Below are 62,170 nucleotides of genomic sequence, written 5' to 3' on the forward strand. Positions count from 1 at the left end.
CTCTGTATTTTGGGCATGTTCCTAACCAGTCCTTCTCAAGCAGTATATTTTAATGACATTGTCTGACACCTATCCTGCAGTAGTGGTTTCAGGAATTGCAAATAATAAGAAAACTAACCATGTCACTTCCTGTCTTGTATGTTTTTGTAATTGAATCTGTCTCATAACTAGTAAAAAGCTCCTCACAGGAATCTTCCCCGGTTACAGCATGAACCCTCAAGCTTTGCTTGTATGGAAGTGTCAGCCCATATATTTAGAAGGTCCAAGACCTCGCTGTCCCTCCATTGACTTGCTCCATCGTTGCTATCCTCCATTTTTGCAAGGCTACCGCCACGCAGAATTGTGACGTGTGTTGCTACAAAGTGATGTGAAAGTATCAAATGGGCATCAAATCTGCCTTGGCTGTTCACATTGAGGTCACAGTGAAAAAAATCAGATCCGTATCTCATTCAGGACCACATATGGAAGTGGTTTGGGCCAGATTTGAGTGTTCACACTGCCTCTAAAAAATCTGACCTGGTCACTTGACCCCCAAAAAAACAGATTTGGGCCACTTTTACCTGCAGTGTGAACACAGCCTTTGAGTTGAGAAAGTGGTCCTGCCTGCAAATTCAAGGTGGTGAGTCTCAGGTCTATCATCAAATCAGATGAAGGTGGATCGACTTGATCACTTTGGATCACAAAAGCATTCACTGAGCATTTGACTGAGGGGAAAACATTCCAAGGAGCTTAAACAAATGTAGGACGACAAGATAATAATGAAGCTTCTCACCCTGAGCATGCTGACACAAGAAGATGGTCTATCATTGAGGTTTTAAAAACTGTAGGAAGAGATTTGGAAGAAGCAAAGTATTCAAGTGCTTCCTTTCACTGTTGTTTTTTTCTCCTCAAGTTGGATTTATTGAAAATATCATATATATGTAGAACTCGTCCACCTTTACCTCTTTAACCAACAGAAGGATAGAAGACTTTCAAATACAGAGTTGACAGCAGACACTGTTTTAAATTTGTTCGTTTATTTGGAACCCTTCTCCAAATCACGTCTTTATTTTTCCATTTCACAAAATATTTACAAAAAAAGATACTTTATGCTGTTTTTTTTTTCTATTTCAGCTGACTGTTGTAACAGCTCCTTTTAAGGATGATGACAATTGCTTACATCTTGCAGTCCAGTCTGGTCTTTTAGAAAAAGTTCATGAAAAAAATTCCTACCACCCACTTTATTTTTCTTTACACTCATTTTAAACTGCATACATTTCCCCCCCCCATTGTTCTTCTTCTTTTGAGTGCTTTTAAAGTCTTCCTTGCATGCTTTTAGCTGCAAACAGGAAGCCAAGAGCTTGTGTGCTTATTGAGAGGAAGTGACATCTTTGCCCTGCAGGAAGTACAATTACAGCATCGTCAGATCCTCCAGGTGCTTGATTGGTTTGGTCTGTCCAGACTTGTCTTTTTTTTCCTCTTGAATCAAAGAGTCTCTTCAGACACAAGCATGAAACCTACAGATGTACCAGATATCACAAAGTCATTGTAGGTAATAAATGGAAACAGTCTTTGTCAGAAGAAGAGCTTCTGTGTCCTGTGGAAAGCCTGGGAGCAGGAAAAAGAGAGCGTTAGGAATAAGAACGATATTCCCAAAACTGTAGGCTCCAGTGTCCCTCTGCGGGTCTGTAGTCCAGGCGTAACAAGGCGTCCACAAGTGCATTGTGGGTGTTCCATGGAAGAGCGTTTTGTGTTCAAGCCGTTCGATCAATCCCTGAACTCAGCAAAGAAAGGAAGAGTTGCCACGATGGTAAAAAAAAATCAAAGAGACATGACGGGGCCGTGGTCCCTTTATTAAAGGATCTATCAAACAACGTGAGCTGGGCAGAGCAAAATATGATGCTAATAACATAAGGCAACTGACCTCAGAAAGACTGGAAGGGTGATTATATCAGACGGAGCGCTAAACTGGAAAGGTCAAAACTACATGGTGTTATCTCTTTTCCCTTTAGCGTCAGTGAAGAGGAGAGGAGAAAGATCCTCTGAAGTTCATTTTTCCATCCATCCGCCTCCTGCTCCATAAATAATAATAAGATGCGAGACGTCTCCTCTCAGGCCTTGTGTTTGTTGTTGTTGTTGTGTGTGTGGAAAATGCTGAGCTAAGTCGTGCCAGAGTGAAGCGGATGGCTGTTAACGTATAATACACTACATGAGACTCTGACTGAAAACACAGAAAATAAGAAAAAGCAAACACACGAAGAGATCAACCCTGCCCCCGAATGTGTGTACATGTTCTAGATCTGTGTGTGGGTATAACTTCTACTATTCCACTGTGTATAGAGTATAACTGCGTTGTGTTTTAATCCAGTTAATACGTCGGTAAAGGTGTGCTATTTTGGTGACTGCCTCTATATTTCCAAATATGTGTGTGTGTGTGTGTGTTTGTGTGTCTATGTGTGTGTGCGTGTCTACTCTGTTAACTGGTGACATAGTGCTTTGTAGACGGCTGCCCATACAGCCCGTAAAAATCTGCATGTCTGTGTGTCTGCGAGGCGTCTATCCAGTCCCTCACTGCCAGGCCCTGCATAGATGGACCTCCAGAGGCCAGACCAGGAGGAGGGGGGTAGTCCTGGGCACTGACCCAGGGGAAGGAGCCCGAGCGCGGGTACGGAGGGTGGCTACGGTGGCCCGACACCGAGGGCACTCCGGAGCAGTAGCAGTTATCCATCGTGCACACCAGGATCTTCCGGCCGCCGTATTGAGGCAGCACGGCCTGCTGGGCGGAGTGCGAGGAGCTGCTGCCGCCAGGAGGAAAGTGCGAGGAGCCGAACACGGAGCCCGAGTGGTGGTTGGTCAGAGAGCCGCTTCCGCTTCCTGTCCCGCTGCTCTCGCTGATGTGAGGCGGGCCGCAAGGACCGAGAGGCTGCTGATTGGTGGACTGGCCTTCCCCAGAACCGGAGCCAGAGCCCAGGTAGGGCTGCTTGGCAAGAGATGAGGAAGAAGACGAGGAAGAGGAGGAGGAGTCCTTGAAACCTTGAGCGGCGTTTTTTCCGACGTTCCCGTTGCCTTCTGGGAAGGCGGTGGAATGTTTCCGTTTCTCTGATCCGGAGCCAGAGCTCTGGCCGCTGGGATACGCAGGAACAGACTGAAGAAAGGTCGAGGGAGGGGTGAGGGGGGCTGAGAGAGAAGAGGAAAGATATGAGAGAAGATAAGTGACAATCAAGATAAAATCCCTCATAGAAGTAAAAAGCTTGATGAGCGTGTTTGAGGTCCTACCTTCCAGGGTTCTTTTCAAGCTCTTCTCTCTTTTTGAGATTTCAGAGAGGAACAGTTTAGAGTTTAGATTCCCCACTTTATAAGGAGGGAGACTGCTGCCCACACATGCCTGAGACCTGCAACAAGCGCCAAGAGACATGCAAAATTCAAGATAAGACGTCAGTTTGGGAGCATAACCAGCATATAACAGACCCAAATGTTCATTTTTTTAGATCCACGGCTGACGTGTGCTCACTCACCTGTCTGTGAGGATTTTAACCGGCTTGGTGTTTTTCATGAAGCTCAGCTCCTCGGCCTTGTTGAAAGCTGTGTGGATGGAGCTCAGCAGCTTCTGGGCCTCGTGGCGCTGCTCGCCTAGAACCAAAACCTGGGCGGCGTTCTCCTGGCAGAAGCGAGCCTGAGCGCGGTCCAGAGCCTCCAGCGTCCGACCGAGATCCTCCTCCAGGAGCTGGTGCATCCTCTGGTACTGCAGACGCACCTCCTCTTTCAGCTCACACACTCTGTCCTGTTGGGGGGAACAAACGAGGACACACAAACATTAATCCACCATGAATGTACTGCATAAAATTGCTTGAAGTAGACGTGTAAAGCGTGTACACCCACGCAGCAGGGTCTTTAAACATACCTCTACCACACACTTGTCAGAGTCAAGTTTGCAAAGCTGCTCCTCAATCTCCTGCACTCGTTCCTCCACGCGCTCCTGTTGTCTTAAAAGGTTTTGCTGTGAAAAGAGAGAAGAAACCAAAAAAAAAGAAGAAGCTTTAGCATGAGGAAGTCGAGGCCTTAGCTAGCCACTGGCATCCCCTTCCCCGTGCCTGAGATATTAGAATCCAGGAGCTGGCTAATTTAGTCTCCATCCAACACTCAGTCCCTGCGGGGGAGGAAGGGAGGGTGTGCTGTCATAGCAACCAACAGCTATTTTGTGTTTGCATTAGTGAGAGAGAGAGCTAATGTTGGGGGAGCTGGGGGCAGTGAGCAGAGATAAATAAACGGGCATACAGAGGCTGAAAAAGCTCCACGCTGTGCTAACTGTGTAGAAGATGCACATGTATTCACAGACAGGAGGACGCCCTGTGAGCAGTGTGGTGGAAACAATCACACTTGTTTCTACGCTGATGACTGCGTGTGGATGGAGGCAGACGCCTGACTGAGACGCCATGCACTTCAGCCTTGGGTCAGAATTAGTAAAAAACCTATGGCTCTTTTATGAGATGGTGCTTTATGTCGCTGTGTCTACTGAAGTATGGATCTGAGAATACAAAGGTCATGGACAAAGAAATGCCAGTTCCCTTTGTGTTTCATATTCAATGGGAGATATGAAGAATCCTCAGACAACATGTAATGAATGTAGAGCATGTAGTGGTGACAATATGATGTGGTAAAGTCTGTAGTTAAAGCTAGGGTTGGTAGCCACGGAAAACTAGCATGATTTTGAATGTAGCATTTCCTCAGGACTCCATCTAACCCCTCCACTCGTAGCTCCTCCAAAACGACGCCCCCACGACCATATGATGGTGTCTGATTCAAACCGGTCCTCAGCACATCGTTTGTGTTTCTCACTACGTCAACTCATGTCTCACTCAGCGGTAAGAAAACACCAAAACATTATCATAGTGAAAGTTAAAAACACGAACAAACATGAAATGTACGCGCAGGAGGCGGGCAGAACGGCAGGACGGGATTTGATTGGTTTCATATTTTGGCTCCTAATGGCAGGGATTGGTTGGTGTTTTCCCAGGTTTACTCCAGCTGTAGATAGCGGCTTTTTTCACTCTTTTTTAACAACACATTATGTATCGATTGATCGTTTTAACCAGTATAACAAAAAGTGTATCTAAATCTGACTACCAACCCCAGCTTTAAAGGCGCTATAATCTAATGAAAATGTAGACTCAGAAGCTTTCTGGTGCTCGCTTATACTCAAAGTTTAATTGTGCACTTACTGAAGACAGGCTGTCGCCTTTTACTGGCTCCATTATCTGTAAATACTAGGTTTCATATATGAGGTGTTCTAGTTTAAACTACATCATTACATGTACGTTTTCTTTTTACTTCTTATGAATCACTGTCTATGAACTGCTCTTCCATTTACACATATGAACGTATTTGTATGTATGAGAAGGCAACTTCAGCCACCGCAAGACATAAAGCCAATGTGGAAGTGCTAAAAGGTAGACTCTGGAAGTACCAGAAACCACATACACACCCATTCAAAAAGCCGATCTTTATCTAGCCTAGCTCATTTCTCTATCGGCACACACTGCAGGGGGATGATTATTTTTCAGAATTCATCAGTTAGAAAATATTAAGATTAAGAGTTTTGCTTAATTAGAGAAACAGCTGACTTGACTGACAGGCGGGAACACTGTAGCTGTTAGCTAGGAGGCTCAAAGCCCGCCTCTTTACCTCACACTAGCTTGACAGCAGTTTCGTTGCGTTCAGCATTTCCAATATGGCACCCGCCGACGATAGGCTTCAAAACATTTACTATACAGTCCATGGCATATGCACATGTATATAGGGTATATATCTGAGTGTATGTATTTGACTGTTTGACTGCATTTGTATCTCACTCAGAGATCAGCACGTGCACCATGACGCAACCGCTTGCTATACTATCTACGGATGCAGTATGTAGTATGCAGTACGTCCTGCATACTGTGTTTGAAGGTAGTCTGTAGGTCATTTCAATGTGATGTGCTGCCCAACACCAGTTCCATAGAGACAAATCCAATCTTCTAAAAAACATGGGGCAACATAAAGAATCAGCTCAGATGTAAGGATGTAAGAGCACGTCCACGGTGCATGATGTTCATGATGTGAGGCTTGATAAGATAATGAAGATACATGATAGAATGTTTTTAAAAAAGAGGCGGTTATCTGGAAACCATAAAACATCCAGCTGGGTCTAAAACTCCTCTCCGCATGTAAATGTAAGTCCCTGCAGAGTGAGGCAGCCCCTTCATCTATACGCTCCACAATAAAAGAACACGCCATTTTGGAAAATGACGACCACACAAGTAACAGACTCAATGTAGGAACGTGGAAATGAAGGTGTGTTTCACGCTCTGTAAGAGGGGCGGAGACAAAGAGAAACTCCGGATACATTGAAGAAAACATGCTCCAGACCAGGTGAGGTTCCCAGACTCAGTTGCCATAGTAATTGACTAAGAGCTTAAGATATCTCTCTTCCCTGAAAACGTTCAGGTTACCCCTCTTTCTCAGGTTTGAGTTACCTTCCTCTGTGAAACGCCAAACCCAGAATTGTCCTTGCTTCGGGTTATGAAACTCAGGATTGCAGTAAACCTGCCCTCTGCTTTTTTACTTGTTTTTACCTTCATGTCAGAATAACTTAAATAACCTTGATGCTTTGTTTGGTTTTTAAATGCTGCATTAATTGACTTGATATCATTGTAAACGTGGGTTGCCCCTCAATGATCTCTCAAGTATAAATAAAGGTTGAATGGACTTCTGAGACGGGCCTCTGGGGTCCTCTATTGTTCACTGCTGCCTCCACAGGAAGCCCAAATGTTAGCCATCGCTCCCAAAGGCCACGTCATAGTCAGACGCTAGCTGATGGATTCCAAGATTGAAAACAGGATTCACTTGAGTTGAGTGCTCACAACTGGACTACAGATATGAATTAGCATTATAGCTAGCTAGCTCAGCAGTTGCAATGTGCATTGTCCTTGTCAAATGGTGATAAACTAAACATGTTATTGCACCATGACTTAAATTGCAAATTTGATTGCCTTAGCACATGCTACTACTGCTACTACTACTACAAGTAAAATTGGACTACAGATATGAATTAGCATTATAGCTAGCAAGCTCAGCAGTTGCAATGTGCATTGTCCTTGGCAAATGGTGATAAACTAAACATGTTATTGCACCATGACTTATATTGCAAATTTGATTGTCTTAGCACAAGCTATTACTACTACTACTACTACTACTACTACTACTACTACTAATAATACTACTACTACTAATACTACTACTAATAGTATTACTACTACTACTGCTACTACAAGTAAAATTGGACAACAGATATGAATTAGCATTATAGCTAGCTAGCTCAGCAGTTGCAATGTGCATTGTCCTTGGCAAATGGTGATAAACTAAACATGTTATTGCACCATGACCTAATTTGCAAATTTGATTGTCTTAGCACATGCTACTACTGCTACTACTACTACAAGTAAAATTGGACTACAGATATGAATTAGCTCTTTAGCTAGCTCAGCAGTTGCCCTGTGCATTGTCCTTGTCAAATAAAGTTATAAACTAAACATGTTATTGCACCATAGCCAATATTGCAAATTGTATTGTAATAGCACATGCTACTACTACTACTACTGCTACTACTACAAGTAAAACTGGACTACAGATATGAATTAGCTTTTTAGCTAGCTCAACAATTGTGTTGCGCATGGTCATTGTCAAATAAAGTGATAAACCAAACATTTTATTGCACCATGACTTAATTTACAAATGAGATTGTTATAGCACATGCTACTGCTACTACTACTACTACTACTACTACCAGTAAAAATGGACTATAGATGTGAATTAGCATTATAGCTAACTAGCTCAGCAGTTGCAATGTGCATTGTCCTTGTCAAATAATGTGATAAACTAAAAATGTTATGGCATCATGACTTATATTGAAAAATAGCACATACTTCTGGTATACTACTACTGCTAATACTAATAGTAATTAAGGAAAGATGTTGTTCATGGAAGAGAGCTGCAATCTACACGTCCGAAGTCTTCCTGTCTTGCTGCAGCTTTCCCTTTTTTCTTTTCTTTTTTCTTTCTATCATATATACAGGAAGTCACTACAGACATGACCTGAGATAAATCATTGTTGATTTATTGCATGTCTTAACTGATTGGGGTTGTAGTTTGGGACATTGTTCCTCACACTATTCAATTCAAAACCTACATTTTTACGGTAGAATTGTTAATCAAGGAAGCGGAAACTGTTTTGCTGTTAAATCTGAAAACCTTTTGACAATTTGGCTCATTATGGTTGTTTACAGTACAAATGTAGTTTTATTTGGTGTTTTTTTTATTTAAAATTGACTTATATTATATGCAAAGGGCTCCTAGTACCACATATCTCTGTTCCATAAGGTTTTTATTGAATGAAAACAGCTTGTAGTTGTGGCTTTCTGTTTTTGAGTTAGAGCTCTTTGTTTGGACTGAGTTGAGAAATGCTCTTTCCAGGGAGGGCTCTCTGTAAATGACATTCTCTAATTCTACCGGGGTCTACCATGAATCAATAATCTGTTGTTTACCACAGGCTGCGTATCTGTTCACATGCAACCATCCTCCTCATCATCATCATGGTATCCAGTCCATCCGCTAAACAACAGCTGATTTTATCATTAGTGATCAGCTGCTGGAGAGCTTGATAGGAATGAAAACCTGCATACTCTAGGGTCTCAGTGGCACATGGAACCGCTGCCCTAGATATCTTTCACAAACCCACATAAGCGCACACCACACACACACACAGTTGGCATAGTTAGATCCAGGACTGTGACCTGGTTGTGCTGATTGATTGAGTTAGGCTCCGAGCAGCAGCCAGGGGAAAAACAGGGTTGAAGGAGCCACGGCGTCCCAGAGGGGGGGAGGCAGCTCAATGTATGGGATACCTTTGGGGGAGGAATAGAGAGAGAGAGAGAGAGAGAGAGGAGGGGGGAATAAAAAGGGGAGGGTGCTCTTTAGCTGTCATCTCACCACAGTGTCTTCTCCATCAGAGCCACCAGAGCAGGAGACCGGGGCCAGAGGGAAGGTCTGTCCTCGCCTGGAGAGGCAGCTGGATTGTGAGAGGGGGTGAGGTGAATTTTGGGGGGGGGGGCGGGGCTAACAGCCGGGATGAGGAGGGGAGTGGGGCTGCTTTGTGAAGTGTGTGTGCAAAGGGGGGGTCCACTTTGCATTCCTTGATAGCATTTCACATGGAGAACGTCCTAATAAGCAAATCAGAGGAAACGTCTAAGAAATATTTATAGGTCGTTTTTTTTTTTGGCTGAGATCTGCCTCACGGTTTGGTTTCTTTAATTTGATTGAATCTTTATGCTTATTCCAGGAATTCATCCAAGGCTACACACATTTAACATATCCTTTCTACCCTTTTGAATGCAGTACAAATAACCTGTGCATTTCTAATGTATATAATCACCATTTTGCCCTGTTTTGGCAAAATAAGGAATGACATGCAGAAGATAGTTATCATCTGAAGGGATCTAGAAATCCTCAACACAAAAACTGGTCCATTTAGACTTAAAGCTGAAAATATCTTGTGATAATAAATAATAATAAAAATAACCATACAACAATACACACACTTTTGATTGCTAGCTTTTAGTCATTTTAATCAAATGGTGCTATTTGTACTTTTCTTTTCTTCTCTTTTTTGTTTGTTTGTGTTTTGGTTTCTCCTCTACCTTCTTATTTTGATTTTATTTTACTCTATTTTATCTTTGTTTAGTCTTGATCTCTTTAGGGAGCCTTTTTAACGTCTGGCATGGGACTACGGATGTAAACTAGCCTTTTGGCTAATTCTGACATATTTACAGAAGTGTTAATTAATATGCATGGTCCTTTTAAATAATAAATAAATCAATCAATTGCATTTGGTGAAAAAAATGAAATGAAATGTTAAAAAATTGTCATCATCAATGCCGATGATGAGCTAACTCCAGGCTAACAAATTGTTGGATTTTTTTGCCTCATCAAATTAAAAATTCTGTTAAAAAACCTGCCAATCTATTTAATCCAACAGTCTCATTGTACAGATTATCATTTGTTCATACTGTGTCCATCATTACTTAATCTTTAAGATAGATATGTCTTAGATTATTCATTGTTTTTCCACTAACATACACCAAAAACATTCCTTGTATTTGAAAAACTACTTTGCGATAAACCTAAATCAAATTTTCTTTGTCCCGAGATGGTAGACAAAGACAATATCATCCACATTCTTGCGCAGGACTTTTTTGCCCAATCAAGGAAATCGAAATCATTAAATGTTAATAAGAATATTTGTTCGCGGCAGCTCTTTGCTGGCTTAAGACTACGACATTCCTTCCTCTATCACTCCATTTTGCTTTTAATGCTAATATTTAGGAACAGTCGGAAAATGTGGGGCGTAAGTCGGCCTTGTGGTTAAGGGTGCACCCCATGTACAGAAGTTCTAGTTCTCACTGAAGCGGTCGCTGGTTTTGACTGTGCTGCATACCATCCCCCGCTCTCTTCTACCCACAGTCCTCTCCTCTCTTCAGCCGCCCTATCTACTAACAGGGCAAATGCCAGAAGCTATAACCAAATTGGCTAATGTTAAAGTGTAAACCATAGACTATATAAACACTGAACGTAGTATCCGTGACGTCACTCATCTGTTTCTGAAGCCAATCGTCGGCGGGAGCCATATTGGATATGCTGAACTCAATGAAACTGCTGTCAAGCTAGTGTGAGGTAAAGAGGCGGGCTATCAGCCTCCTCGCTAACAGCTACAGTGTTCCCATCTGTCAATCAAGTCAGCTGTTGCTCTAATTAGGCAAAACTTGTAATCTTAACATCTTCAAAATTGCCACGTTCTGAAAAATTTAGCTATCCAGACTGCACTCGTCTTTTGTACCAGGCTGTAAACATGTTTATTTCTGCTGTAAACATCGGCTTTTTTGAATTTGTATGTATGTGGTTTCAGGTACTTCCGGAGCTAGCTTCAAGCGGACTCTTGCGAAACTGCATTTTTTAACACTTCCACATTGGCTTCAATTCTCACGGCTGGAGGTCGCGCTTGGTGTAAACGCACAACACATTTAATGTTGCAAGACGTTCATGGTTTGGCCATCACTGATGTACCAGCACATCTCAGAAAATAAGAATATCGTGTAGGAGTTTAATTATTTCTATTTCCTTGATTGGTCAAAAAAGTCCAAGGCAAAAAATGCCATCTCGGGACAAAGAAAATCAGATTTTCAATATTTTAAATGGGTTATTTAAGACAATAACATTTTTGATCATTTTGGCCTTCAAAAATAAAAAACATCTAAGAATATAACAATATTTCATTTCAAGTTACTCTACATTTGAGAGGTTGTTTTAAAAACTGAACTTTTCATTATGTTCATATTTTTTTGAGATGTACTAGTATTTGTGAAATTATTAATGATGGTAAACACATTTTTTTTTGCATGTCTGTGTTTTTTTTTGTAACGTTAATCTAATATTAGCTCACTATAGCTCTTCTTGCCATTTCACAGTCTGGCCACTAGAATTTATTCCCCACCGATGTTAAATCCCACCACATGTAAAACAGTTATTTTGTGTCTCCATTTAAACGATCCTTTAAATTGAATTATTCCTCTTGTTTCTGCTAAAAGAGGAATAATTCAGGGCTGCATATATTTGGGTCGTATTCAGGACGGATGGCTCTTCTTATCACCCAGCCTGATTCACTAAAATTACTTAATGCTTAAGACTTTAGTGATACAGCTTTTAAATGAAGACCGGGTCCCACCCAACCGTCGTTCCTGTGCCCCAGGCAACCGATTAACTATACATAAAGCTGAGTCATAGCTTTACCAACAGGAAATACACCCCAGCATGACACGGTGACACCTGAACAGGGTGTTTGGTGATCTGCATGAGTCAGTTAGTGGTGGGGCCTCCAGTGTTCTCCCTCTGACTAAACTGCCCTGTCATGGACCCCCTTTATATAAAAAAAACCAATACGACCTCTGCTTCAATGGACAACAGCAAGCACCAAACCCCCAGGAAGAGAAGAGGTTAATAAAAAACCTCAAGTAGGCCGCAGAATCAAGTGACAAATCACTTTAATCCCCCTTCCCCTTGTCCCCACTCCCGCCCCCTCTCACAACTGGCGATCCCTGAGCTAGGATGCACCTGTGCTGGGGAGATAAGGCCCTCAGAGGGCCCCCTCATTGTTCCACCCTTGACTGCATTGTTTGTCATTCCAACAGATGAGAATGGAGGCTGGAGTAGATCACAACTGAAAAATGCACAAGACCCTCACACAGGAGCAAAAACACAATCCAAATGTAGTGCTTCTGGTAAAAGGGGAGTTCTGTTTTTGATAGAATGGAGTCAATTGTTTACGAGATAAATGACTGAGAGTAGACCACAACAGCTCTGTACCCAAACTCTTTACTAATGTTCTTTATCAAGCTGGTAAAAAAACATGACATTAAGCCCTTTTATGTGAGGATGCTGGCTTGATAAGGTGGATGAAGATGACCTCACTGTGATGCACACACAATGGCATGTTTAGGATCCTCATGAGGCCTTTGCAGATTCATATTAGGCACTTGGATCAACCCTAGTAGCATCAATAAATGGGATTACTCCCTGGTCCTTTCTACCTTTACGAATTGTTTGAGTTCTACTTTCAAGATGTTTGACATCAACTTCCACAGTTGGTGTGTAACAGAGTGAAACTTCAGTCAAAGTGACAGAAAGAAGAAGTGAATAAACAAGCATGTTTGTTGTTAAGTGCATGTGTAAGATATGAAAGCCTCCTTACTCTGATGTCGTTGCGTCTCAGCTCCACATCGGTGACGGCGTGGCCATGGCTGGGGTGGCAGCGGGCGAAGCAGCAGTACTGACACACGGCCGTTTGCTCGGCCTCACAGTGGTACAGCCTGTACTCGTCATGCTGCAGGCAGGTCCAGGCCTTCACGGCCTCAGCCTCCACCAACAGGTGCCCGAGGGCCGAGCACGGCTGCTGCAGGTGTGTCTGGACATGGGACTGGCAGCATGGGGCGTTGCAGCGTAGGCAGACTTTCACAGCGGGGAGTGGCGGGCCTCGGCGGCACAAGATACACTGCAGAGCGGGCGTGTTGGCCTTCTCCACGCTCAGAGCGTTGTACTTCTCCACTATGTTGGACAGTTTGTGGTTCTTCTCCAGGCTGGGCTTCTGTGTGTAAGCATGATTGCACTCAGGGCAGCGGGCCAGCGAGGAGTCTTTGGCCCAGGCCTCGCTGATGCAGCTCCGGCAGAAGTTGTGCTTGCAGGGCAGCTGGATGGGATCTGAGAACACGTGCAGGCAGATGGGGCAGATGAGCTCCTCCTCAAAACAGTTCCTCCATGTCTCAGCCATGTCAGAGGCCATGATGGTGTGGGCAGGCATACACTGACTGCTTTCCACTTCTACCACACCTCCAGGCCTCTCTCTGTCCAAACAGGAAACTCGACACTCAGAAACGTCTCAAAAAAAAAAAAAAAGGAGATAAAAACAGACCTGAAGCAGTCCTGTCAGATCAGTCGGTGTGTTTGAACCCTTGTGACCACATTAGACGAGTCTCCCTGACACACGATGAGTATTGCTTATTGCTGCAGTATGAAGGCAAATTCCAGATATTTGACCAGTGAAGGCTCCAGGCAAGGATGACAACACCTTAATGATTTCAACACACACAGCAGGGGCTGACGTTTTACAGATTACAGTAAATGGTGCTCTCCTTTCAGCTAAATCACACTCACACACTCACACACATGCACAGAGGACCTGCCTTTACGGCTTCTGTGTGTTTATAGGCCTACAGGAAGCTAAAACCCTGCCTGCTTACAGGTAAACCGTGAAATGCAAAACAACAAGGCACAGAGAAATCTATAAAATGACATATAAGATCATGGGAGTGGATGAATCTCTGTATTGCACATGAAAAAGACACTTGATCCTTTTCCTGCTGCCTGTTCAAGGCCCTTACCTTGAGAGCTCCCTACGTCGGATTATGATTCAGACCAGCAAACGAAGCATGAAAACCACGAGAAAGGGACTGCTCCAGTCCAGTCCACACCCTGATTACTAATCATACAGAGAGCTGGTTTTTAAAAACCTGAATCTGTTTTTGTCAGGGGACCTCAAGGACGCTTGATTCCCTTCAATGATCACAACGCAGCGCAATGCTTTTGTCCCTTGAATCATAAATAAGTATCCACCTGCAATTTCAATTATACATACAACCAGGGATGTGTTGGCTGTATTAAGAGAAATGCTGTTTCACAGGTCAGATGATCACCACACACACCTCCAGGTTTGCAATCTGGAAAAAAAGGGACATTTGTGTTTGGATGAATTACGCCTGCTATGTGGCACAGCTCACATATCTGTACACAAGGCCTCGGCTTTTCTAGCAGTTTACTGTCGACAACAAAGGCCTTATAATCTCATTAAACTGAAAATCATACCCGGGCCATCACTTCCAGTCTGTTTACTGCATAGTTAATCGTTTTAATAGTCGAGTCCAGCTCCTGCGCACAAAACAAAGGCTTTTAGGATCCGCAGGAATGTTGGCTGCTGTTGCAGAAGCCTTTTTTACTCCCCCCCTCCGACACATCTATCAAATACCCCCTGATTTAAAGATGATTATTATCTTTATTCAAGCTCCAGCCTCTTTTTTAACACAGAGCTGTCCACCTTATTCGCATATCGTCGCCTCAACCTTTAGCCAACAACATATTTTTCCGCTTCCTTATCTGGAATAAATCGTGTAAATTACCTCAGACGTCACCTCACCATTTTCTACCACAGCTCAGGTACAAACAAACACTCAGCCTGGCATTACTTCCTGACGGGCCTGGTGGTCTCAAATACAGTCATTATTTCAATATTCACACACAGGACGAAGGAGAAACACACAAATATCCCCCTTTAATGATCTTAAAGGGGACGTCGCTTTCTGTCCTTGTTAGGGGTAGCTGTCATCAGCCATCTTGCAAATCCTCATTTAAAAAAAAAAGGGGGACAGAAAAAGGAGATATCCGAGGTGGAGAGGAAGGAAAAACGGTTTATCGGTACCTATCTACGTTAAAGTCCCGTTTCCACCGACGAGTACCGTGGCTTTTCGTCGTTATTGTAGGTCCAAAGAGGATCCGTCTAAGACCTGGTTCTTTTATGGGTTCTTTTCTCGGTCGGTATGTCCGGTAAGAGTCGCCTTCGTGGTTCATAAAAATCCAGCACGGTTGTGAATAATAATTGGCCTTTTCTCCCCCCCTCCTCTCTTCCTTTTCTTTCTCTGTCTCTATCGGTCAGGCTTTAGAGAGAGGAGGAATGCAGGCGAGCTGGACTAGTTCTGAAAACCAGCGTCAAGAGGAAACCAGTAAAACCTGCTACTTCCGGGTACGCTTTTCAGAATAAAATACTGCTTACGTCATCCTCTGCATTTTTTTTGGTCATTTTTTTTTTTTTTGGAACTTTTTATTTATATATATTTTTCAGTCGACACCATAAACTGTATAAAGTATGGACGTGGTATCCGTGACGTCACCCATCTGTTTCTGAACCAAGCGGCAACCTCCGGTCTAAAAATATGAGTCCAATGCGGAAGTGTTAAAAGCATAGACTGTAAATAAAAATGGACAGCGTTGCTCCGCCTCTTCCCATTGTACTGTTCTGAAGCCAAAAAATCCCCCTTCTGGGCGCCACCATTGTGCAGCCAGAGCCTGTGAAGCCGCTGTAATAAGCTCCGCCCTACAGCGTAACGTCACAAGACGCTGTGTGTCTTTTGAAGTTTCACTTCACTGCGGCTGTGAATCAAAGGAAACCCGGAAGTAAAACCCCGTTTTTTAAACTCTAATAACTAACGAAAAAGAAACTTTTCAGGAAAAAGAGGCCTTGGACACAAAACAGTCAAATACTAACTACATATCACCACAGCATACGGATATGAGAAACATTCGTATGACGTGTATTTATTTTTTAAAGGATGACTGCTCCCCCATTCAAATTAATGGGGGAGACGGATTTTTTGACCTATACTGCAGCCAGCCACCAGGGGGCAGTCACACTGCTGAAAGCCTCACCACTAGCTGCCGGAACCTCTCCCTTGGTTAAAAGCATAGACTGTAGAAAATATGGACGTAGTATCCGTGACGTCACCCATCTGTTCCTGAGAGCTGTTTTGAAACAAATCGACGGCAGCAGCCATATTGGTAATGCGGAACTCAACTAGGCAGAGTGTGACGTAGTGTGAGCCTCTTAGTCAATGGCTGTGTGTTCCCGACCGGGAGTCACGTCAGTCATGTCCTTATTTGAGCAAAACTGGTAATCTTAATATCTTCTGAACTGTCACGTTAGAAAAAATTCACCCCCCGTACAGTGTGTGCCGATAGAGATTTTAGCTACGTAGGGCCAAGCCGTTTTTTGAACCAGGCTGTAAACATGTTTATTAATGCTGCAAAGATCGTCTTTTCCCCATTAATTTCTATGTGGTTTCCGATGTTTCTGCAGCCAGCCTCAAGCGGATATTCGATGTATTGCAGTTTATAGCACTTCCGCATTGGCTTCATCGTTTGAGACCAGAGGTTGCCGCTTGGTTAAAAGCTGCAGTTCATCGAGGATCTGCTTGAGGCTGGCTCCAGAAGTACCGGAAGTCGCATACACATGAATTGGAAAAAGACGATCTTTGCAGCAGAAATAAACATGTTTACAGCCTGGTACACAAGATGAGTGTAGTCTAAATAGCTAATTTCTCAATGTGCTCTCATTGTGAGGGGGGTGAATTTTTTTTCTAATGCTGCAATTTTAAAGATATTGAGATTACAAGTCTTCAAATGAGAGGCACAGCTGACTGCAGGAACACTGCAGCTGTTGGCTAGGAGGCTCAAAGCCCGCCTCTTTACGTCACTCTGGCTCGACAGCAGCAATATGGCTGCCACTGACGATTGGCCTCAAAACAGCGTTCAGAAACAGATGGGGGACGTCACGGATACTACGTCCATATTTTATACAGTCTATGTTCTGAACGCTGTTTTGAAGCCAATCGGCAGCAGCAGCCATATTGCTTCTGTCGAGCCAGTGTGACGTAAAGAGGCGGGCTTTGAGCCTCCTAGCCAACAGCTGCAGTGTTCCTGCAGTCAGCTGTGCCTCTCATGGGAAGAATAGTAATCTCAATATCTTCGAAATTGCTGCGTTAGAAAAAAATTCACCCCCCTCACAGTGAGAGGACATCAAGAAATGAGCTATTCAGACTACACTCATCTTTTGAACCAGGCTGTAAACATGTTTATTAATGCTGCAAAGATCGTCTTTTTTGAATTGGTGTGTATGTGGCTTCCGGTGGTTTTGCAGCCAGCCTCAAGCAGATTCTCAATGTATTGCAGTTTATAACACTTCCGCATGGGCTTCATCGTTTGAGACCAGAGGTTGCCGCTTGGATAAAACCAATGACTGTATGATAAATGGAGGTAGTATCTGTTACGCCACCCATTTGTTTCTGAAATGCTGTTTTGAAGCCAATCATTGGCGGGTGCCATATTGGAAAAGCTGAACCTAACCTAACTCTAGTTGAGCTAGTGTGAGGTAAAGAGGCGGGCTTTGGGCCTCCTAGCCAACAGCTACAGTGTACTCGCCTGTCAGTCAAGTCAGCTGTGCCTCTCATAATGGAAAACTATTAATCTGAAAAATTCACCTCCTCTTGTTTCTTGTACCAGGCTGTAAACATGTTTATTTCTGCTGCTAAGATCTTCTTTCTTGAATTGGTGTGTATTTGGTTTCTGCTACCAGCCTTAAGCGGATGCTCATTTATCTGAACTACATGGGCTTCATATTTACATATATTAAAAGTGTGTGACAGATACTGAGCTATATCAGACTGCTGCATTTGAGCCAAAAAAGCAAACAAATAGTATTTATTGCAGAGTCATTACATTCAAAGTTGAAACATAAGTCAATGTAGGAGCTTTTTTAAATTAGGATTTTGTTTTAAAAGAAAATAAATCATAGTTGTCATTGTGGGTTTGAAACAATGACAGTAACAATAGCAGGGAGTCGCATTAAAACAAAAAACCAAGACTGCATGAGAAGCAAAATGTGGTGCTTTTATTTTGAAGCTTAATTCCCGAGCTTCCGGTATGATTCAGCCTGTATCTTGCTGACCTGATGCAGTTTCTCGGCAACATCAGCCTCCCTCCCCTCTTCCCTCCCTCCTTCCGGATCAATGCTACGGCCGTCACGTGACCTGTCACACAACTGATGTGTGTCACGTTTTAACCGGGAGGAGCTGGGGGACGAACCAGGGGAGGAAGGGCAGGAAATCATATTTAAAGAGCTTACTGCATTTGTTAATGGCCTGGACACGCATGATGGTTCTCTAGAGCAGTGCAGCGTGCGTGTGTGTGTGCATGTGCCTTTGAGTGTGTGTGTGTGTGTGTGTGTGTGTGTGTGTGTGTGTGTGTGTGTGTGTGTGTGTGTGTGTGCGTGCGTGCGTGCGTGCGTGCGTGTGTGTATTCATGGTAGTGTTGCAGGAAAATATGACTGAAACGTTACTGTAATATTCCCTCAGAGACTAAAGCTGCAGTGCATGAGGCTGAGGCCAGGGTCTGTGTTGGTTGTATTGTAATTTGGTTGTATCTCATATAATCTCATATAAAACTGACAACAAAAGGTAGGACATTACATTATGGCAGTGGGGGAGGAAGTATTCAAATGCTTCATTCTGGGAAAAGTAGCAATAGCACATTTTGAAACTCCTTTACAGTGAAATTCAAAAATTAAAATTCTTTATTTAAGTAGTGAAATAATAATAATAATAATAATAATAATAATAATAATAATAATAATAATGATAAAAATAATAATAATAATAATAATAATCTTTATTTACTTTTCAAAACAGGGTTATAAAGTGCTTTACAAATAAGAAAGAAACTAAAAGACAATAAAAGAGAAATGTGAGGAAGACAGTGGAAAAGAATATAAATAATAAATTGATAACTTGTAGGGATATGGTATGATATGTTTCTCTCATTAGACGAGTTATGTCCACTTTTTTGCTGTAAATAATTAATAAATTTTTTGTCTGAATATGTTTTGTCTGTTTTTTGTTGTTTGTTTGTTGTTTGTTTGTTTGTTCTACTCTGTCTTTTGTTTTGTTTTATTCATGTATTTATTTTTATTTTTTATTCTTTTTTGTATCTTATTCTATTGTCATTACTTGTGTGTCTTTATTTGAATGTTTGTAAAAACAAATACATTTCAAATCATAAAAAAAAAAATGACGTGCCGGGAGGTGACAGCCAAAATAAATGAAAGAAAAGAAGATATAAAAGGTTCAGATAAAACAATGTTGGAAGACTAAAAACAACAGTATATAAAAGATAAAAACAAGTAAATTAAAAGTAAAATTTAATTAAAAGATCAGAAAAATAAAATATACAAGAATAAAAAAGAATAAAAACCTGCCAGTGATACTGCCTGAAAAATAATAAAAACATCTGGATTAAAACACGCTCTGGTGACATCTCCTGTAAAATCACATCGATAAATATTTAGTTTTCAAAAGAGGATAAAGAAAACACAAACTGATTTTACGTATTTGCTGATTAAACTATGAAAATAGGGATGTACTGTGAGCAAATAAGCCTCGGGCTATCAGATACAGGCCTCATTTTTGAGAGAATGAGGAAACCGTCACAATTACCAAGTGCCCAACGTGACATGTCCCAATGCTTGGTTTGTCCAGTGATCAATTCAACCCCCAGAATGAAGAAGTCAATATTAGATTAATTAAACATCAACTCTCCATGTTGCAAGAAAGAAAGTGACTTAAAACGAGTATCAGAACTTTCTCCATCAATGTAATATTCGTTGATTTACTGGCTGCATTGATTCAATTTTTCAGTAATCAGTGCCCCAATTTGTCATGTAGTGTTCAGTCCTTCATTTGAAGCAATGCACAATTCTATCATCTTTATTTCCCAATCAGTTGATTACCTAATAAGTATTTTTTTTTAACAGGTATAGCAAGCCCCTACATAAGCAGGTTTATAAAAGTAAACTGCCAGAGTTTCTGATACCGACCGCTTTGATGGAGCTACAACTTATAGTAACTGTTGATTTGAAACATACTTCTTCAAACGTATAAATCGCGTCATATGGAAATAAACAGGAACTGGGGCGCTGTTTGAATCCAGCCTCGACCACTTACTGCATGTCCTCACCCCCTCTCTGCTCCCCACATGTCCTGTCTCTGTTCAGCTGTCCTGTCCACTGAAGGCAAAAAATATAACTTGAAAAAGAAATGACGTGTAAACAAACAAACAAACAAACAAACTAACAAACACGAACTAAACACTGCTGTCTTATATCTCAGAAGGGGTATGTTTAGATTTATCTATCTATTTAAAGGGACAGTGCATATTAATGAACATTTCAGCGCCGCATCAATGTAACTGTGCAAAAAAAAAAACCAACTAAAGAGTGAGAAAAACATAATTAAAACCAAAAGACTGATAAATGCAGTTCAAAACAAACTTAATTCATAATGAAGTCAAAAATGTTCACATGAATATATTTCATCTTTATAACATCACTTTTCTACACATTACTGGGAAATGCTTTACATTTCATAATTAAAATAACCCCACATAATCAGAACACCAGCAAGGTTCAGTTTGGATAGCATTTATTGCGCATCACAAATATATGTGATGTGGAGAAATGTAATGGGCATATGATAAGAAAGATGCATTGAATTTACTCAATGCCAGCAGTTATTCTGTCTTTTTTTCACACTGAAAGGAAGCCCCGCGTGAGCAGGGCATCAAAAAATTGAGATATACTCTTGTTGTTCCTCTCCACGGAAATCTTTAGTAAAAGGCGAAAGATTTATACGATCTGAAGAGAAACAAGAGTGACTGCCGCTTTAACGTTCACAGACCGACCCTATCAACCCAGATATGACTTTAAGTCACGGTCCACTTTGAGTGTACGTACAGACACATCTAAACCACAACAAACACAAATAAGAAACACAACAACACACTGCAGTCTTTTATCTCGTAGAGCAAACACATTTAATCAGTAATATATGATCATTCATGTTAGCGCGCTAAGCATGATGGGACATTTGGACTTCCGGGTAATCTGGAATAGAATGCTGAAGACTCCGTTCCACTTTGTAATGTTCTAAAAGCGTTACTTTGAATCCAAGTGTATTCAGAAGTGACACGAGTGCGGCCAAGTGGATCATTCTTACTCTGTGATTGTGTACAGATCTTTTAAACAACGTTTCATTACGTCCGAAAAAACACACCCCCTTTGTTTCAAACACATCACACACACACACACACACACACACACACACACACACACACACACACACACACACACACACACACACACACACACACACACACACACACACACACACACACCTCGGATATGCTTGGAAAAAACAGAAGACATTAAAACATTAATTAACTCTTTGTTTTTTTTTAGAGTTTACAGACAGTTTTTTATTTTGATGTGATAATATAATATCTACTCACCCGTTACTATATGATGAGGAATATTAGTACGCAGATGCTGAAAAATAAGAATATACAAAACCTGAAAATTAAGATAAGATAAGAAAATATAATAATTTAAATAACCCCCCTTGGGAAATTCGGTTTTTGCAGCAACACCGACATAGTAGCAAGAGTACTACAAAAATAATAATGCACAAATAGAGAAAAAAATAAAGTAAAAAAGACAATAAATAATTGAAATAAAAATAGATATGTAGAATAGAATTAAAATAAGAAAAAAAAAGTATATTTACACTGTGTGATTGTGATGTGATTATGACACAAGGCAACAGGATCACTCCAGGGTGATATACGGTGGCCCTGAAGGACAAAACAAATGTACAAAAGATGAAACACTTTTACAAAGTTGGAAACAAATTCACATTTTGGGAAAATGTTTTACATTTTATAAAACAAAATTAAATCAGCAAAACACTTTTAACTGAGGCCGAAACAAATTTACATTTAAGGAAACAAATTTACAAAAGATTTAACACTTTAACAAAGTTAGAGACAATTTTACAAACGACGGAAAACTTTTATCATTTCTGAAACAAATTAACATTTCATTTTTAACGGAAAGGAAATGTACCAAATACCGGAAGTGATCTGGAAGTGATGGAGTGAGGACTCATTTAGTTTGTTTTGATGGAGAGAAACCAAACTGAGATGGACATGGTTTACTTATTAGGACATCCACGGGTCTCAGAGAGAGGTGTCAGACCTCAGATGAAAAAGCATCATGTCTCTGGAAAAGCTCTGTCATATCTCTGCAAAACCTTCACCATGTGTCAGAATTCAGATGAAACGGCCTCAGACCACATTGCCTCAGGCTAAAAGGGGTCAGACTTAAAGAATCTGAATCAGAAAGAACTTTAATCACAATGTATCTCAAGAATACAAAGAATTTGACTCCGGTATTTTTGCATACTCCCTGTACAAACATAAATAGACAGACACTAAAAATCAAGTACTAATAAAAAATATATAATATATATATAGAAGTACAAAAGGCACGAGTGCAATAAAAAAAACAATAGACAAACATGATAATGTGCAATAGTGCAAGGATGAAGGTGGCTCTGTCCATGAGGTATCTGGTTTATGACACAGTGTTAAGTGTTCATCAGTGACAGCCTGGGGGAAGAAACTGTTCCTGTGTCTGGATGTTTTTGCCTACAGAGCTCTGTAACCCCGACCGGAGGGGAGGAGTTTGAAAATGGAGTGTCCACGGTGTGAGGGGTCTGCAGAGATGTTACTGGCCCGCTTCCTGGTCCTGGACCTGGATGGAGGTCAGGCTGACTCCAATAATCTTCTCTGCAGACCTGACTGTGCGCTGCAGTCTGTGCCTGTCACGTTTGGAGGCAGAGGGAAACCAAACAGTGATGGCGAGAGACAGGACAGACTGGATGACGGAGGTGTAAAAGATGATGAGCAGTTCTCGGGGCAGGTTGAACTTCATGAGCGTTCTGAGGAAGTACAGCCTCTGCTGTGCCTTCTTCCTGTGGAGCTTTGTAAAAGTGTTTCAGAAAGGCGCCTAGTGCTTTCAGCACACAAGGCCTCAAAATCACTAGCTCGACTCTTCTCTTCTGTTGCCCCTAAATGGTGGAATGAATTGGCCAACTCCATTCGATCTGCAGAGTCCCTCTCTACTTTCAAAACACAGCTAAAGACCCAGCTCTTTAGGAAGCACTATGCACTTAGCTAGACTGTTCTCCACTGTTGTTCCCAGTGGCAGATCGTGTCTTCCAGCTACAGTTGACTCGCACTTTCCTGCTCTACTCTGGGAATCTGTGTTCAGCTCTTGAGTGACCCAGCACTTGGTACTTTGGTCATTATTGTGGGGATGTTAATTGTGGATGACGGTAATGGAAGGTCTTAAATGGTTTGGTTGCTTCATTGCAGATGTTCCTTATTTTGAAAAATAAAAATAAAATAAAAATAAATCCTTATTTACTTTTGTACATTGCCTTTATACTGCTTGGCAGTACCTGCACCCAAATGGACTTGAAGCACTTTGTTACTCTTACTTATCTTTTTTCCTTTTGTCTAGGTCTTTGCTTGTGTTCTTGTTCTCATATGTACGTCGCTTTGCATTAAAGCGTCTGCTAAATGACAATATAAACATGGGGAAATGTTGCTATTGTTTTCGGTGTGCACAATTTAAAAACATCACCCCATACAATGTTACAATGTTACAATGTCATTTAGCAGACGCTTTTATCCAAAGCGATGTACATACGAGAACAAGAACACAAGCAAAGATCTAGACAAGAGGAAACAAGATCAAAAGGAGTAACAAAGTGCTTCAAGTCCATTTGGGAGCAGGTACTGCCAAGCAGTGTAAAGGCAATGCACAAAAATAAGGATACATTTTTTTTTTTTCAAAACAAGGAACATCTACAATGAAGCAACCAAACAATTTAAGACCTTCCATTATCATCATCAACAATTAACATCACCACAATAATGACCAAAGTACCAAGTGCTGGGTCACTCAAGAGCTGAACACAGATTCCCAGAGTAGAGAAGGACAGTGCGAGTCAATTGTAGCTGGAAGACATGATCTGCCACTGGGGACAACAGTGGAGAACAGTCTAGCTAAGTGCATAGTGCTTCCTAAAGAGCTGGGTCTTTAGCTGTGTTTTGAAAGTAGAGAGGGACTCTGTAGATCGAATGGAGTTGGCCAATTCATTCAACCATTTAGGGGCAACGGAAGAGAAGAGTCGAGCTAGTGATTTTGATTATAAGACCTGATGTGTGCGAAGCACTAGGCGCTTTTCAGAGGCTGAACGTAGCGGGGGAATAGAAACACATGGTACACAGTACACCTACCATAAGTATTTCACGATGTGTAAATTGTTTTATTTTCCACAGTGTTAGGAAGCCCCGCGTGAGCAGGGCATCAAAAAATTGAGATATACTCTTGTTGTTCCTCTCCACGGAAATCTTTAGTAAAAGGCGAAAGATTTATACGATCTGAAGAGAAACAAGAGTGACTGTCGCTTTAACGTTCACAGACCGACCCTATCAACGGAGATATGACTTTAAGTCACGGTCCACTTTGAGTGTACGTACAGACACATTTAAACCACAACAAACACAAATAACAAACACAACAAAACTCCGCAGTCTTTTATCTCGTAAAGCAAACACATTTAATCAGCAATATATGATCATTCATGTTAGCGCGCTAAGCATGATGGGACATTTGGACTTCCGGGTAATCTGGAATCAAAATAAACACATATACACACACACACGGATCGAATGTCTTATGTTTCAAATCGGAAATTAACAAAGATACTTACTGTTTGATCTCGACATTGAAATAAAGCTCAAATAAAGATCATAAAGAGAAGTTCTGCTGGTTTCTAACTTTGCACTATCAAGCAGAGGTACTGTTTCAAATCGATTGACTCCGTCCTCTCGCCGTAGATGACGCATGCAGTAAGCACTGAACGCGATTTTCCATTTATCCACCGGATTCACCCTCTGCACTTTATATTTTCACTATATGAAAATAGTGATATTGATAGTCAGCGAGCTAGCTAACAGTGAACAGTAAGTTAAGCTAACTTAGCTGCTGCATATTTTTGTCACCAGGAGCTGGAGTGGGCTGAAACATTCACATGGAAGTTCTGACAGTTTTTGTCAGCTATGTTTTCTATATTGTTAGTTTTTTTCCCATGTTAAATGTTTAGTTTCTGTCACCCTTTTGTGCACTATTATCCTGAGAGTTGAAGCAGGGTGTTAAATTTAAATGGAGGTGCTGTCTGTGTGTTTGCTGAGAGAGGTGCAGAAAGAAAGAGAATTCCAATGTTACAGCGCCACAAATTCCAACCAGATCTCAACTCAATGTGGAAACCCACCAAGTAAATGAAAAAGGGGTTCTTTGTTTAACAATGTAGAATTAACAGATCAAATTATTAAAGTTTTATTAAAGTAGAAACAATATTATCAAAGTTTTCAAGATAAGTGTTGTGGTGGATAAAGTTCAGCACCAGACTTTTGTTTTTTCTTCATTTTAATCTTCTTGAATTTGGTTTTCTTCTCCATTTATCCTCAATCTGTCCATTGCTAAAGCTCACTGACCAGTGTTTTTATTTATTCCCGTGTTTCAAGACAAGCTCTCTGGTATATCCGTATGAAGTAAACAGGAAAAAGCTTGTTATAGCACTGATAGTACAGCAGAGGGTGTTATTTGCTCAAAAACTGTAAAGGACATGTCTAAAAACTGGAACAAATAAATCTAAATGACAGAGGGTGGATCCCAAAGCTCTTAAGTTTCACCCTCGAATCCACCACTTGCGTCTTAGTCCCTCCCTCCAGAGATGCATGGAGAGATGGAAGGAAATAAAGAGGAGAGAGGAAACGAGAAGATCTGTTTTTAAGAGACATGAGATGTCCTTTCCTTGCGCCACATGAAGCAACATCGGTTCACGATGACGGCCCTTTTTCACATTTTTACTGAAAAATGCATGCAGTGGGCAATTTTTTTTTACATTAATTCACTGGAGGGGCATCAAAAGGGCACATTTGGTGTATTCAATCTAACGAAGAGGAACCCAGAGGGTACTTTTTAACAATTTATCAACTATATGGGCATCCAGAGGGCACTTTGTGTTTTCCACTGTAAGGGCTTCTACATGAACAACCTTAATGGGGTTTCCACTGATAGGGCAACAGAGAAGGCAATTTGTAACGTTTTATCCAATACATAGGAATATAAGAGGGCATTTCGGACATGAGGGCACTGGATGGGGGGTGTCATTGACCCCCCTGAGTTCACCACGAGATCCACCCAATGTTGCTGGTTTTCCTCGCGTTCTATGGTGTCTTTTTTGTTGTATCGTATTGTCTTTTACTTTTTTCCCCTTCTGGTCTGGTGGTGTAGTGCAATTACTTTTAGTTTTTCTCAATACGTCACTGGCCTGATTTGTATAATCTCCAAAGGACTTCAGGCCTCGGTGGTACTGCAGAGAACAACATGCCACAGGAACTATTTAGTTAAGTTTAGTTCCTTTAAGAGTAATTCCTGGAACTAAAATTTCCTGGTACTTATGGTGGGAAAGCACCTTTGATGCTTAGCCTGCCTCAACTCCTGTTGTTACAGATGGTTGTCCAAAAGTTAGGTGGAGTCAGCAATTTCAAAATGGCGAGGGTAATTGATAGGCTCCAAAACAAATGGGTAAAGTCCCAAAGACTATGCCTATGTATCATACAGTCTATGATAAGAACACAACTATTACATCTGTTGTTGTTTGTCATCATGTATGGGGTCTCATGTCTTCAAAAGCGTTTAAGATTTAAAAATATTTTCAGTGTGCTAGGCAAAATCTTACTGATATAATGCAGTCTACTAAAATATTTTTCTATAAATGCTACCTTTTCAAAAGATAAATCCAGTATTTGTCTTACAGAGGTGGAAATAAAACCTACAAAAGGCACATGATATCAGTATTTTCCTTTAAATGATCAACCTTGATAATATGTTTACCACTCCCCATCATAGGAATCCGGCATAAACCAGTTCAAGCCACTAATAATTATAAATAACCAAAACACACAATGTGATCACGACAGTAACACCTCATGCCAAATTAGATTTTCCACCATCGCAGCATAATGCAAATGACCCATTTGTAGATGTTTTCTTTCAAAGTATCAGGGTTTCTTTTGCACTCTTGTCCTTGATCCTGAGTCTGTTCTTTGGTATAGCTTCATAACTTTGGTGTTATGCAGTTTTTTCCATGTATCCTTCTCCAAGTTATAGTCATGGTTGCTAAAGAAAACAACATGGGTTTTGCCAGTCTCAAAATAGTAGTTGTTGTACTTTTTGTAATCTTCTGTCATGAATCCATAGGCCGACACCTGGAAATGACAAAAACAGACGAGAGGAGTGATGAAAAAAAGAAAACTTCAGGTTTGTTAAAAAAGGCTTTCTATTTCAGAAATTGCATCTTACATCTCAAAAAAGTTGAAACCATAGATCTTTCTGGGAGTCCCTGAGCTCCCTTGTCTTGTAGGTTCCTCTGGATTGCTGCTTTAGACGTCCTGCTGCTAAGGACGTGCCAGACTCCAGCTACTACAACTACTGTAATCTGTCTTAATACCATAATCTCTCTCTTTCTGCATCTCCCTCTTTCCAACCCCAACACAGTCGAGACAGGTCTCTGTCTAACATGAGTCTGGTCCTGCTGGAGGTTTCTGCCTGTTAAAGGAAGTTTGTCCTTGCCACTGTAACTTGCTAAATGCTGCAAAGTGCTCTGCTCATGGTGGATTAAGATGAGATCAGACTGAGTCCTGTCTGTAAGATGGTACTGGATCATATCCTGTCTTGATGTTGGGTCTTTGTTAATAATGTTGCACAGAGTACGGTCCAGACCTGCCCTGTTTGTAAAGCGTCTTGGGATAACCTTTGTTGTGATTTGGCGCTATTTAAATAAAGATTGATTGACTCATTGTACTCTGCACACATGTTTACAGAGGATACCTGGATGGTATTTTGAAGAGTATTAGTCATAAGAGATAACTTACGATGTCACATGTATGCAGAGCTGTGAAGATGGCAAATGCTCCATTGGTTGGTCTGACTATCGCCCAGTATCTGGCATTCAGATTACGAGACTTCAAGAACCTGTAAGAAATGAACAATGTTGTATTATCATACAGAAACTTTAAAAAATAAATAGTTAATGAATACAGAGACCTTGGCAGCACCAATCATTAGTTCTGCTCTATATTTAACTTTAGCGCTCTGGTTATATCATCATTGGTGTTAGTACCATCAAACAGTGCACATATTACTCACTACTCTCATTTTTTCCAAAAGTCTTGCTTTTAATGTCACACACATTGAGCAATCAACTTTTTATGATGAACCTTCACCAGAAAAGAAAGTTCTGTGTAAAAATAACAAAGAAGGGTAACCTGTTTTTCGTGTATCTGAGGAAATCCGGGTGCAGAACATAAAAACGTCTCTCATCAAACTGACCACCATAGTACGTCCAAGGCCTGGAGGATTAGAAAAATAAGATCAGATTTAGAAATGGTGGTTATTTCTTCTATCTGTGTGACTGACGGAAGGTCCTGAGACTCTACCATATACTGTATATCTGTGAAGGTTCTCAGTCATCCAAGGTCATGGTAATCCAAAGCTTGATCCGTAAGGAACTAGACTAATGACCCTACTTAGGACCCTTTGTGACACACCCATGACTGTTAGAGGCTTATATCTTCAAGCGCTTCCCCAGTCTGGTCAGAACTGAAGAAGCCTTTCGGAGGAGAGGTGAAACGTCTTCAAGAATTTCTACCAGTCCAGTTGCCTTATGGATCAAGCTTTGCATATACTGTATAGACAAGGAAAAACACATGACAGGTCTCCAAAAGTGAAGCCAAAACATTTGAAGCTCCCCTCGCTGATTGGCTGCAGTATATAGGTCTTAAAGCCTGCCTCCTGTCTGTTTACAGATGGGACAAGGTCAAACTATAAAATCTAAATACATATAAACTTAGCACAAACAGTAAGGAAATGTGTGTTTGGTAGATTAATTCTTCATTGTAACAATGCGTCTTGGCAGTAAATCTTATACTGTTGGAAAGCCTGTTTATTTCCATTTTAAACGGTGCCACATGTTCCTTACAAATTTGGCACCATGTAAAAGGAAAATAAACAAGATGAATATAAATGTTTCTGTAACATGGCTCCATCAGTATGTTTACTTCTCCCAGGATTTTAGTATGAAGTTAGCTGATGCTATACAAAATGGTATAATGCCATGATGGACAGGTCTGTTGATAAATATGACTCCTGGGGCACCAGATTAGCATATATGAGGAGAAACTTTCATCACCATCACCGCTCCCTCTCTCTCTTATTCTCCTCTATCCCTCTTTCAAGACCCATTCGGTCGAGGCATGATGGCTTTCTAACATGAGTCTGATTCTGCCTGAGGTTTCTGCCTGTTAAAAGGAAGTTTTTCCTCGCCACTGTAACTAGCTAAATATTGAGATGCGCAATGCTCATGATGGATAAAGGTGGGGTAAGACTGAGTCTTACCCTGTCTTGAAGTTGGGTCTCTGTTCATAATTTGACGTAGAGTGGTCTAGACCTGCTATGTTTGTAAAAGCATCTTGAGATAGCGTTTGTTGTGATTTGGCGCAATACAAATAAAGATTGATTGATTGATTGAACTGAAGAAATTACAAGATTTACTGCTTGTTTTAGTGCATGCTTTTCTTATTAAGATTTGAGTTGATATTCACCTTGAATTGCGAAATGGGCCAGCGGCAACCCTTTCTCTTTTGAGGAGACCAGTCATCCATTGATAATCCCTCAACCCCTCAGGAATCATCACGTATTTTATTCCCTGCCAAAGCAAGAGGATGACAGATGAGTGCATGAGTTAGAAAACATTACAATGTTGGACTTTTCTCGCAGAAATTTGAATACCTCATCAGCCGGAGCAGACGTGTATCCGTACTTCTTAAATAAATACCTCGACGAAGTCATGGAGTGGGCAGTGTGAACATACACAGATGTTCTGTTTCCAACATCTTCCTCGTGACCTTTAATGACTGCACCGTTCATTCTGTCGCGCAAACACATTCAAATGTGAGAGCTTCCACAGATCAACATGTAATTAAAATGTCTAAAGTTTAAAACCTGATTTACATGATACCCAAAATAATCAGAATCAAAGTTAATCAATGATCAAAGATACAATATACCATCATGGCATTTAGAGTAATTAAGACAAGACTCAAACAGATAGAGGAACTTGAGGTTGGTTCAACACCATATTTGACGTCACACAGTGGTACAGTCGTTACATTAGAAAAAGAAGATGATATACTTCGTTAATATCTGAGAAATTAAACTTTAAATTTTTCCCTCTGGTGTTGATCATGCTACCCACACATATGCTAAATAACACACACATGCACAAAGATGATCCTGTGGACATACACTAATGGAGGAATGTTAGAGTGAGGGGGGCTAGTTGCTCTTTAAACCAAAACACCGGTCAATCTCTGCCATGGCTCATCTTGCCTGAAGTTTAACATTCAGGTGTTTTGAATCTGCTTTCCTATGCTTGTCTCATTCCAATTGTTGAACAAATCCATTCATAATGCAATAAAGCACTGTTAATGCATTAATTCACCCTAGGTCACTGGCCATTTGCATAATCTTCAAGGGACTTCAGGCCGAGATAGAAACACAGCCAACAATGGGCCACAGGCACCATTTAGTCCCTTGAAGAGAAGTTTTTGGAACTTAAAGTTCCTAGTACTACTGGTCGAAAAGTGTTCTCTTACCGGATAACGTAATCATGATCGTCGATCTCTTTCCCCATTTTAGAGCCGTTAAGGATCCCCCCTGTTCCCACCACAGCACAGCGCACACACCCATCACTGCCTGGCTTTCGAACGAATAGTGGCTCTTTTGGAATTGGAATCAACTTCACTGCTTCCATCACATCTGCAAACCAAAACAGAGGCAGAAACAGAAACATGCACACATGATACTCAAATCAGACAGCTTACAACAAGGACCTCAAAAGCATATCGCAAAAGGCCTCCCTCTCTTGGGGTCAATTGTTAATGTTTTTTACAAGTAGTTAAAGTTGACATTATCTGATTTTTGTTTGAAAAAATTGAAATGACAATGCTGCTATGGTGGTGCTACTACAATAAAATTTCTGAATTTCCACATCTTTAATGGCATTGTTGTCAGCCACAGTAGGCAGCTCTTGTGTTTCAGTGTCAGAGCTTTTCTAAATGCTCTTAGAGGATGGGCAACCCTTCAGAAGTCTCCTACACCACCTCAATGCCCACCAGGGGGGGGGCAATGAGGTGGGTGCCTCATGTCCAAAAGAAACCGTGCTGAAGTGCCGTCTTGGATTCCACTGTAGTAGATAAAACATTAAAAATTGCTTTCTCAGATGCTCTTTCAGTGGAAATGGGAAGAAAAAGGGTCCTCTGGGCACCCCAAAAACTCAAAAAAGTACCTTCTGGATCCCCCTCAAATGTATAAAAACTCAAAAAAGTATCCTCTGGAAGCCCCTCAAATGTATAAAAATGCCAAAAAGTGCCCTCTGTATGCCCATGTAGTTAATTATGGTATGCTATGTTCATTTTGTAATATAATCAATGATATATTACTTTGTTCATAATTCAATTTCCCCAACAATTGGTCACATAAATATTCACCAGAATGCAGGAATTAAATGTTAGATGCTTTAAATTTTCTGGGGGAAGACTCCCGGTAGAAGGGGTTTGAAAGGCTGTGCCTTTTTTTTCCACCCCTGCCCCCACAAACAGCCTGAGTACACAATTGGTGTGACAGTATTTGTCTCAAACAGACACTTACCTTTATACTGGTGACCCATAAAACCAAAAGGATTGTTGAAATGTGAGAGGCGGTTCCACTCGCTCATGTTGATGTTGTCTTTATGCATATATAGTCGTATGTTGGGAAGGAAAGCCTTCTTGAACCAATTGTCCTGGTTGTTTCGTGGAGACTGGGCACAAATCTAAAGGGTAGAGTAAAATATGATTTTTATGAAAAAAATCCAGAACATGTGATCTCAAAATGATCTCAGGTTATAAAGAAAGAAAAACTGATTTCTTGAAGGCCCATACCAGATAGAAAAACCCCCCACCAAAGACAAACAATCTAACTTGGCTGATCAGCTCGAGCCATATTTACCAACTCACATAAGACATACAACTAAGACATTTGTCTTTACTCTGTCCCTTCTTATTTTAACACGCTTACCCTCTGTCTCGGCGGAGCATCCTGCTTATAAACATCTTCAAAATCCCAAACAGGAAGCTTCTTATACACACTTATGTTGAGTGGAGGCATGGGCGTCTCAGCATCAGGTGTAGATAATCTCCTTTGATCAGTTTTTGGTTTTGTCACTGGGATTGCTTTAGTAGAATTGACAAGTTTTAGCCCACCTATTATGCTTAAAATATCATCAATATTACAGGCTTCATCTTCATATGTTGAGTGACCAGGCAGGCTGAATGGAAACAAAAACAAAACAAATAATTTGATACAACATCCAAGAGTTAGCAGCATGCACTGGGTTAAAAAACTGTCACATATGTTCTTATGCACATTTCTTTCTGACCGAGTGAGCCTAAAACAAACAAAAATCACATCATGTTTTCTGAATATAAAGACAACTTACGTAATGGTTTCTGATAAAAGTCCCCAAGAAATAAATAAAAACACAAGGGCAAATATGTTCACACAAATCAAAGTAAGAAACCATGAGTTTGAGAGTGCCATCTCTGACAGGCTGAGGCCTAGAGGTTCAATTAAATGAAGAGTGTGTATGCAGGTTACTCCCCTTCCTTGATTTTATACTGTGATGACAAAACAACCTGATATGTCCCTGTCACCAAGAGTGATTGTAGGGCAGGGCTTGTGTGGAGTTTATATATTAAGAGAGGCTCAATAAAGTAAAGAGGGACACACACAGAGCTCAGGTATGTATTGATGAGGAATAAATGGGTAAACAAGCTACTACTGACACTGAAATGATTAAAAGTCATTTTATTTTAGAGGGTCATGAAGGAGAACACACACACCTGGGAGAATGCAAAGTCATTAACACTGAGAAGCAGAAGATTGACAAATTGAAAGAAGCATAAATGGAATTTACAAGATGAAAGCATGATATAGAACTTTTTAAACAAGGAGTCATCAAACCTGGTAGAAAATATTCAGATTCACAGCACACAAGAAGAAGGGCTTCATCTTTTTATTTGATCCTCACTTTCACACAAACGACATGTTTGGCGTTACTTACAGATAATTAGACCAGGAGAAAGATAGAGCACTCCCTCTTCCTCTCTTCACCTTCCTCTAGAGTAATACAAGTACCAAGCGTGGGAATTGTTGTTTAAAACTAGTACATCTAATATGTGATATTTTAATCCTTGTTCTTATACTATAAGATCTGCAGGTAATGAACACCCACTCAGCAGGCTCCACCCTGCTGCTGATTGGATTCAGGACACCTGTGCGGTGGATTGTGGCCAACCTGTTGAAATGTTCTGTGTGTGAAAATGTGAATTAAATATAAAGATGAAAGATGAATAAAGAATCAACCCTCTTTAGTGCTGTGAATGTCTTTCTGCATAGCAATGTGTGTGTTCACTTCGGAGAGCCCTTCAGTGTGGACGGACATCAAAACATTGAGTAAACCACAAAAATCTTCATTAAAGGAGAGAAAGATTAATACAATATAAGACTTACAATGGGAGGAAAAACTTCCATTCTATTAAAATAAAAAATACAACATTATTTAAGATGAAAAAAACTTTTTAGTCATTATATTACAGAAAGAGGGAGAAGTTACAGAGTATGAATGTTTTAATTCATTGTGATTTTATCAGTTTAAATGGTTCAAATTCAGACATGTAGTTGTTTCTCTCCCTTATTAAATTTTGCTTCATGCCCCATACTTTATAAATCCATTCTTTGGCTGTGTTTTTTAACACTCTCGTGTCAAAGACAAAACTCTGGTGTTTCAATATAGCGTGAAATAATCTTTGTCATAGCTGTAAAAATGCAGCAGATGGCGCTGTTTGCTTCCATGACGCCTAAAGATGCATCTCAAAAAAAGACTTAGAAAGAAAGTTATTGGAGCTTAAAAGATACTCATTGCTCCTTTCACCTTTAAATTAATCAGATTTTAACCTTTTACTTTAGCTTATATAATGTCATACCATTTAGCTTATATAGATAGTAGGGGTGCAACGATACACAAAATCCACGGTTCGGTTTTTGTCACGTTTCGATACGTTTTCGATACAGAAAAAGAGAAATTCCCAAGGCTTTTTTTTTTAAGTTATAGTTTATTGAAATTGCCAACATTTGTTTCAACTCAAAAGCACAGTTTTTAAATTAAATTAAATGTATCAGTGGGCAGCTACCTGACACGTTCTGCTCTGCATGGGGGGGTTGCGTGTGTTTGTGTGTGTGTGTGTGTGTGTGTGTGTGTGTGTGTGTGTGTGTGTGTGTGTGTGTGTGTGTGTGCAGAGCCATGGGAAGTGGTTTTAAGTTGGGGGTGCTGTAGTAAGAGGTGCAATATTTTTTCTTTTTGCATTTAGGTTACGTATGCAACTTTTAGGCTATAGCGCACATACATTTTATTTTTATTTATTATTTAGTTATTTTAAAATGAACAATTTTTTAAAATTGCTATATTTATTTCTCAAATCTTCCTCAGGCACTACATTTTCAGAAAATAATACAATGAAAATGATTTAAAAAAAACTGATTTATTGTGTTAATTAATGTATTTGTTTCAACTTATTTATGCATTCAGAAAAAAACAGGGGGTGCTGCAGCACCCTCAGCACCCCTACTTCCCACGGATGTGTGTGTGTGTGTGTGTGTGTGTGTGTGTGTGTGTGTGTGTGTGTGTGTGTGTGTGTGTGTGTGTGTGTGTGTGTGTGTGTGTGTGTGTTTGTGAGTCTTTGTGTCTGTCTGTCTGTGTGCGCATCTGCCGTGCGCGATAGAGAGCAGAGGAGAATTGTGAACAACCGTAGAGACAGAAATGACATCCTGTCATGTAAATAAGATAAGTAACATAAGGCTATTTAGTCTGTTAAATAAAAGAACAAGGTATAGACCTGATCCATGAGAGAGGGGAACCTTAAATTACTTCTGCTTTGACTTCCAAGGTGGGGCGGGACCCGGCGGACACTCGTGCTTCCCTCTCGTGCGGGCGCACGCTCACACACACATACGTGAACATATGAACCCAGCAGACTGTCGTATGGTGAAATATATATTTCCATATGAAGCACAGTGAAAACAAACGTGACCAGCGCCTCGTCAGAAGTTGATCAAATAAATATAAAATTGCTTATTGTTCGGTTCATAGGGCGTATCGAACCGTGACCACTGTATCGAACGGTTCAATACAGATACACGTATTGTTGCACCTCGAACCATTCAATGTGAGTTTTTATGTGAGTAGTTACTCACAGATCAGCGCTACTAAAAGATTGATGAATGCAGAAATCTGTGGAAATCTTCATTGCACACAGTTTACACACAAATTCGTGCGGCTCACGTTTCATGAATGAGACCCATTATGTGTAATATTTGAACACTAATGTAGTGTTTTTTCTTTACTTAATAAGCCTCTGATAATTTGTTTTCAAGTTTGGGGTCAAATCACACCAGACAGAAATCCAGTATAGACCAGTTAAGCCACTCATTTAGCAGACACCTGAGCCAGACTGTGTAACGCCATAGAAAAATGTACAGCGTTGCTCCGCCTCTTCCCGTTTTACGGTTCTGAAGCCAAAAAATCCCACTCCTGGGCGCAGCCATTGTGCAGCCAGAGCCTGTGAAGCCACTGTAACAAGCTCCGCCCGACAGCGTAACGTCACATGACGCTGTGTGTCCTTTGAAGTTTCTCTCTACGGCATTCAAATGAATGGGGGAGACGGATTTTTGACCTATACTGCAGCCAGCCACCAGGGGCAGACACTCCGCTGAAAGCTTCACCACCAGCCGAGGGAGCTGTTCCCTTGTGTAACGCACTGTCGTGCAGATTTTGATTCTCCATCATGAAAGCGTAACAAAACGAAGAGTAAAAAAATAATGATTATTATAGCTTTTCTTCCACCTAAACTTTTTGTAATGTAACATCTCTCTTCTTTAAGTATCAGAGTTTCTTCTGCTTCTCTGTTCCTGTTTCTGAGTCAATTCTTTGATATAGCCTCATTATTTTGGTGTCGTGTAGTTTTTTCCATGTATTCTTCTCCAAGATGTAATCATGGTTGGCATAAAAAATAACATGGGTTTTCCCAGTCTCAAAATAGTAGTTGTTGTACTTCATGTAATCTTCTGTCATGAATCCATACGCAGACACCTGGGAATGACAAAGAACAGGGACACTGAGAAAAATGTCAAGATTTGTTAGAAGAAAAAATTCCAATATTAAGCAAAAATAATGAAGCAGACCCTCTGATAACCTCCCAAAACAGAACTACAAACTGTTGTTTTACATAGTTTTTTGTTTTAACTGCCTGCTGACTACAGCTTTAAGGATGAGCGTGAGAATATGAATGTTCTCATCTCAGTCAGCAGGAAAGAAAGATATAAACAAATTGATTCAGTTTAGAGTGAATGTTTGAAGGATACCTACAGGTGGTTCTTAAAGAGTTTCATGGTGCGTCCACAACAAGTGGTCCGGTTTGGTTGATAACCTTGATCTTGCTTGTTTAAATTATAGGCTTTTAAACAATGGGTTTATAACAAAACAAGTGTTACCCTTACAAAGTGTGAGGGGAAAGCTGTAGATTAGATTTTTATTAGCTAGCTAGCTAGTTGTTAGATGGTTGTTAGCCTTGATGCTAGCAAAAAAATCCAGTTGGGGTTGGTCGTCACATTCTCTTTGGGGTTGGTTGTCACATGTAACAACCAACTCCTATGTTGGCAAAATCATGCATGGTGAAATTAGTTGGAGTGCGCAGACCCTACATTTGCCATCACTGTAACTCAGACAGTGACTGCATGTAGCCTAGTTGAGTAGACCGTTATTGTTTGGCCTATTTATTTTGTTCTTTATGTTGTTATATAGGCTGGACTAAAGATGTGTTTCCTGTTCATGGTCCTTGCTCATTTTATGTTAAAATGCATTAAGTTATGTAGGCCTATCAAATGTCAGTGCAATTAAACTTTCAAATGTAGTTCTTCCTTCTTGTCTTTTTTAAAAGATTTTTCCCATTTAAATACAATTGTGACAACCAACCCCATAGTGTGTGACAACCATCCCCGTGATGGGGTTGGTTGTCACAATGTGTCAGAGTGTCTTTGATAATTAATTGCCTCTTTGTTACAATGAGTTGGAAAATGAGAGGGATACACATTTCAAGCCAACACCTTAAGCTTCAATGTAATGTAGGAATGACTATTGAAAGATGTTTTGATGATGAGCAATCATCAAAACAGTAAAAAGTGTGACAACCAACCCTGTTCTCCCCTACTTAATTTTGTCTCAGTCCCCTCCTCTCCTCAATACAGATTTAGTGTGTCTAACTACATGTTGAGGGTTGGACTGGTATGCTTGGTACACCAACAGAGGGGTACTGAAAAAATAGGACAGTATGGATCAGTTCTTTTGGTACCTTTTGTACCCTTTGATAGTGGAAAACCCAACAATACCGTACAGCATCGAAATGGACCTAACTGGAACACTTGGTGGAAATGCAGCTTAAGTAATACAAGATATCTTACAATGTCACATGTATGCAGAGCCATGAAGATAGCAAATGCTCCGTTGGTTGGTCTGACCATCGCCCAGAAGTTTTTTTCCAGATTGGGAGACTTCATGAACCTGTAGGCAATGAACAGTATGGTAATATCACACACAATATAAAGAAAACAGGGGTAAACAACCAAACAATGTAATAGTTTTCATGTTGGACACCGTGGGTTAATAGAAACCAGGAAAAGAAAGTGCTTGGTGAAAGTATGAAAGATTAACCTGTTTCGCGCGTATCTGAGAAAGTCTGGGTGCAGAACATAAAAGCGTCCCTCATCAAACTGACCACTGTAATACGTCCATGGCCTGAGAAATGAGAAACAGACAGTGACAGTTATTTCCTGTATCTGATCTTCATTTTGTTAATTTTAATAGAAATGAAAGCTCCCCAACTGTGAAGCCAAGATATTTTGCCCCACTGCTGGCTGCCTGCAATATAGGTCAAAGAGCATACCTCCTCCATGTTGACAAATGGAGCAACTGGCAAATATAGTCAAGAAAATGTATTTATTATTTGTCCTTATGATTCTCATCATGCTTATTTGGGCCCAGATGTTTGGGTCTACACTAAAGAGCTCTTACGCACATTTGAGTGTTGAAATGTCATTGCAAAATGATTGGATATTGGTCAGCGTCTCTCTCCTTTCTAAAGCTTGATTTATACCTCTGCAACGAACCGACGGCATAACCTACACACGTAGGTCTGAGTAGCTCCTGTGCCTACGCAGAAGCTGACGTACGTAGCCGACATGCACCTCCTCCAAACGGGCCGCAAGCCCTGTGATTGGTCCGCTTGGCAGCACTGTATTTCCCGCATTTACAGCACTTCCAGGATCCCCGCACATCGTCCGTGTATTTCATCTCCTCCAACATCTCCTCTCTATTCTTCCTTGTAATCATTGCTGTATTATAAACAGCAACATGTATCAGCTGTAATTAACATAATACGACCTAAATCACTGTGAGAAAGCAAACAGAATGTTGCAAGGCCAGAAACAGGCGACCCGATTATCAGAGAGACCACACTCTGGAGATGTTACACCAAACCCCAGAAAAGGCTGCCTTCAAGTTGCCAGGATATGACACCATGGTGCCATCAGAGCCGGACTTTGCCCAGGTCAGACTTGTAGCCATGCAAAAGGGGTTGGAATGCTGAAGAGACAGCTGCCCAAGTGGTCCTGTCCCTGGAGTGCAAGGTACCACAAGTGTTATTGAATCTGATGCCAGACCAACGGCAGGTAGCAGCACTGGAGAACACTTGGGGCATCAATCCACAGGAGCTTAAGTGGCAGATGAGGACTTCTATGCTAAAGGGGGGGAACCTGCTCTGATCCAACATCTTGTCAAGAGCTAACCCTGAATGCCATGTCTCCAGGGCTTCACACCAACATGACTAAAGGGGCATTTCACATCAAATCACAATGATATTATTAGTTCTGCAATATATATTTCTATGAATGTGGTAAGATAATGGCAATTTGCAAGGCCTCCCATAGGAAAATAAATTTAGAGAAGAGATCTCATTCTTGCCTCCAGAAAAAAAGTTTCAAAAAGTCTCAGCTTAGTCTCCCTTTCAGTTCAGAAAGAGATCTGGTCAAAATCTGAAATGATTCTCAGGTATTTCTCAAGTGTTGTGACTCATTTTGAGCTCAGGTGGAGAAATCAGGGAGCTCTCTCAATTGTCTCAATCTAACCTCATCCATTTGTTTTTGTCAGACTCAGTTTTTGTGTCTCAAGTTGAGCTCAGATGGAGCAAAGAAAGAGCCTGAGCTCATCTTTTCATGAACATTTATAGTGCCCTGCAAAATTAAGATTTCAATGTAATTGTCCAAAAACTTACAATTCTCATTAAAACATTTGAACCACTTGCAAGATCAGCTATTTAGATGTCAAATGATCTCTTCTTTGACTTCACACTATGGTCCTTCCTTTATAAGTCTGTTTGGAACAAAACAACTTCACAAAGATTTAGTGGATTTGAGATAAATTGCAAAAGATAGAGATTTCATACCAGGTATGACAGACGATTTATTTAAAATATGGGCCGCAAAAGGGCTGACCAGATTTAGCCAGATTATTACAATTAAAGGGGTGGATTCTTTTGGGCACTGGTGGCCTAGCGGTCTAAGCGCCCCACATGCAGAGGCTACAGTCCTCATCACAGGGTCGATTCCCAGCCAGTCGACCATTTCCTGCATGTCTTCCCCTGCCCTCTACTCCCCACATTTCCTGTCTCTCTTCAGCTGTCTTGTCATATAAAGGCAAAAGGCCAAAAATATATTCTACAAAAGAGAAGAAAATTAGCCATTGATGAGGTCTCTCATTTAAGTCTCAAATAAGACTCATGTCATGGTCTCAACTATTTCTCCTAGTGAATTTAGGAGAACCGAATGAGAACAATTTGAAACTTGAATGAGGCTGAAGTAAGAATCTCAATTTTGTCTCCGGAGACTTAAAAGAGAAAGCTTTGAGCAGCAAAATTTTCCTCTGGGCTAATCCCTATTTTCCGAAGATTAGCTGCACTCATGTTTTGGTGTGCATGTTCTTCTGAGTTCATATTCACCGTGACTTGCGATATTGGCCAGCAGCAACCCTTTCTCTTTTAAGGAGACCAGTCATCCACTGAAAATCCCTCAACCCCTCAGGAATCATCACGTATTTTATTCCCTGTCAAAGCAAGAGTTTGAGGAATGAGTACATGAGTTAGAAAATAGTACAACGTCAGACTTTTCTCATAGAAGTTTGAATACCTCATCAGCCGGGGCAGACTTGTATCCGTACTTCTTGAAGAAATACCCTGATGCTGTGATGGCATGGGCTGTGTGAACATACACAGATGTTCTATTTCCAACATCTTCCTCATGACCTTTAATGAGTGCACCGTTCATCCTGTTACACAAAAACATTCAGATGTAAGAGCTTCCACCACAGATCAACATGTAATTAAATGTCCCTAGTGAAATTCTGGTTAGCCTACTCTCTTGACACAGGTTGACTTTCAAGCAGAGAAAATATCAAGCAGTACCATACTCCCAATTTTATTTTTAAATTGCTCCCTAAATGCCTTTAATGCTTATTTTTACAAGTGAAAGTATAAAAAAACATTCAGTTGCAGTTACAACCCCAATTCCAAAGAAGTTGGGTGTGTGGGCTGTAAAATGTTGATAAAAACAGATTTTGGTGGTTTTCAAATCACTCAAACCCACTGTTTGATTGAAAGTAGTTCAAAGACAACATACCTTATGTTGAAACTGATTTTTTTTATATTATTAAAATATATGCTGTGATGCTAGAAACACATTTCAACAAAGTTTGGGCAAGAAAAATGAAATAATGAAGAGGTCGTATAACGCCAAAAAAAATAATACCTCAGATGAACATCTTTTTATGCAAGACTTGGTGACAATGCTCTAAGGTCCTTTCTTAATCCAAAACATGGAATTTCATTCTTTTGAATGTCTTTTAGAATTTTCAGTTGTCTTTGTACACAATATGTGACGGAAACTTATAGCACAAAGTGTTAAATGTGGACTAGGCTATGTTTGGGCCCTCAAGTATGACCTATTTTTAAAAGCAGGCTTTCTGCAGGACTCATACATGAGGACAGCTACGATTTTATTTTTACTTGATATCTCTAAGATACTTCTTTGAGCCCATATTGACAGGAAAAAGACCCCCAAAGAAATCAGGTCAAGGTATTAAATAAGATTTAAACTTTCTATTTAGAAATCTTGTGATAAAATGTTAAAATGTAGAGGGTAAGGTACTCTATCATAACTCAAGCTTGAGTGATATGTGTCATTCCTTGTCATAAAACATGGAAAGTCCAAAGTCCATGTTTTATCAGATCCATAAGTGACCCTTGTGTTGCACTGATTATCTCAAGTCAAGTCAAGTGAGGTTTATTTATAGAGCACATTTAAAACAACCACTAGATGACTTGTTGCCAACAGTAAAGGTGCCGCAGTACAAGTGCTTTCATATGTTAAACAAAATATCAACTTTGTTTGGTTAGTTCAGTAGCTTCTAAGTTGATTCTACAGCCTGCAGGCTTCCTAAAATGACAAGAGTTTAAGATTGTAAAGCAACCTGTTTAAAAAAAAACATTTCACTTGCAGTTTTTTCAGTCAACTAGTCGACACGCGAAGATTGAAATGATTTCCAGTTAACATTAAAAAGCATCCAATCATGTGGCCTCCCCACCAAAGTATATTGTCTTAGCAAATACAGAGAACAAGTCCCCTTTATATCCATACCATAAGACGGATGTGAAGAAAAGATATTAAGAATGACCAAATGAAAACAGTTTTGTTTGCTCTTTTCTCCTCTCTTCACTCATGAAAATGGGGAGGGGGGTGTAGGGGTTGGATGAGGTAAGGCATACAGGCTAACCAAGTAGAGCTGTTCGCTGTTCAACATGAACCTGGTTCTCCAGTTGCACACATAGGTTAAGTGTTGCCAGTCAAAGTATTTTAACAGTGTACCAAATCTGCTGGATGTTAATCAGTCCAACTGCAGGCCATCAAGATCCTTGACAAAGTTCATAAAACCATCCCAAGTGCTATGGAAGTTCTGGAGGGCGCCATTTACACTGTATCGGATCTTTTCCAACTGAAGACTAGACATTATATTACGGACGAGATGAGTGTGGGTGGGTGGAGCAGCATTCTTGCAGTTCAGCAATATCAACCGTCGTGCCAATAGGGAAGAGAACGCAAGAGCTTTTCTCTGTTTGGTAGTTGTGGTTATGTTTGCTGGGGGTACACCAAAGATAGCAGTGAGGGGGCAGAGGGGAATATTTTTCTTAAATATTTTAGAGAACAAATTAAAGAAGGAGGACCAAAATTGATCTAGTTCTGAGCATCCCCAAAACATGTGGTAAAGTGTTGGAGGCACTATTTTGCATCGATAGCAGTGAGGGTCTATGTTAGGGTACAGTTTAGCCAGGGCAGAGTTACAGTAATGAAGACGATGCAGGACTTTGAACTGGATCAGACTGTGACGCGCACATATAGATGAACAGTGTACATTTTTAGGGGCTGTGTCCCAAACATTATCCCCAATGCCGAAACCAAGCTCCCCTTCCCAGCGTTGTTTAATGATATCTAGAGACGGGGAATTAATGGAAATACTATATTCATATATTTTAGCAATCCTCCTTCTTTGAGATTTTAGACACAGGGTTATGATATGGTCAAGGTGAGTCTCAGGTGGGCAGGATGGAAATTAAGCGTATAATTTTGTCTTGAGATACCATATGATATGGATTGGCACCATACAAACAAAAATGTATTGATTGAATTGAAGTGGTTTGAAACCCTTTTTTCCCAGTAATATACATCCTAACAAGCACAACTGGTAGAAATTGTTCTCTTCTTTTGTCTTACCGGATAATGTAATCATGACCGTCGATCTCTTTTCCCATTTTAGAGCCATTTAGGATCCCCCCTGTGCCCACCACAGCACAGCGCACACACCCATCACTGCCTGGCTTTGCAATGAAAAGGGGCTCTTTTGGCTTTGGAATCAACTTCACCGCTTCCATCACATCTGCAACCAAAAACAGACACAAAACAAAACAAAACAAAACTCACTGACATTTATAAAACAGCTTCTAATTAGATCGCTCACTCTCACTTCTCTAATAGCATCGTTGTCAGCAGCAGAAGGCCGTTCTTCTTCTTTTGCTTTTACATTTTATTCAACATATTTTAAGCTCTACAAGTATGTGAACACTACAAACTCAGCATAAATCAATGATTGTGCGCATCTTGGAGCATTTGGCAGTTAAAGAGGCAGGTATTTTTTTGTCAGTAGGTGGTGGAGACCAAAAGTGGAGCTAAAACTGAATTACTTTTGGACTGAAATTTTAAGGCTGGCCACAAAGCACAACTGTAGACTAAAGATAAATTAAGTCTGCAAATGTTGGTTGCATCAATTACAATGCCATCAAGATTAAAACCTACTGTTATTTGGGGTCAGCTGGTGTCAGCTGAACTAACTGCATGCAAAATTTGTACATGTAATGGCATTATAAAGGAGGGATGTTCCGAAGTGACACATTTTTTTAAAGGTAATTCAAATTTTGACTAACTGACACGTCCAATGCTAAAAAAATTAAGAGAAAACACAGGATCACAGAGTCCGTGGTTAAATGATATCACTGAATGTGGCTAATGTTAGCAGAGCTAGCAGCACCAGCCTTCGGTCCTCCCTACATGTTCACATCCACAAGCCTGTGATTGTTGGCCTACATCATTAAATGTTAAGTTTAACCGACTAGTAATTCTAGTGTCGTAATCGTGTAGTCGACTGAACACACATCCCTATTATAAAGTTATAATGGGAAAAAAATAGAAAACTGTTGTGTTATGATATAAAGATTGTTGTTGTCAAGTGGATGAATGTAAATCAGATTGGTCTCTTTTTAGCTCTGATTTTGGTCCCCACCACATTCAAAGGGAAGTGTCTGGCTCTTATGCTGCTTGCTAAAAGCAACGTCTTTCACCTGAACTGGGTTGGTTGTCACACGGGTTGGTTCGCACACTCGTTATAACTCGCCACCAGAGGGCACTGTCTCTCAAATTGAGGTATGGACATTTCCAGAATTAGGATCAGAGCTCACCTACATAGTCCTCTCTTGAGTAAGACAGCTGAACTTGAGGTGAGAGGACTTTTTGTGTTTTTCATGTCAAATTGTAAATATTCAGCTTCTCAGTATTTTTCTTCTAGGCTTTTAAACGATGGGTTTATAACAAAACAAGTGTTACCCTTACAAAGTGTGAGGGGAAAGCTATAGTTTAGATTTTTATTAGCTAGCTAAGTAGTTGTTAGATGGTTGTTAGCCTTGATGCTAGCAAAAAAAATCCAGTTGTGGTTGGTCGTCACATTCTCTTTAGGGTTGGTTGTCCCATGTAACAACCAACCCCTATGTTGGCAAAATCATGCATGGTGAAATGAGTTGGAGTGTGCAGACCCTACATTTGCCCTCACTGTAACTCAGAAAGTGACTGCATGTAGCCTGGTTGAGTAGGCCATTATTGTGAGGCCTATTTGTTTTGTTCTTTATGTTGTTATATAGGCTGACCTAAAGATGTGTTTCCTGTTCATGGTCCTTGCTCATTTTATGTTAAAATGCATTAAGTTATGTAGGCCTTTCAAATGTCAGTGCAATTAAACTTTCAAATTTAGTTCTGCCTTCTTATCTTTTTAAAAAGATTTTTCCCATTGAAACACCATTGTGACAACCAACCCCATAGTGTGTGACAACCAACCCTGTCATGGGGTTGGTTGTCACAATGTGACAGAGTGTCTTTGATAGTTATTTGCCTCTTTGTTACAATGAGTTGGAAATGAGAGGGATACACATTTCAAGCCAACACCTTAAGCTACAATTTAATGTAGGAATGACTATTGAAAGATGTTTTGATGATGAGCAATCATCAAAACAGTAAAAAGTGTGACAACCAACCCCGTTCTCCCCTACTTTTTAACCCTCCTGTTATGTTGCTGGTCACATTGACCCTTTTGAATGTCTAATTTAGGCAGTATATTTTATATATGTATAAAAAAATAAAAATATGACATAAAATAAACAAAAAACTACGTCAAGTTAAATTTATGTATTTATATTTCGGTCTTTCCAATGTACATTAAAAAAGTTTTAACATGAATTTCAATGAAAAAGAGTGAGTTATCCTCATTGAACCATGATCTGTGAGAATTAAGGAACACCAATGGACCACATCTTGATTTAAATGGTTAGTAATGGAGTTAAAAATTAGATTTTAAAAAATGTGTACAGGGATTTTTTGGGGTTCTTCTGACACTTTTGGATAATTGAATATGCCCCTTGTCAAATTGACCCAGGAACATTATTGCTGTTCCAGAGAAACGAACATAACAGGAGGGTTAAATGAAGGTTTCTTGCTGTGTGAAAGTTGTTAGACCCACGTTTTTTTGCAGAACCATCATCTCCAACATAAAAATTATTTTCTTGCCAAATGTGATAAAATTCCTTATCAAGCTGCTGCTATCCTGTAGAACAGGCGTTTTTGAAGTGGCAAAAGCTTTAAAAAGTAAATGTCAAAGTTTTGGTGAAGTAAAAGTAACCAAAAGGAGGAGCTGTTTGGCACCAGAAGATGGTAGAAAACAGATATCTGTATTTTAAGTTAATACTTAGTTACTAAACAGTGTTATATAGTGTGCATGTGTCTCAAACAGGCACTTACCTTTATACTGGAAACCCATAAAACCAAAAGGATTGTTGAAGTGTGAGAGGCGGTTCCACTCGCTCATGTTGATGTTGTCTTTATGCATATATAGTCGTATGTTGGGAAGAAAAGCCTTCTTGAAGCTCTCATCCTGGGAGTTTCGCAGAGACTGAGCACAAGTCTACGGTGTAGAATAAAATATTGATTTATGAAACAACAAAAAAGTAAAACATTAGATTTCAACCACATACACCTGACTGAAACTATGAGTTTAGAGAAGACCCAACACAAGTTAAAAAACAGCCTGTAAAATCACAGGAAGTACATTGATCAAGTGTCAAAGAATGCAGAAACAGAAAATCACACCACAGACAAACAACTGAACTCTCTGCTGATCAGCTAGAGCCATGATTATCTACTCCCACACTGTTAAGCCATTTCTCATTACACTCTCCTATCTTGTTCTAACATGCTTACTTTCTGCTTGGGTGGAGCATCTTGGTTATAAATGTCTTCAAAATCCCAAATGGGAAGCTTCTTGAAAGCAGATCTGTTGAGAGGAGGCATGGGCGTCTCAGTCTCAGGTGTGGAGACTCCCTTTGGATCATTTCTTGTCTTCATCACTGGGCTTTTTTTTGTAGAATCAGCTATTTGAACCCTGTGTGTTGTGGTAAACACATCAGGTGTGGGAGTGGAGTTTCTCTCTGTATCCCACATCTTAAATATGCTGTCAAAAACAAAGCCTCCATCTCTGGGACCGTATCCTTGGAAAGCAGACCAGCTGAATTGGGAATTTAAAAATATGGGTGGAAAATTCAAGAATTGGCAACAAACACACTGGGTTTCAATACTTACCTGATCTGTATAGACACTAGTATCTGACAGAATTTGTATTAAAAGTACAAATCAGCTGAAAAGGTTAAATGTTCACTCAAAATAAAGTCAACTTACCTGATGCTTTCTGATAAAAATACCCAAGAAATACTAAAAAGTATGATGGCAAATATGATCACACCATGCAAATTCAAAATCCTGGGGGTGTGGAGCACCATACCTAATAACCAGAGGCTTAGGGGTTCAATTAAAAGCAAAGTGTCTTTGAGGTTTTCTCTCCCTCCTTGATCTAATATCCTAGTGATAGTCACCTGACGTGTACCTGTCACCAAGAGAGGTTGTTGGGCAGGGCTTCAGTGCAGTTTACCGGTACAGAGTGACTGATAAAGAGGGAGCTGCACACACACAAACACTCACACACTCACACACACACACACACACACGCTTTCACAACAATGTTCTTTATTACACAATAAGGAAGTTATGCTCAAGGATCGTCACAGGATAAGTACCTGTTACACACTAGAAGAGGGTGTTATTGAATTAAAAACAGACTTTATTAAAAATGCACATATTCCTTCTTTCTTTAAACATGGATTTAATAATAGGAACAATAGTCCTTTGTCCCCTTTAGTCCTTGTTTGCATATGCGTAGCTAGAAAATCCTTTCTCTGATCTGGAAAAGGTGGAGCTGCTTTTGTTTAATGTGTTTTGACTGCAACAAGAAAAAATACAAAGTATCGTATTACAACATGAATAAGAGTTGTTTGGACGAAAGGATGGTGAAGCTGTGTCGAATACTGCGAACGAGTTCATTAAAGTATTTGGTATACTGGAGTAGTCCTTAGGCAGGGCTCACAGTTTCATAAACGCAGTCAGAGGCAGGATGGCAAACATGAGGAGCCAGAGAGGAGTTTCAGATGGAGTACAGTCTGAGCTGCTCCTCCATGTCTCCCTCTGAAACCTCCCCAAACGTCTCCTTGTTGTCTTTCAGCAGTTTGAAGATGGCCGCCAGTTGATCACGTTGCACCCTAGGAAGACAAATAGAAAAAGAAGTGTTTGATTAGTAAAGATAAAACATGATCCTCAGGTCAAATCCTTCCTCCAAAATAACACTGGGGTTGTGAACATATTGAAACCCTGACAGAAAAAGCAGCTCCTCAAAGAGTTTGTAAAACTGAAGGCAGAAAAGCGCCCAAGATTATAATAATCCAGAATAATGGCAGACTCCGGTGTGCACTGTGTTTGTGCTCAGGAAGACGCTGGAGGAAAAATTGCAGAGCAGCAGTTTCTTGCAGGCTGAGCTTGTATGCCGTAGACTCAGACGTGTGGTTCTCCTTCAGTGAGCGCTGGTGTCGGACAGGACGACGTGGAAGAGAGAGCGACCAAATGAGCTTGTGATTTGGAATACTACGCTCTAAAATATTGATTAGCTGAGCCCAGCCCAAAGAAGGGAAAAAGCAAGCCCCAGCTTTGTCCAGAAAAGTTCTTTCAGCACCTCTGAAGCAGAAAGCAGAGACACCAGAAAGATCTCACAGACAGATTTTAGAGAAGTGCCCTTACTCTGTCCATATTCAGATGTACCTGTTACCTTAAGCCGTTGCTAGGTTCAAGGTTACTTTATTTATACCTGTAGGTAGATTTTGTTTGCAGTGAGTCAGCTTCCTTAACATCAACACAACAAACAGCACAGGACAATACATGACAAACAAAGTGACAAAGTGCTTAGTGCTTAAGAGGTAACCCTTAATAAAAACAATAAAAACAAGAAATGAGCAATCAATACATCAATAAAAACAAGATAGAAATAAAATCAACCATGGTCAATAAAACAAGAGAAAAAGAAAGAAAGAAAGTGCCACCAGTAAAAAACGAGATAAAAAGGTCCATAATTACTCAATAAATAGTGGAGAACTTGTTTGTAGAGCATCAATCTGTATTACTGAGACTTGTTTCTGATACTGATGGCTGCTGGGACAAAGCTGCTTTTATATTGCTTGGTTCAGCATGATGGGACTTTACACCTCAATCACGACAGGAGGAGCTGAAATTCATGGTTCCATGGGTGGAGTCAGCCATCCTCTGTAACTGTCGAGTATCAGCCTGCTAAGCTCTTTATGCACTCCACGATTTTTTCTCATCTATCATACTGTGTCACAAGCATAGACTGTATAAAATATGGATGTAGTATCCGTGACGTCACGGAGGGGGGGTGGGGTGGGATTTGAGCCTCCTCGCCAACAGCTATGCGTTCCTGTCCGGGAGTCACATCAGTCATGTCCTTATTTGGGCAAAAACTCGTAATCTTAATATCTTCTGAACCGTCCCGTTAGAAATAATTTCACCCCCCGTACAGTGTGTGCCGATAGAGAGATTAGCTACGTAGAGCTAAGCCGTCTTTTGAACCAGGCTATAAACATGTTTATTTCTGCTGCAAAGATCGTCTTTTTTGAATTGGTGTGTATGTAGTTTCCGGTGTTTCTGCAGCCAGCCTCAAGCGGATTCTCAATGAATTGCAGTTTATAACACTTCTGCATGGGCTTCATAGTTTGAGACCGAGGTTGCAGCTTGGTCACAAGCTGGTCCCAGGCAGGAGTGACCACTCTTAAGCTTTTACACGCTCTCTACTAACAGTTGTTAAAAGTTCTTGATAAAAAACCAGGAACTACCATCACTGTGAAATCATTCAGAAGTTAAATGTATTGACCTTTGACTGCTTTCTTTGTTTGGCAGATATGTGTCTGATGTATAAATTAGCTAATGATCAAGCACCACAACCGCTTGAACAATGCATGTCATTCTGCAGAAACAATGCTAGCGAGACCAGGGCGTCTGAGAGAGGTGACCCAACTGTTATCTGAGACGGCGTACGCTTCAGTGTTTTTAAAACAAACGGAATTCATGGCTCAAGGTGCACCAGTTATGTGATCACTGATTCAACCTTTGTACACAACAGTCTCAAAGATGTATGTGTTAATGTGACATACTGTTGTGGATTGTTTTATCATTTGTAGTTTGAAGGTTGTCTTTTTAGACTGTATGTATTTTGCATTCTTAGATCGTTCTGCCCAGGGACCCTTTAGCTAACTCTGGCTGAGCAGTTGTGTTGTGCATTGTCATAGTCAAATAAACCAATAACTAAACTACCACAAGACATCTCAACTTATTTTTTTAGATACCAGAGTTCAGAATAGTTTTTACTTAATCTAAGTCACCATAGTATGATCTAAAGTCAGCCAGAGCTTTTGACCTGACGTGCCTTTCATTAAGATCTCTGCTGTGTAAGATCTTTGCAGTCGTGACTAGAGGTGCAGAGAAAACTGTAATTTCTGCACATTATCACACTCAGCTTAACTGTCATAACAATACTAAAGGAGAAAGTAAACACAAGCGTGGCTGACGAGAGTGAGCTCAGACCGGTTAATCATTCGCAGACAAATCAAACAAGAAGTAAGGGATAATTTATGGTTAGCAGAAGGCGAAGCGGAGGAGTCCTGACCACCCTGAAGGGTTCTGAAAAACATTGACACCAGTTTCAAACATTTTTGTAAACCATTTGATTTTTTTTACACCAAGTTCCCCTGACCAGGGCACGCAAAATTAAAACTAGGCCAAAACAAAGAAGTACAACTTTGTAAATGATGGAAAAAAGGAAAATAAATGGAAGCGTGTTTGAATCTTTGAACTTTTTAACTCATATTTTTATGATATGTTTTCACTTCTTTCCTTTTTACTTTACTTTATTTACTGAAACTCTCTTCCTTGTATTACCTACCTCTCTTAGTCCTTTCCAATACCAAAGGCAAAACAAATCTCTTAAAAAACGGCTTAGATAAGGGTCAGGGTTATCGAAACCATTCGCATATCTCAGTGAATAAATCAAAGCATTTGAACTTTTCGTGAAGTAAAGGTACTGTAAGTATGTTTCATTTAGTGTTCAATCTATCTCTCCCTGTGGAGAGCAACAGCCCTGATCTCTGTTCAGATTTTATTGGTCAATCCTGCAATGTAAAAAATCCTCCTGCTGTCTTTTTGAAGATCTCATCAGGCGAGAATCTGTACAGTGGAAAAATGTTGTTAGGGCTGTTAATGCCACTTGCTGTGTCACCTCTTATGACACTGACTGGCACAAAACCAACACAGAAATATCAAATCTTCTAGATCAGGGGTCAGCAACCCGAGGCTCTGGAGCCGCATGCGGCTCTTTCATCCTTATGCTGTGTATCCCTGTGGCTTTGGAAAATAAATGATGAGTAATCAATTTAAGTGTATTTTATTTTTGTTTGTTAGTTTTTTTCTTTATTGTAATTTTAAATTTGAAGATTATTGTGAATTTGTAACATTAAAATAAAAAGCAGTTTAATTTGTTTACATTTTTGTCGCTCCAAATATACATCACAATCTTTGAAATTCCTGCTGGCGGGTCTCACACAGCACTTATATTTTGCAAACATGTATTTTATATTGTTCAGTGAAATAGTGCGCCTTTAAAAAAAAAAAATTTAGGTGGACACTTTGCTACACACTCTGGTACACGAAGGATGACGGCACACAGTATTTTTATTTTGCAGATGGATAATTTAAGTTCTGCTTTTTATAACATGAACCTTTCCAGCGTGTTTTTGTTTCTCAGAGTTTAAAATGTTCAAAATGGTTTCTTTGCATACAGAAATAAAATTTCACTTTCTCTGTAGCACTTAATTGATTTCATAAGCAACACACTATATTTTTTTATACATAGCATAAAGGTAGAAAAACAATATGCACTATCTTCATTTTAGACGTCAAAAAGGATTTGCGGCTCCCAGCGTTTTCTTTTTTATGGAAACCGAGTCCAAATGGCTCTTTGAGTGTTAAAGGTTGCCGACCCCTGCTCTAGATGATGGTCTCATTTGTTTTTGTAGGTAATTAAGAGGAATCAGTATACATTTTAACCTTTTATGTTAGCAGCTAAAGACACCCAGCAGGACCTTTTCTGTGCAGTATCTAAAAACTACTTTTTTGATTTTTAGTTTATTCATAAAGATCATCCTGGCTGTTTCTCCCTCTGACACCAGTTATCACTTATAGAAGATATATTTCTCTTACAGAGGACAAACTTCCATTTTGCCCCTCACTGTGGTCATAAAGGGATTTTGCAGAGATTACCTCATCGGCAGTGTCCCTGTCCTTGTGTTACACTGACTCCTCCTTGTGGTAGGACAGGGTAGAGGCCTTAGAGGATTAACTAACACTTTCTGTCAGAGGTGATGACCTTAAGGTCCAATCAACACCTGCTGTGACACCTGAAAGTCACACTTCTAATGTGGGATAACGGGGGCAGCAGGGGGTTAGGATCAGAGTGGGATCAGGTCAGCAGCACCACTCTGTTATATCACGGCCACCTGAGGACAGCTGAGGAGGCAAAAACCACTGCTGACGACGCAAAAGCTTTGCTTTCTCAAATTGGCCTGACTCAAGGCGTTAGAATAGTTTTCACACTACGACTGCATGTGAGGGTAGAATACATTTACCACACATTAGTTCCTCTGTCAGGCAGTTGAGTGAAAGAGCAGCATGTGCAGATTCATAACAAACAACAATACTCTTCTGCAAAGAGACTTCTTTGTTTGCTTTTATCCATGCAGAAGAACCAAACAGAGAAGTGTGAGCGGTGTCTTTAAATCTCGTGTCATTCAGCCTTCAGCTACTGCTTGGCAGAGACTTAATCTCGCCTTATTCAGACTGACCCAACAAGGACTGACTGATACAGCAGGTAAACGTGGGTGAGATGTCAAACACACACAAACACATGTGAAGACAGTGGAGAGGAGATTAGAACAAGGAAGAGGAGGACAGAGGGTTGAGCAGGTACACAGATAAAGGGGACCTGAATCATTGAGAGCAAAGAGTTATCTGTTGAATTTAACATTTGTGTGTGAAATTTGAGAACCACGTTTTGATGAGAAAGCCTTTTTGAAGCTGTGAATTATGGCTTCATTCATGTTCAATACATCTTTTATTTGTTAAACCCTTTAAGATCAGTCGGTGAGTTGTCCACCATCATAGACGACAACATGAAGAGTGGAATTACATAGAAGTCTAGATACCCTCAACTCACTGGATGTCTGTCCTCTTATGTTTCGGTTTTGCCTGTATTTAGTAAATAAGGCCATCTTTTTGGTTGCCAGGTTGTGGAAAATCCTCCCCAACAATAAATTAGTAAGTAAAGTTTAGTTATATAGCACCTTTCAAGAGCAGAGGTCACAAAGTGCTTGAAGATTAAAATGCAAAAAAGAGAGATAGCAAAAAGATTTTAAATACAGACTCATTTTATACGGACAGATTGAACAAAGGCAAGTCTAAACATGTGGTCTGTAACTGCTTTTCAAAAAAATATCTGCAGTGTGCACAGTTCTCAGACATTCCAAAGTTTAGGAGCATCAACTTCAAACCCACAGTCCCTTTAGTTTTGAGCTTGGTTCGAGGAACAACCAGCAAACCCTGATTGGTGGACCTAAGACTGCTACTAGAGGTGTATCGATTCAGCAGTTCTCTCATACACCTGATATATCTCTATACGAAATGAAAAACATTTTAAACTGGATACTGAAACTGATTGGAAGCCCATGCAAAGACGTGAGGATGGGTGCAAACATGAGATCTTGACGATGATTTTGTCAGCAGCATTTTGGACCGCTTGAATTTGGTTCAGAGATGCATTGATAGAAATGTGAGAAGAGGGTTACAGTAATCCAGCCAAAACAAAAGCATGAAAACCATCTATAGTCCAGGTCTGAGTTTGGCTATATTCCTTAAGTGGTAAAAAGAAGAACAAACTCTGTACATGCTGGTCCAGGCTTAGGGCCTGAAAATAAAATTTCTAACATGATTCTTATGAAACACTTGTGTGAAGAGCTCTCTGCTTGTGTAGATTTGGATGTCCCATGTGAAACCAGGGAGACCTCTCTGATGTTGTCCTGTACATGTGGAAAAAGTTTCTTCAGATGAAAAAACACATCCTGCTCTCTTTTAACTTGGGATGTGTATGTTCAGACGACGCAAACCATTAAAATTCATCACCCAGAATTATTAGTCAGTTCAAAGAATTGTCAACACTTTTATCATTGTAGGCCTGAAATGTCAAGTCAAGTCTAGTCAACTTTATTTATATAGCACATTTAAAAAAAAAAACGCAGTTGGCCAAAGTGCTGTAGGGGAGAACGGGGTTGGTTGGCACACTCGTTAAATCCCGCCACCAGAGGGCGCTGTCTCTAAAACTGAGGTATGGACATTTCCAGAATTAGGATCAGAGCTCACATACATAGTCCTCTCTTGAGTAAGACAGCTGAACTTGAGGTGAAAGGACTTTTTGTGTTTTTCATGTCAAATTGTAAATATTCAGCTCCTCAGTATTTCTCTTCTAGGCTTTTAAACGATGGGTTTATAACAAAACAAGTGTTACCCTTACAAAGTGTAAGGGGAAAGCTATAGTTGGATTTTTACTAGCTAGCTAGCTAGTTGTTAGATGGTTGTTAGCATTGATGCTAGCAAAAAAATCCAGTTGTGGTTGGTCGTCACATTCTCTTTGGGGTTGGTTGTCACATGTAACAACCAACCCCTATGTTGGCAAAATCATGCATGGTGAAATTAGTTGGAGTGTGCAGACCCTACATTTGCCCTCACTGTAACTCAGACAGTGACTGCATGTAGCCTAGCTGAGTAGACCATTATTGTGAGGCCTATTTGTTTTGTTCTTTATGTTGTTATATAGGCTGACCTAAAGATGTGTTTCCTGTTCATGTTCCTTACTCATTTTATGTTAAAATGCATTAAGTTATGTGGGCCTATCACTTGTCAGTGCAATTAAACTTTCAAATTTAGTTCTGCCTTCTTGCCTTTTTTAAAAGATTTTTCCCATTAAAATACCATGGTGACAACCAACCCCATAGTGTGACAACCAACCCCATAGTGAGTGACAACCATCCCTGTGATGGGGTTGGTTGTCACAATGTGTCAGAGTGTCTTTGATAGTTAATAGCCTCTTTGTTACATGAGTTGGAAAATGAGAGGGATACAAATTTCAAGCCAACACCTTAAGCTACAATTTAATGTAGGAATGACTATTGAAAGATGTTTTGATGATGAGCAATCATCCAAACAGTAAAAAGTGTGACAACCAACCCCGTTCTCCCCTACTAGCTTAAAAAAAACACAATCAATAAAAACAAATAGTAATTAAAAAAGAACTGATATTAAAAACACAAAAACAAAAATAAAATGTAGGATGTCTCGCTCAATAGGTATTAAAAGCCAGTGCGAAGAGGTGCGTTTTAAGTAGAGATTTAAAATTTTCAAGTGTCTCAGCATGCCTTATATCAGGAGGCAGACTGTTCCACAGTGTGGGTGCAGCCACCGCAAAGGATTCGGTCACCTCAAGTTTTTTAGCCTTGTTCTCGGAACATCTAAAACCACCTGCTGCGTTGACCTGAGTGCTCTGGCCGGAGCATGTAGGTGCAAACACTCAGACAGATAAGAAGGTGCAAGCCCATGTAAGCTTTTAAAAACCAACAACAAAGACTTGAACTGGATCCTGAAACTGACAGGAAGCCAGTACAGGCATTATGTGATCACGTCGTCTCTTCCCAGTCAGCAGGCGTGCAGCCGCATTCTGAACCTGCTGTAGGCGACGAAGAGACGACTGAGCAATACTAATATACAAAGAATTACAATAGTCCAGCCGAGGCGTGATAAACATATGGATAACCTTCTCAAACTCATGAGAAGGAAGATAGGCCTTTACCTTGCCAAGAAGTCTAAGCTGGAAGAAGCTTGTCTTAACAACGGAGGTGATATGTTTATCAAATCTGAGCTTACTGTCAAAGATGACCACAAGGTTCCTAACAGAAGGACGACAGTGAGACACCAAATTACCAAACACACTGTCTACACCATCAAGTAGATCGGATTCACCAAAAACAATGTCAGTCGTATGTTGTGCCTAAGCTAGCGCAGCCACCCACCATGGATACTACCATAATGCTATAACGCTTCCCCCCTAAATGTAAAACAAGCAGAGATGATAGATGGCATTTGCAGAGTTTGGCAATATTTTGATCTAGAAAATTGGGATTAGAGTGTTAAGTTGGTGTATAACCCTCCAAGATGATCTTGTTACACTTGTATTCGAGTGGTCTTAATTTGAAAACCATGCAATGCAAGTTTATTGATTTTGCTATACTGCAAGCAAAACGAACATTGGCCTTTAACTGGCAGAAAACTAAAGCACCTACAATCAGTGCTTGGTGCTCAATGGAGAGAATAACGTACACCTTGAAAAATAAATGACTAGTTTATGAGGGAATCTGGAAACCATTTAATGATTATATTAAAAGTGGAGATCTAGGAGGGCTTTTACAGGCTGGAAACCTAGAATGAGATACTTATATGGACTTGTGGTAGATCCCAGAAAAAGGATGAAGACACTGAGAACTGGTGTAACTTAAATTTTTGTATATTTGGATGTATATTTTACTTTATTCAAGGTACCTTTAAATGTAATAAGGATTCTGTCTTGTGTGCTTAACAGACTTCGAGAGAGAGATGAATGTGGGTGGGAAGGGGTGTTTTGTTTGTTTGGGAGAAAATAACAAAAAAGTGACTTTTGTATGGTACATAATGATGGTGTAGTATTTATGTCTGTGTAATGCACAATGTACATGGAAAAGTCAATGAAGATGTTTAACAAAAAAAAAAAAAAAGTTGGTGTATAACCAGCATAGGCATGCAGACGTTAACTTGCAAGGAGGACTGAAGCCTGGTGGTGCAAGCTCTTCTAGTGTTAGTCACACTCAGGGAACCGATGTGATATCATTTACCCACAGACTCTGTGATCCAGTGTTTAACCATGCTATATAAATTGTCCTCATTTTTGAGTGTTTTCTTCCTTACACCAGTTGGTTAGTTAGAATTTAAATCCCCATTTTAACAACTAGGAAATAAGTTTCTTCCCAGCCTTTAACAGTCAAAGAAATCAATAACTTTGAGTACTTGCTAAGAAAAAAGTAAAAAAAAAAAGGCATTAAAAGTACAATATAAGAATTGTCAGTGTTGCTTTCTTTTAGAGGCATCATGGTTCATTTCAGTCTGTGTCATAGCCAGTTACAAACTCCTCACAGGGCCTTACAAGCTCTTAAATTCACTGGGAAAACCCATGAGGGCTGTTGAACCATTGAGAAGATCACTGCGAAGGCCCATTCAAATGAGTTTAAAAGACCTAAAAAGTTTGCTGTTTTCAGAAAGTGGTACCAATATTTGTAGTTTTCACCAACCTCTGCTCCTCCTCCAGCTCGTCCTTGGACATCATCGATTGCAAGTGGCTGGATCGGGCCTTTCCAGGGACGTACTTCAAGGAGTTGTTTTCATTTGACTCTTCATCTGAGAAAATAAAAAAGTGAATGCTGATTAGATATTTGCAAAAGCACTTTATTTTGACCCCGGTATTCCATGTACATTAAGTTTATTTTAAAGAGTTTAAGTGCTTACTGTAGATGTCTGGACTCTCTGTGGCTCCTTCAGTCTGTGGGTGAGAAAAAGCACATTTTAGGAGCTATTTTCACAGATTGGATTAGCAATGCTGCTCAATAAATATCTCATGGGAGAGCTCCTAACCTGCTTGTGCTACCTGTTTTTCTCACCTCACCTGGATGCTAATCTGGAAGGTGTCAGGGATTTAAAACCCAAAGTATTTGTTTCACAGCTTGCTCCTTGGGGTGCAAAATCCATGCCCTATCCCTTTCCTGTTTGGTCTAATTCAATGACCCACTAATAGGCAGACACCTTAGATATCCTACACAGGCATTAAGGGGGCTTAAAACAAGCCAGGTAGAGTCATAACAATGACCAGAGTGCTGTGGGCAGACGCAACATCCCTCCAGTTTTGTCTTAGTTATTGGGCAACCTTTTTAAAACAAGGTTAGAGCTGTTCCCTTTAATGTTTTTATGGATAGAGATTTATTCTGACCTACACAAAAAAAATCATCAGTGTGGATCTTTGGTCACACAAGGCAGGCACCTTCTAGGCAAGTTCTGTGGTGCAGAATAACAAATAACTTGCATGATGAAGAAAGGCATACAGGGAACCAGTGTATCATTCCCATCCCATACTAAATACATGGTTTAGATTTGGCCTGAACTGAATTTAGTCAGTGTTGGATGTGTCTGAGCAAGATAGTGGCCACATCTCCCAGAACAGAGTGAAATATTAGCTCGCATCTGTTTTTTCATGAGTTAGCAAAATACTGTGAGCAGCTAAAAAGCCTAAAAGTTAGTAGTGCAGTTAAAAAGATCTCCATTAGAATCAGAACATTAAATGTTGTAGCACATTTATCATTAATGCACAGTAATAGCTATCAAGTGATGCAACATATTTGGAAAAGTAGCACTTATTAAGCCATGATATTTATATATTTAGTGTTTATATTGCATACTGCACCTTAGCTGCCTCACAGTGCACGTTATATTTTGTCTTTCCGTATCACCCTGGAGTGACCCTTATGGCTATCTGTCATAATCATATCATAATCACACCATGTCAACCTGTCACTCTCAAACTTTTTACACCATGTGATAATTCTATTCTTATTTTATTTTATCTATCTATCCTTATATATATATATATATATATATATATATATATATATATATATATATATATATACATACATATATATATATATTTACTTTATTTAATTTTCTATTTTTATTTGTGTCTGTGTTGCTGATACAACTGAATTTCCCCACGGGGAACAATAAAGTATTATCTTATGTATGTATGTATGTATGTATGTATGTATGTATGTATGTATGTATGTATGTATGTATGTATGCATGCATGTATGTATGTATGTATGTAGTTTGGAAACTCCTTCTCGTTTAAGGGTTTGTATTTATTTTAATTATTTTAAACACTGTAGATTAATACCAAAGACATCAAAACTATGAAAGAACATATATGCAATTATTTAATTAACAAAAAAGTGTTAAACAAAGCAGAATATGTTTTATATTTTAGATTCTGTAAAGTAGCCCCCTTTCTCCTTCATGAAAGCTTTGCACACTCTTAGTCTCTCTCAGTCTGCTTCATGAAGTGGTCCCCTGGAATGGTTTCTAATTAACATGAGCCTTGTCAAGAGTTCATTTGTAGAATGACTTGCCTTCTTAATGTGATTGAGACCATCAATTGTGTTGTTCAGAGGTAGGGTTAGTACACAATGGATAGCCCTATTTGACTACTGTTGTAATCCAGATTATGGCAAAACCAGATTATTTGATAGTTTTGATGTCTTCAGTATTAATCTACAATGTTGAAAATAATTAAGATGATTAAAAACCATTGAATAAGAAGGTGTGTCCAAACTTTTGACTGGTAGTGTATGTATGTATTTATGTATGTATGTATGTAATTAGGTACTTCTAACTTAATTTTTTTTTTAAGTGTCAACAATTTCTCTTGTTTTTTTTTTTTATCAACTTGATTAAGTGCCATTGCAGATTACCAAATTGAAATGCTGGACTTGAATCTCCTATAGATTTATTCCCATATGATCATTACAATGTCTAGTCCTCTAAATAGTTTAACTTTATTGTCCCCTCCAGCTGAGTAGGACGCAGTCATTTAAAGAGATTGGGAGTATTACGTAATTAAACAAACAAACAAACAGACGTCTCCTCGTGTGTATAAGGATCAGCTGACTTACTGAAAGCACTGATTTCACTACATCCCAGTGATCGTGGCAGCTCCCACTGATGTTACACCAGTCGTCCTCCACCTCCTCCTTCTTCTTCTCCTTCTTGTCCGGTATGTGGCCGTTCTGCTTCGGCCCTGCTGGATCTAATCCTCCCATTGAACCCTGTCCGGAACATCGTCGCGGGTTTGCAGAGTCGGCTTTGGGCGAGGAGCCGCTGAGAAACGAGGTTGCAATTACAAGCGCGAGAAGCGTGAAAATAGCTGCGGATAGAACAAAAGTTAAATCCATGATTGTGGATGTCCGGCTGCGATATTGTGCCTCCCCTGATACTACTGTCTGCTGCTGTCCATCGCACCGCTTGCAATAATCCTCCACAAACATCAACACTAACGGGCAGCGTTTAAGGGATATGGTACAATCTCCTGTCCGAGCAGGACGTCACATCCTTCGGGCACGCCTCCACGTCCACCGAGTGTACCTCGGCCCTACATCCCCCTACATGTTATGGGATTTTCAGATCTTTTTAATGAGCCGGATTATTTGACTCGGTTCAGTAAAACGGATCGGTTCTTTTGGCTACAATGTGGAGAAGTGTTTGAGATAAGATAAGATATTACTTTATTGATCACCCGGGGGTGAAATTCAGTTGTTACAGCAACCCAGACATAAGTACAATCAAGAAGAAGTTACAATAAGTAAAATAAAATAAAATAAAATAAATTAAAATAAAATAAAAAAAAAAAAAATAAAATAAAATAAAATAATATGAAATACAATACAATAAAATAAAAAATAAAATAAAATAAAATAAAATGAAATGAAATGAAATGAAATGAAATGAAATAAAATGAAATAAAATAAAATAAAATAAAATAAAATAAAATAAAATAAAATAAAAATAGATATAGATAAATAAAGATAAAAATACCATTTACATATATACAATGTTACAAATGGAATTTAGATTAAATAGCAGTAATTACAGGCAGTATTAAAAATGTTTCAGTAGTGACAGGTTGACATGGTGTGATTATGGTTGGTAATGACAGATTAAGCAATAAATTAAAAAAAAAGGGTATGTAGTAAACAATAATAATGTAATATAACATAATATAATATAGCAAGATAATTACATAATACAGTATATTATGCATTTTACTGCCAGCAGCAGTCAAGAAAGTCAGTTCGGGATGAGATGATGAAGTGTGACAGGTATGGATCTGTTCATGGGGGATGGGGGGGGTTGTCAACGTGTTGAAGTCTGATGGCGGTGGGCACAAAGGAGCGCCTGAAGCGTTCAGTCATGCACCGTGGTGGGATGATGCGTTGAATGAACGAGCTCCCCATCAGCCACAGCTCATCATGGAGAGGGTGAGAGGGTGAGAGGGTTTGTCCAGGATGGTTCGCAGTTTGTCCATTAACCTCCTCTCAGCCACTGACTCCAGACTGTCCAGTTCTAGGCCAACCACAGAGCAGGCCTTCCTTACCAGCTTGTTGAACTATTGTTATTTAGTACCACTTCTAGCTTCTAACTAGGGATGTACATTTTAAGTATTGTCCTTGATCAATTTTTGGAAATGTTAACGATCAATTATCGATTAATCAATAAAAAAAACATTATTATTCTTACGTCCAAAACAAGGCCAAATACGATTTTTCCCCCTAAATTATATTTTCTACAGCAACAAAATGCATATAACTGACGGTATTGAATACGGGTACATGTTTAACACTGATTATCAACAATCAGGCTCATAAAATATTCTCTGCAGAAATATATCTTATAATCAGAATCAGAATCAGCTTTATTGGCCAGGTATGCTTGAACACACAAGGAATTTGTTTGGTAAACTGTGCTCTCTTTGTACAAGGCATAAGAATAAGACATACAAATAAAAATATAAATATAAATATAATAATAATAACATCAACTATAAACATAAAAGAACAACAAATAGGCATGACTAATATGTACAGGCTAAACATAAGATGATAATAGTGCAGTGGTGAGCAGTGCAGAGGTAGTTTTACATTAAAAAAGTATATGTAGATGAGAGTTAAATAATAAGAAAATACAAATATGTAAATTCTGCTTAGAGAATTGTTACATTGTATAGCTACATGTTTATTTACAGAGAGTATTTAGTGTTCATCAGAGTGACAGCCTGGGGGAAGAAACTGTTCTTATGGCGGGTTGTTTTGGCACACAGTAATCTGTAGCGGAGGAGTTTGAAGAATTTGTGTCCAGGGTGTGAGGGGTCAGCGGTGAGTCTACCTGCCCGTTTCCTGGCCCGGGACAGGTACAAGTCCTGGATGGGGGGCAGGACGACACCGATGATTTTTTCTGCAGTCCTTATAGTCCGTTGCAGTCTGTGTTTGTCTAGTTTGGTTGCAGATCCAAACCAGACAGTGATGGAGGTGCACAGAACAGACTGGATGATGGAGGTGTAAAACATGATCAGCAGCTCCTGGGGCAGGTTGAACTTCCTAATGATGTGAAGGCTCA

The 62,170-nt window shown here is 40.0% G+C and overlaps 4 protein-coding genes, 1 long non-coding RNA gene and 2 other non-coding genes across 12 annotated transcripts; 1 reads left to right on the forward strand and 6 right to left on the reverse strand.

Moving 5' to 3' along the window:
* Positions 1-999: 999 nt before the first annotated feature.
* trim8b (tripartite motif containing 8b) lies at positions 1,000-15,402 on the reverse strand. 5 transcript variants are annotated; one of them, XM_034707772.1, is made up of 7 exons: positions 14,482-15,209; positions 14,322-14,336; positions 12,815-13,463; positions 3,881-3,976; positions 3,495-3,760; positions 3,256-3,371; positions 1,000-3,156 (listed from the first exon to the last, which is right to left on the reverse strand). In XM_034707772.1, exons 3-7 carry the CDS (start codon positions 13,418-13,420, stop codon positions 2,456-2,458), a joined length of 1,785 nt encoding a protein of 594 aa, XP_034563663.1. In that variant the 5' UTR covers positions 13,421-13,463; positions 14,322-14,336; positions 14,482-15,209; the 3' UTR covers positions 1,000-2,455. The 5 variants fall into 5 exon arrangements, with proteins under 5 accessions (XP_034563663.1, XP_034563661.1, XP_034563667.1 ...); XM_034707770.1 differs by lacking the exon at positions 14,322-14,336 and having other exon boundaries at positions 15,092-15,402; XM_034707776.1 differs by lacking the exon at positions 14,322-14,336 and having other exon boundaries at positions 14,793-15,402.
* A 5,412-nt stretch (positions 15,403-20,814) lies between these two features.
* Positions 20,815-20,928, reverse strand: LOC117830621. Its single transcript, XR_004634808.1, has one exon. It is a non-coding gene; the product is annotated as a U5 spliceosomal RNA (small nuclear RNA).
* A 3,539-nt stretch (positions 20,929-24,467) lies between these two features.
* Positions 24,468-24,581, reverse strand: LOC117830622. The gene has a single exon (XR_004634809.1). It is a non-coding gene; the product is annotated as a U5 spliceosomal RNA (small nuclear RNA).
* Positions 24,582-26,783: 2,202 nt separating this feature from the next.
* LOC117830316 (alpha-N-acetylgalactosaminide alpha-2,6-sialyltransferase 1-like) lies at positions 26,784-33,542 on the reverse strand. 2 transcript variants are annotated; one of them, XM_034708381.1, is made up of 9 exons: positions 33,411-33,542; positions 32,366-32,615; positions 31,958-32,120; positions 30,904-31,066; positions 30,038-30,176; positions 29,851-29,954; positions 28,516-28,599; positions 28,123-28,222; positions 26,784-27,456 (listed from the first exon to the last, which is right to left on the reverse strand). In XM_034708381.1, the coding sequence occupies exons 2-9, from the start codon at positions 32,453-32,455 to the stop codon at positions 27,250-27,252; spliced, it is 1,050 nt and encodes a 349-aa protein (XP_034564272.1). In that variant the 5' UTR covers positions 32,456-32,615; positions 33,411-33,542; the 3' UTR covers positions 26,784-27,249. The 2 variants fall into 2 exon arrangements, with proteins under 2 accessions (XP_034564272.1, XP_034564271.1); XM_034708380.1 differs by lacking the exon at positions 33,411-33,542 and adding an exon at positions 32,787-32,951.
* LOC117830317 lies at positions 33,050-33,720 on the forward strand. Its single transcript, XR_004634762.1, has 2 exons — positions 33,050-33,087; positions 33,559-33,720. It is a non-coding gene; the product is annotated as an uncharacterized LOC117830317 (long non-coding RNA).
* Positions 33,721-36,116: 2,396 nt separating this feature from the next.
* LOC117830520 (alpha-N-acetylgalactosaminide alpha-2,6-sialyltransferase 1-like) lies at positions 36,117-46,723 on the reverse strand. Its single transcript, XM_034708669.1, has 8 exons — positions 46,580-46,723; positions 46,121-46,283; positions 43,277-43,439; positions 40,640-40,778; positions 40,453-40,556; positions 38,112-38,195; positions 37,862-37,961; positions 36,117-36,494 (listed from the first exon to the last, which is right to left on the reverse strand). The coding sequence occupies exons 1-8, from the start codon at positions 46,721-46,723 to the stop codon at positions 36,288-36,290; spliced, it is 1,104 nt and encodes a 367-aa protein (XP_034564560.1). The 3' UTR covers positions 36,117-36,287.
* Positions 46,724-47,469: 746 nt separating this feature from the next.
* On the reverse strand, positions 47,470-60,128 carry LOC117830082 (matrix-remodeling-associated protein 7-like). Its single transcript, XM_034708026.1, has 4 exons — positions 59,674-60,128; positions 57,461-57,494; positions 57,247-57,352; positions 47,470-47,967 (listed from the first exon to the last, which is right to left on the reverse strand). Exons 1-4 carry the CDS (start codon positions 60,043-60,045, stop codon positions 47,853-47,855), a joined length of 627 nt encoding a protein of 208 aa, XP_034563917.1. The 5' UTR covers positions 60,046-60,128; the 3' UTR covers positions 47,470-47,852.
* Positions 60,129-62,170: the final 2,042 nt, after the last annotated feature.

Source organism: Notolabrus celidotus, chromosome 18, assembly GCF_009762535.1.
Source record: "Notolabrus celidotus isolate fNotCel1 chromosome 18, fNotCel1.pri, whole genome shotgun sequence".
Taxonomy (NCBI): domain Eukaryota; kingdom Metazoa; phylum Chordata; class Actinopteri; order Labriformes; family Labridae; genus Notolabrus; species Notolabrus celidotus.

Bases quoted from the DNA above. Each gene is read 5' to 3' on its own strand.
- trim8b (XM_034707770.1), bottom strand. From the start codon at position 15,240: ATGAACCACGAAGGCGACTCTTACCGGACATACCGACCGAGAAAAGAA. The intron at 3,372-3,494 runs GTGAGTGAGCAC...CGCTTGTTGCAG, and splicing joins GTTAAAATCCTCACAGACAG to GTCTCAGGCATGTGTGGGCA. The intron at 3,157-3,255 runs GTAGGACCTCAA...CTTCTCTCTCAG, and splicing joins CTTGAAAAGAACCCTGGAAG to CCCCCCTCACCCCTCCCTCG.
- LOC117830316 (XM_034708380.1), bottom strand. From the start codon at position 32,887: ATGGCACTCTCAAACTCATGGTTTCTTACTTTGATTTGTGTGAACATA. The intron at 29,955-30,037 runs GTATTCAAATTT...TTGCTTTGGCAG, and splicing joins CGTCTGCTCCGGCTGATGAG to GGAATAAAATACGTGATGAT. The intron at 27,457-28,122 runs GTAAGTTATCTC...TGTCATTTCCAG, and splicing joins CTCTGCATACATGTGACATC to GTGTCGGCCTATGGATTCAT.
- LOC117830520 (XM_034708669.1), bottom strand. From the start codon at position 46,723: ATGAAGACAAGAAATGATCCAAAGGGAGTCTCCACACCTGAGACTGAG. The intron at 46,284-46,579 runs GTAAGCATGTTA...TCTACACCGTAG, and splicing joins ATGCTCCACCCAAGCAGAAA to ACTTGTGCTCAGTCTCTGCG. The intron at 40,557-40,639 runs GTATTCAAACTT...TTGCTTTGACAG, and splicing joins AGTCTGCCCCGGCTGATGAG to GGAATAAAATACGTGATGAT.
- LOC117830082 (XM_034708026.1), bottom strand. From the start codon at position 60,045: ATGTTTGTGGAGGATTATTGCAAGCGGTGCGATGGACAGCAGCAGACA. The intron at 57,353-57,460 runs GTAAGCACTTAA...TTATTTTCTCAG, and splicing joins AGAGAGTCCAGACATCTACA to ATGAAGAGTCAAATGAAAAC. The intron at 47,968-57,246 runs GTTGGTGAAAAC...TTGTCTTCCTAG, and splicing joins GAGCTGGAGGAGGAGCAGAG to GGTGCAACGTGATCAACTGG.